The sequence below is a fragment of the Cupressus sempervirens genome, chromosome 4 (assembly GCF_028749045.1).
Source record: "Cupressus sempervirens isolate cs-2001-9-10 chromosome 4, ASM2874904v1, whole genome shotgun sequence".
Lineage (NCBI taxonomy): Eukaryota > Viridiplantae > Streptophyta > Pinopsida > Cupressales > Cupressaceae > Cupressus > Cupressus sempervirens.
The window spans coordinates 242,261,820-242,333,908 of NC_143121.1; the positions used below are offsets into that span (position 1 = coordinate 242,261,820).

Here is a 72,089-nt window from a genome sequence, read left to right on the forward strand (position 1 = left end):
ACAACATACAATTGAATGATTGTATTCAATAATCTCCCTCTTTGGGATTGATGACAAAATAGGATATCATGATACACAATTTTTTTTAAGAGGTAAGGATAATATCCTTAGTTCCATTCTAATTCTAATCCATGAGAACTCCCTTTATTAGCGTGAACTCCCTCTAACATCAATCTCTCCCTCTAGAATGGTTTCTCTAATTTCTCTTACTATGATTTCTCCTTCTGACAACAAACTCTCATTTTTGACATATTAATCAAAATTTTTGATTTTTGAAATGAAAAACTCTCCTTCTTTGACATCTTATGAAAAAGACAATAATCAATGTGTTTTCCATGTACCTAAAGTACCGATTCATATGAAATTCACTCTATCAATATTGTGTCAAGTTATCTGATCTTCAAAACACACTATTGATGCATTGTCAAACTTTATTTAATGAGCTCCAGATAGGGAGATGACCCTTAGCTTACATATTAGATAAAAAAATCCATCCTTAGGTAATGGCTTGGTTAATATGGTTTTAATTTGTTCTTTTCTATTGACATATTCCAATCTCACCTCCTTGTCTTGCACCAATTCTCTCAATAAATGATATTTTATTGCAATGTTTTCGGTCTTGGTATGCATTATTGGATTTTTGGATATGTTTATTAAACTAGTGTTATCACATAAGATAACAATTGGATCCTTGATCTCCTCCTTCATAGTACACAACAATTTTTTGAACCAAACAATGTTGGAACAATTGACTGCTCCTATTGATGGCACATAATGTTCTTCTTCTATTATATATTGAGAGATACAATTATTCTTCTTTCTTGTCCAAGATACTAGGATTTTCAAAGAAAGAATAATCCACCAGTAGTTCTCTTTCTATCATCAACACTTCCTAACCAATGAATGCATTCAATTCAAAGTTGCCTCCTTTCTTATATCACAAACCATAATCTCCAGTACCTTTCAAACATCTCATGATTCTTTTTATTGCTATCATATCATTTTCTTTATGATTTCCATCAAGTCTTGTGTGCGTCACATGCTATTTTCAAATAATTGATCTATATGTAGTTTAGTCCGCCTCCTTGGAATTGTCATTTTTAGAAAGCTTATGTCTAGTAGACATAGGTGTTCTAACTAGTCTATAATCTTCCATTCCAAATTTCTTTAATATCTCCTTGATGTACTTTGATTGAGTAATGTAGATACCATCTTCCTTCTATTGGATTTGTAAGGAAACAAAGAATTTAATATCTCCAAACATTGAAATTTCAAATTCTTTACTCATTTCCTCAGAAAAATATTTTCATAAATCATTAGGTCTAGCGAATAATGTATCATCTACAAAGAAATCTACTAGCACTATCGTTTTATATGGTCCTTCCTTCATGTATAGGTTGTTGTTGTCATTTTTCTTTTGAAAACCAATATTTACTAGATGATTGTGAAATCTTTCATACTAGGCTCTATGGGCTTGTTTGATACCATATAAAGCTTTGTGTAATCTACAAACTATATCCGTTTTGTTAGAATCTATGAAACCTTCAGGTCACTCAATGTAGACTTCTTCTTCTAGAATTCCATTCAAGAATCCTAACTTAACATCCATCTGATATACTTTTAATCCTTTATGTGTAGTATAAGAAAGTAGTGTTCTAACACCTTCTAGTCTTGCAATAGAAGAAAAAGTCTCTCCATAATCAATACCTTCTTCTTGAGTATAAATCTTGCATAGTGACCTTGCTTTGCTTCTTGAAACTTCTCCATTATCATTCAACTTGTTTTTGAATATCCAATTTGTGCCAATTACATTTTTTTCCTTGGGTTAAGGAACAAGAGTCCAAGTTTGTTTCCTTTCAATCCGATCAATCTCTTCATTCATTACCTCAATCCAACTTTCATTTTCTAATGCATCTTTAACAATTCTATGTTTAAATTCAATAAGAAAACATGTACCTTTTAATTTTCTCCCTGTCATTGTGCCTTCTAGCTAATATCAAATGATTTTCTTAGGTGCATGATGCCTTCTAACATATCAAACAAGTCTAGGCTCTTTGTTTTTGGATTTTGGACTTTTTTCACTCGATCCATCTTGCTTAAAATGATCTTTTGAATCATGCTTGATTCCCACTATCTGTGGCTTAGGTCCATCAGATTACTTGGTTTGTATTGGGTGAAACTTGGGTCCTTCTAACTGAGACTCAAGTCCTTCAGACTATGACTTAGGTTGCACTAGATGTAACTCCAGTTGAACTAGGGATTTTAGGGACTTGGGTGGTAAAGACTGTTAATTTCCAATTGTACTGCATGAACATCTTGTAAAGTATCAGGATTACAATAGAGAAAGGCTTTTTTATAAATTTTAGGTTCTTTTCTACTTTGTTCTTCACACTCTTCTACAAATTCATCAATCTTTACATGTTTACTTTCTATAACTTTGTGAGTAGATAGATTCAAACAATTGTATGATTTTCTCTTATTGGAGTACCCTATGGATATTATTTGGTCACTTTTCACATCAAATTTTCCTTTCTTGTATACTTTCAAGATATAATATTTTCTTCCAAATACTTTGCAAGAACATACATTAGGTTTATAGCCATACCATAATTCATAAGGTGTTTGATATGAGTCCTTTAGCTAAACTTGGTTCAAGTTATGAATTGATGTGCTAATTTCTTCTTTCTAGTATTTGATAGCAAGATTCTTCTCTATGATCAGTGTCCTTGCACAATCCATAACTGATCTATTCCTTATCTCTACTATGTCATTCCACTAAGGTGTATTGGGGTGCAGATACATGTCTTTTGAATCCTCTTTCATTGCAAAATTTATTGAATTAATTTGAGATTAATTCACCTCCTCTATCTAACCTTAGACATTTTAGTTTTTTTCCTATTTATTTCTCAACTCTAGCTAGATACCACTTGAACTTTTGAAAAGCTTCAAATCTATATTTTAGATACATCAATGTCATCATCCTAGAATAATCATCATGAAACAAAATAAAGTACTTATCTCCATAGTAGCTTCGTATGCCAATAGGTCCACAAAGGTCTATATGAACCAACTCAAGAACTTTTTCAGAATTATAATTCTATCTTTTGAAACTTGTACTTCCCATCTTTCCAAATTGACAATTCTTGCACATGCCTATATCAGGATTCTTTAGGCTTGGAATGCCTCTCACTCTTTTATTCTTTCTTATGTTGACCAAGTTATCAAAATTTACATGACATAACCTTCTATTCCATAACCCAATTTCCTCTACTTGAGCTATGAAACATGAATTTTCAGTTAGAACTAGGTAGGATAGATTACCTCTTGTTTGATTGCTAGTCCCAACTAGATTTCATTTTCCATCTAGCAGCTTGGCCTTCCTATTCATGAATTCTACCTTGAATCTAATGTTATTGAACTTATCCACACTAGGTAGATTATGTTTTAGTCCTTCAACCCAATAAGAAATGTTACATCTAAGTTTATTGGCTAGTGTAATACAACCTTTTTCTTTCATATAACAAGGTTAATCATTACCAAATATGACACTCCCACCATCATAGTGTTCCAAGTGGTCAAATTTAGATTTATCACTAGTCATGTGGTGAGAAGAACCATTATCAATAACCCATGTCTCATTCTTTCTTAAATGAGAAATGAGGGCCATCTTATCATTTTCATCACCTAATTCATCTTTTAGAGCAATGTAAACCTTTTAGGTTGACTTATCAGAACAACTAAATTTGAGTATTTCTATATAAAAATCTTTTTTGTTCAAACATATGATCTTGATAAATTTATTCTAGCCAAGTTATATATGTCTCACACTTTTCCATGTGAAAATGTCTATTAAATGCATTTTTTATACTAGCTAGTATCCAATTACTAAGAAAATACAATTATTTCATAAAATTGGCATTTCAATGTCTCTTACTATTTTTTATGATTTCTTTTTAATAACATATAAACACCATTTTATAGAGCTCAAATTCAAGAATATTCACATATAGAGTTTGCAGTATTTGGTAATTAAAAACTTGTACAAGTACGTATTTTAACACTCAAGAAGATGTTGATTTTGAGAAAGAAAAAAATATTAAATCAAATCAATAAAAAAAATTTATATGAAATTGTATAGGAGAGAGTCCTCTTTCATAATCTATAAGTTTTCTTTTGGTTGGAATAGAATTATTTTTAAAAATGTAGTGGGAGATGAAAACTATCGATTTGAACAAGTTGAAGTTTGAATTGTTATAAAAGAGAAAATATAGGTCTAAAGCAATTTTTTAGTTTTGATTGGTCTAGCTATATATGTTTTCTATAAAATAATATGAGATCAAAGTGAAATATGTTTATTTCCATGTAGTTTTGTGGTGGGAACTAGACCCTTGATTTCTAGCATTTTTCAGCAACTAAAATGTTATCATTAAAAAATAGGAAAAATTATCATTTCTTATTCCAAATAATTATTAGAAATTATAATCCCAAAATTCATCCATTTCTAGAAATTTCTTTAGTTTACTTTATTTTTAGATTCTAAATAATAATACCAGTTTTATGTCATTGAAGGTGAACAATTATACTTTTGTTAGCCTTTTCCTTTGTAAAAGGGTGACATAGGTTTGTGCATTTACCCCACTACTATTAGAATCTTTAGCCATGTAAAAATATTTCTTACCTTTATCCTTGTAGTCCTTATATCTTTTTAAATCTTTCTTTCCTTTGAAGTTTCCATGCTTCTTTTCTTATTTTCCTTCTTTCTTTGAACACCTTGCAACAATAAGACCAACTTCTTCCCAAGAAAAATAGATCTATGGTATTTTTCCTTTGTATTTCTCTTTTCGTTTGTTGAATCTTCTTCTAATCAATGCTTCAATGATTTAAAGATAATTATTAGAATCATCTTCATCTTCACTATCAGACTTTTTTCTTTTAGATTTTTTAGCTTTCTTTTTGAGTGATAGTTTAGTTTTAAAGAATTCTCAATGCTACTAGAGTTAGGAACATAGTTATCAAAGTTATCTAACACAAAGGTTGTCAACCATCCCACTAGTCAATCCAAAGTTATATCATTTTTAGGATCACATCCCATCTCTTGAATAGATGAAACTCTAATTAAATAAATACGAAGAATAATTCTGAGTACATTGTTGACCATTGTCACATCATCTATTTTCCCTCTTGTGGCTCTGATTCCAGTTACACTAGATTTGACTTTTTCAATGTACTATGAAATTTTATGATCTTTTTTCATCTTCATTTTATCAAACTAACATCTAAGACTATTTTCATCACCTCTATAGATATCTTTTAGCTTGAGCAGTAGCACAATCTTTGACTTCATCAAATTTAGCATAATTTAGAGTACAAGCAATGGAAATCATCATTATGTTATGATTTTTATTTTCTACAATTTGATCCACAAAAAAGGTCCAACATGTGCCACATATTTTTCAGGCCTACGTCACCAATGGTTGACAAATTGAGCTTCATGAGTTCAAGCCATGCTTGGAAGGTATCTTTGTTCATCTTAAGAATCTCTCTTCTATAAGACATATTGATCTTTAGTTAGGTCCTTAAAAACTACTTTGCAAGCACCAAAAGCTCTGATACCAATTGTTCAAAATATGAGAGGAGTAACTAAGAGGGAAGGGTGAATCACTTACCACAAAAAAAAAATCCAAGATCCCTTAAGATGTCAATACAATAGAAAACCAAAACTCTATTGAAACTGAAATACTATTGTAACTCAGTTAACATAGGAACACTCTTTCAACATAGTAAGCTTGGCTTAAACTAAGAATTATTGTCACTTGGTAAATATTGAATTAATTAATTCTTAATATTTTTAGTGAGTTTAAACTCAATTAAATTAGTTGTAGAAATATAAATCAAATAACATGAACATAAGAGACACCAAGATTCAACAGAGAAACCCAAATTGGGAAAACCACCAATTACAACTAGTTGCTATTTTTTACTCTTCTTAACTAAGTCCTACTAGGAGCCAACCCTATTAAAGGTTGCATAACACACTATTAGGTGTGACCCTATTAAAGGATTTAGAACACTTTGTTAGGAGTTTCCTTGTTAGAGGTCTTTAGACACTTCAATGTAGAACTACCACTGGGGTAAAGGATTTACAAAATAGCTTTTAGGGTAACTCTGTTAAGAGGATTCATTACTTTCTATAATTATTAGAGAGTAATAATGACTTGACCAAATTTTTGATGCAACTAACTTCAGTGATTATAGATCTCATTTTTGGCTTGAATACTTGATCCTCCTTGATTGGATTTATCTTTTCATCTTGGTCAATTCTAGATACTTTATTATCCATCGAATTCACTTCCATTATTCATTTACTTCTCTTCCAGTTGTTCCACACTTCAATCCTTAACTTGACGTTACATTTATATGATTTACCTTGTTAAGTTAGCTTGAATGCACTTTCAAACAAATAGTATTCATCCCTAAGTGAGTCAGCTACAACTAACCAACAAAAATATTAGATCCAATATGATGATACAAGAAAATCCTTAGTTAGCCTACCCAACTTGGTTAATACTAACTCAAAATAGACTTATCTTTAGACTTTCTTTGTTAACCAAGTGAGCTCAGTTAACACTAGTTTTATTCCATCTTTCCTTTTGTAACTAGGTGAACTCGATTGACACTATCTTTCAAAAAATCTTCCTTTGGTAACCTAGTGAACTCGGTTAACACTAGTTCTATGCAAACTTTTTTGGAATGTGCAACATATAGAGGAAACTTCCTTTGACTCCTGAGTGAGCTTGACTGACACTAATTTCTTGGTAAAGACTTGACATTTTTGTAACATCAAAGACACCATACAATTAAGTGATTTTCTTCAACAATGTTTGTTAGTGTACTATGAAAATGGTTAAATTTATAAGTGCGAGTCACCTTTGTTAAAATAAAAAAACTAAATTATATATTGTACCTAATTTCTTTTAAGGGGTGCAATATCAAGAGGACTTTTTAGTTTGACATAGTCATGGATCATGTATTCTAAATAGATTCCTATATCATTGGATACCAATGTATCATGGTAGATGGATTTCTTTTTATGTGATAATAAATTCTGATATACGTAGAAAAGGAGAAAAGTATAGAGTGATAATAGTTTCCTTGTGATGATAGTTTGTGACCAATATGTGCTTGGTTTGTGGTGATCGAGAACTACTTGTGAGTGAGGTTTTTTACGAGACAAAAATAACTTTACTTTGTCACTTGTGTAATGTTTATGGAGATAGTATTAAAATCAGTTTAAAATTACATGAGGTAGGGGTAAAATATGGAAATCTAAAGTGGTTGTGATGTGGGGAAATAGTGTAAAGTTTATGAGAAGTGATTGTGAATGGGTATGTAACAATTCTTTACACTAAAACCCATAGTTGCTAGATTTTGTAGAACCAATAAATTAATAGATTTTGCTATGATACAATGCTTTCACATATATTTATTTATAAGCATGTTAGTTCATCAATAAATTACTTATAATTAATATGTTTAGTTAAAAACATTTGTAGAACCATCTTAGACTAACTATCCATGGTAAGCATGTTTGTAGTGTGTCCCATGTTTCTAATTTGTACCTTGGCTGTTTTTGGCTAATGAGACTTTATTATATTAATATTTATGTGCATTTGAGATGCTTCAAGGATTTGACATTATTTTTAATTTCCACTATCATAGATAATAGATGTTAGATGTTGCACCATTTCATTTGATTATATGTGCATGATGATGCTAGTGATGTGACATGATGCCTTATGATGATATCTAGTTGTTTTGTATTTGGATATAAACCTTGTTTATGGAATAATGATAAATTTTATTGTATTATAGTTCATGTCTTTGTGCTATGCATATATATATATATATATATATATATATATATATATATATATATATATATATATATATATATATATATATATATATATATATATATATATATATATATATATATATATATATATATATATATATATATATATATATAGTTCTTGCAGTAAGCTTTTATTATGGTGTAAATGAATGATTTAAATAGGTTATTTTGATGAAATTTATTATATAATTATTTTCACAAATTTGTGAACTATTGTTTTGGCTGTATTATTATTGTGCATCTATGATTGATAGTGTTGTTTAGTGTGTAGGACTCACATCTCTAGTAGTGACACACAAAGTTAGTGATTCAATTGTTGATACATATCCAATGGCATCCTTGTATAACAGACATATTCTATTTAATTAAAATAATTAACCTTTTATTAATGGGTAAATCTAGATTTATTATACATTTTTAAGTAGACCAGTGAAGTGTATGTGCATTTAGGAATCTGCAGTAGTCATAGAAGTTATAAAATTATTGAGGTTTAATTTTTTAAGAGAATTTTATATTACCAGCAAGTTTACCCTAGTTGAATTCTATTTAATTCGATTTACTTGATTTACCTAGTTTAAAGAGATTTATTTTATTTATGTTATTCCTTTTTCCTTTTATATATCACTTTATTTAGAAGTGCAAAAATAGCGCAAAAGGATAATAACTCTCACTTTGCACATTTCTTATTTTGGATTTTGGAGCAAATCCTTAAAACCCCTTTATGAGAAATTTAGAGTTTTGTTCATTGTGAGAGCTACACTCGTGGAATTGGTGCAAGAGTAGGCTTGTTTGATTAAGAGCATTAAAATCCTCCTTTCTTGAGAATTTTAGTGCAATTGGCATCATCATTATTATGTGGCACCTATTCACATTTTAGCCCATTTAGCTTTGAGGTAGGGCCTTCCTATTTTAATAGCATTTACTTATTTTTATTTTTATTTTGGATTGATTTATAGTTGGGCAATGAAAACTAGTGCTCTCCTCTATTATGGTAAGTTAATTTGGCGCAATTTGACAAGAATGAGTAACTTGGGTTTTTGTGTGTTTTAAATTAGAGTTTTTACTCTTATGCTAACCATTTTTTCCTATGAACTTGGAATTAAATATTTATTAGATTCTTTGATGTGTTACCCCCATTCAAGAAAAGGTTTTAATTTTGTCATTTTTTGACAAGCTTAATTTTTTAGAAAATTTTACATCACCTCATTTTGTGTGCTAACCCAACTTTCTAGGGTATTTCATGGCACCAATTTGGTCATACATTTGGAATATTAGCAAGATTTCCAATTTGAAAATGTTTTCCCCTTATCTTTATTGGGGTTTGTGTTAAAGTTGTACTTCATATACTATGCTTGATTGAGTGTAATTTTACACTTGATATTTCTTGTTTTATCATCTAACCCTTATTTAGATTTGATCTGGTGTAGAGGGTTTAGCCCACACATGAGAATTCATGTGTGTGTGTGTGTGTGTGTGTGTGTGTGTGTGATAGGATCTTTCAAGAACCAAACTCACAAATTTAGGTTAGTTGAGAGATTGTTCATTAGGGTTAGGATGAGAAATTGCATCATGTACTCACATTAATAGTATGATGACCATGGGTATGTAGGGTAGACATGTGGAGTGGATTCTCTCACGTACCTAGGATTGGAATTTTCTTTTAAGACAACATGACACTAGTACAAAAGCAATAATATGTGACTAAAAATACTACTAAAATTTGTATATATGTCACTAAAATGAGTCACATGACTAATAGTAGTTAATATCTAGTCATTTATAATGCTACCAAATATACTACTAAATGATTTTAGTCACTTATTTGATCACTAATTTTGATCATTGATTTAATCACATAGTTAGTCGTATATTTGATAGTTGATATAGTCACATATTTAATGGTATATTTAGTAGCATATTTAATCACATATTTAGTATATTTACTCATATATTTGATAGTGTATTTAGTAGCATATTTAATAGTATATTTGGTCACATATTTTGTAGTGTATTCAATAGCATATTTAGTCACATATTTGGCACATATTTGATAGTGTATTTAGTAGCATATTTAATGGTATATTTGGTCACACATTTAGTAGCATATTCAATAGTATATTTAGTGACATATTTGGTAGTGTACTTGGTCATAATATGGAATGATGGAATTGGACCACCATCCTCCTACTTGTAAAGAAGGTGTTCTTCCATTGTGATAGCACGCTTTAAAGACTACATAATAAATTATTATTTGTTTCATTTCATTGCCAATATAGCACCCAAAATTGTTATATGACAAAGAGTCAAAGCTAAATCTTCACATTTCATGCACTAGGAAGTTAAGAATAGTCAAATGAAATCTTACACCTTAGCAGCTATTTGGGGCTAGAGAGACATTATAGAAACTATCATTGAATAGAACAAAAAATTATATCCAAAATTTTCCCTTCAACTGATCAAGAGTGAAAAAAATTAAAACTAAACCATCTTGATGCAAAACACCCTTGTAATCCACCTCATCACCCTGTACATGTGAAAGGAATTGAATTAATGATAAGCATGAAAATAATTTGTAGAAAGATATATAGAAACATAACATGTAATTTTCCTAAAAAAATATTGACATCAAGACCAGATCACTTTTACAATTTGAGCCTCCTAGATCAAGTTTCAAAACTTTAAGTGATTACAACTAAGAATGATAAAATATTATTGAATTAATAAATAATTCCAAATAACACAAAATTGAATTCCTCTAGTCGAGATATTGGCTGAGTGGAAGTGCAAAAATAAATAATTAAACAAGACTTCCACTGTGAAAAAATAAAAACTGATATAATTTAAAATGGAGAATATCAAACAAATGGGAAAAGGGAAGTATAAGGATTCTAGAAAAAGAAATCCTACAAGAATAAAGTGTAATGTTCACCTTCTGAATGGGAAGTTGGCTAGTTCTCCTTTGAAAATAAAAGTAGTCATGGTGGTTCTCCTCAAAAGGAGCCTGTCAAAATAATAGCTTCTAAAATATCAATACTAAATTAAAAAATAAAATGATGATTTAGAACAGTTCATCAACATTATACATCTACAAATAAGCTATTTGCCAGTGTACCACTCCTTTCTTGAGCTTGATCTTGCATTCCAAGATTTTCAAGTCTTCTACATGGATCTATCTCCTCTTCTAGAGCTTCCATCAGGGAAACCAACATTGTATCACCCAATCTATCCTGCATAGAAAATTGATGAGTATCAACATATATCATGATAAGGTACAAAACAAATTGTGATATCTTGAGACGAAAATGAGGAAGAGAATCATTAGAAGAAACTTGTGAAATTGTTCTAGTGCCAATTGTAGATTTCATTCACCATCTTCACCTTCACCAGCTTTAGTAATTCCCAAATGGAATGGATAATTCCATCCTAGGACATTCATCTCTAAAAAAGGAAAATGGTATGCTTGGGTCATAATTTCTTGGATGCTTTCCTTCATTGAGAAGACAAAGTTGTGGAAATCTAGCTTCCAACAAATGCGTGCAACAAATGCCAATTCCACCTATTTTAAGACAATGCACATTAGTATGTTGGAAAAAATATAACTAACATTAATTTTATGAACATAAAACAATTTTCTAGTAGAGTAAAATAAAATTTACTTAAACATACAATCTATATGCCCAACTTAATAAAAATATAAATAACAGATGAACTTAACATTCCCCTAGGAGAATCACCATAGTAATTCATGATCTGATTAGAAATACTTCCATGATTTGTGCCAATGTGGATCACCCTTCCATATTTCCTATATTTCTCTACTAGAGGAACAAAAACCTACGTCAAATTGCAATATATGTAAAATTTTCAAATTTCAAACATTTTTATCCATATCAAGAAAATCTCTCAAACTACACTTGTTACTCACTATTGTAAAACTAGAGAGAGAGAGAGAGAGAGAGAGAGAGAGAGAGAGAGAGAGAGATCTTACCTTTTCAAGAGAGAGAGAGAGAGAGATAGATCTTACCTTTTCAATTTTTTCTAACTCCTTTTGATAGTTTTCTTTAGTGTATTCTAGCTTCTCAAATTTTGCGTGTCTGCTAGCTACAAAAAAGATAGAGTAGGTCATATGCTATCCTCACCAAAGGAAAATGTTGAATCTAATATTTTAATACCAAAAAATAATGTTATCCAAGATATTAGATGTCCATTTCATTTTTTTTGAACATTTCATTCATGAAAATTAGAATCATCCAAAAACAAGTTATTCTTTCATGTCATGTCACTCTAGGCCCTTTATGCATTGTAGCCTTTTTATACCCATTATAGATAACATATATAATATGGTCTTTGATGGATATATCTTGATCTAAACTTTCATGAATGTTCTCCCTCTTTATCACCAATGTTTTAGAAGATACAAGGATCCTAAAAAAGGTCTACGTATCAAGGTTAAGTTCAAATTTCAAATGTGAATCATTGCATTTGGAATAGTATATAATTGTAATATTTTCCTATTATTAATATATTGCTATTTTATTATGCTTTTAGCCTCGTGAATTTTTGTGAAGTCTAATTTTTTACCGAAGATTATGCTTTTGAAACAATGATATTTCTTTGATAAATGAAGTTTAGGCCACTATTTTGGTAGAAAGCCACTCAGAGAAAGACTATCATGTACAATCACTCCAAAATGATATTTATGTCATCCCCAATCTCTATGTGGATAGGCCCTAGGAAAAAAAATCCTTTCATGTTGTCCACATCTGTTCTAGTTTATGTCATGTAGAAAAGTCAGAGAATTAGCTATGTCATAGTGGAAATTAGGGGAACATGGATTCAGAGGCATGGTTGATGTGGGACTAGATTTGGATCAAACATTGCCCTCTCATCAAGATTCTATGGCAGGGACTTTTGAGAATTTGGAAATTGTTCAATTTAATTCACTTGAAACTAGATAGTTTGATCAGGTAAGTATGATCATGTTATAACATCATCCAATGGGGATTCCTCCCCTTCACCAAGCCTTTTCTCTTTGGCCATAGTACATAAAGAGTCTCAAGGCTCTAAAGATAAGCAGGTTTTAGATATCATAGCTAGGATTAATTGGGTCAAAAAAATATTACTTCCACATTATCTGGCAACAATTGTAGGTGTTAGTGATTGAGCGATAGGAATGTTTAAAAATATTATTAATGAAAATGTGCCCCATGCCACACTTCAGTCCTAGGAATCTATAATAAATGGGATAGATATAGGACCTTTGACAAATTTTGTACAAGGCCTCACTATTTCTCTTAATGTGATTTCATCAAGCTTGTCAGATAAGCATCATAGAAACCTCAACACTCAGGAAATTTCAAAGATAAACTTTGAAAAATCCATGGAGTTTTTCTTACCTTGAATTTGTACTCTCATTGTATGATAAGAATCAAATCTGAGTTCATCTTTAATATTATAGTTCTTTTTATGCTAGTCTCAAAATGTTAAATTTGTGTCTCTTGAGAAGTAGCAAAACTAATGTAAAACTAGAAGTTGGAAGAATGCAAATTTTTAATTTTATGACAGGGATGTGCACAAGAACTTTGATTTCGGTTTTCATCTAGTTTGTTCACTTTCATAGGTAGGGTCTTCCTTACACCATCTTGTAATGAATTTTCTTAATTTCAGCTGATTTGTCTACTAGCTCATGGTTTTAAAATGTTTTTCTTTCTTAGACATCTACTACCAAGTAAGGAATGATTAAAAAACCTTACCTCCATTTTTTTACAAATGTTGTGTAATGATTTTTTTTTTAATCATAGAGATAGGGGTTCTCTACATGGGTCTCTTCCTAGTTATAAGAAACCATCTAACTATTATAAAAGAAATACTATTTTGAGGTGACGAATGTGACCATTTGAGGTGATGGATGTGACCAAATTTAATTGTATATGATGTAAAAGATATATTTGATTACTATTTAAAATGAAGAGAACTCCAACTTTGATTACATTTTTTGTCTCTTTAGGTTTTGCATGACAAATAGATCTACCAAACACACTACCCCACAAGATCAAGCCTCCATAGAAAAAATTCTTTAAAAATTATCTTTATTCACAATTATCAAATTCAAAGGAAAAGATTAATACTTTCACTCAACTATTTCTTCCATGTAATAATCATCTCAAATATATCCCCAATTGAAAGAGAAATATTTGAGATCACAAAAAAATTTCCATCTGCAAGGGCTCCCATAATTGTGTTTCTTTTGCTATCCCTATTAGTACTAATAGAAACAATAGCTCTATGGGTGGAATGATTAAAAGATCCCAATTCCAAAATTGTAATCTTCTTAAGAATCCATCCCTTCATAGTTGCAAACTTCCCCATTTGAACTTCTAATTTAAGCCAAAGAACTCCCTCATCAAGATTTACTTGGAACTTCAAAAATCTTGACTTAACACTCTTCATCTTCATTTCCAAAGCATATTCATTGTCCAAATATATCTCCCCATATGCTTCCACCCATTGCAACCACCAAATTGAATGGGCTTTTTCTTACTTTTGTAGTTGTCATATACATTTATTGCATGCGCAATATAGTCCCCTCATATACACAGACATTGATGGTATCTAATGGAGCTTGAAGTGTTACATATGCACCACTCTCTAATGTTATTGAATTTGAAACATTGTACATATTGTACCATCTACCTTTTCGATAATAAACATCCAAATTCCTTGCCCCTTCTTTTAAAATAGGGGACACAAGAATTTATTTTCCTAATAGATATTTTTTTCTGATCCCCAATGTTTTAGTATCGTAGGGAATGTAAAGAATAAAGGATTTACAATTGGAGATCCTTTGGTATGGGCTTCAAAAGATAATGTGTATATCTATTGAAGAAGATGGTATCTAAAACCTAATACCTTCCAAGAAGATTCTATGACTAACTTCCACAAGTAGAGCTCTCAATGAACTGTACCTATTACAGAATGATCTCTAGAAGAAAGGATAAAATGCACCAAGTTGAATCCATCTATTGTAGAGTTCTTCTATTGTGTCTTGTGAAAAGCCATAGATATCTGAACCCACCATGGGGATTCCAAACAATACAAAGTTTATAATTTTTAGTATAAAGTACCAAAGATCATCCCAAGTTGCAACATTGTCCCTTGTCCAATGTGTGACATGGACGCTAGGTCCAACAAAGGTAGAACGTGTCAATATGAAAGGACTCTTGTTTATTATTGATCTCAGTGCCCTATTGGTCATAATAGCCTCTAAGAGCCCATATAGATTATGTGAGTTGTATTTGAAGACACTATTGTAATGTACTATACTAGCAACCATAGTTTTGTTTCCTAGTGGCTTGATAATCTCTATGCTAGCCAGCCTATTTAGATTAATATAAAGTAGATAGTTTTTTCCATATATTCATTATTGTTACAAATTAAAACAATTCCATTTTTCTTGTCTTGAACAAGAAGTTATTGGTAATTCATAGATAGACACTTGTGGAGGACATATATATACCCATTATGCCTAAAAAAAATACACATGCATAAATATTTTGCATACATATGTGAGAAAGACTAGTAATCCTATAGTCTATAAATGATAGTGTGGAAATAACTATAGAAAAGATATCCAAGATTTCCAAGATTTGTCAACTGAAATATTTATTGCATTGCTTCAAAAATATAATTTATTAGAAATATTTTCATTATTCTGTAGCTCACTAGAAAGCCTTGAGAGATTTTGATAATAGATTTTGCTAAAAAGGGAAAACAAGGTTGAACTTTTATTTTCTTCCGTGTGACCTGATAGTCATAATATTCATATGTTATTCTAGGATCTCATCTTACTACACATACATTGCTGGCATCCATTCCTAAAATGTCTCCACTAAATTTCCTACTACTATTACTTATTGTAATCAATCATCCATCTATCATGGTAAGATCCTCTACATCATTACTGAGCACTATTGCTTGAGTAGAATGAGAGTACTTGAAGAAAACTATATCTAAAATTTCTTGTACCATCCACTCAACTTTTGGTTTAGTTTATGCAATTTTTTGTAAGAACATTAGTTAAGGTCTTCCTAATCTCATTATAGATCTCATCTTCAAATTTATATGACGATATGCCCAGATGATGTGACTTGACTATATTGAACACAATGCACCTTAGCTCTGACCTTATTTTAGCTACCACTTTGATATTTTTTGATGACTTCAACATACAACTCACTATTTTCATCAAGAAACTTTTCATTCACAACATGTGGCATTGATTTACAAAGGTAGAGTTCTTTCTAAATATGTTTTGCTAAATATGTAGAAAAGAAGATTTTGTTTGGCCTCCTAGAAAAAAAGAAGGATGAAGAAAAACTAGGTGAACTTGATATTGTAATCTAAAATAAAATTATGGTGATTGATCAAAATATCATTGAACTTCTTGACTAGAGTAATCTTGGGGCAAACAATTTCCTAAATTCACATAAATACTTTCCAACTCATTTTTCGCTCAGATCAACTTCTTAAGGGTCTATTTGACTATTTTCCCTTGCTACAAAGTTGATGCTTTAATCTTTTATCTCGCTATTGACATTTGTTATCTTTCACTTGACCCATCTTGTGCTCAAGAGAAGGTGTGCCTTAACTATGATGGAGCATTTCATGCATAGTATTTATGTGGGGTGTATGGCTAAAATAAAAATATAAGTTGTATGGAAGAGGTGGAGAAGGGGTACAAAGCTTAAATCCTTTTTTAACCTACAAAAGACTAATCATTTAAAATTAATGTACTATAGATAAAATCAAATAAAATCAACACTTACAATTATAGTTCTAATTACAACTATGTGAGTACTGGTAAAACACCATCAAATCTTGGAAGACAAGAATTATCTCATCCTGGAAGGAAGTAGGCAAATATATAGCTCACTACTATGGTGAATATAAAGTTCTCCTAGTGATATTCATGAAGAATGGAGTGACTGTTATGTACTTGCCAACCCAAAAGAATGACAATTGTTAAACATCAAGTCCTAACATGGTACTAGTGGTGATAAGATTGTAAACTCTCATTGCTTCAATGGATCTCCATGTTGCTTTCATCCTCTCATCCAAAATCTGAGCTGAGAAATCTTTGCTAATGGATGTTTTCAATTGTGTGAGATGAATCTGATGGGTTTTGTCTAGGTGAAAGCCTATTCAACATCATTGAAATGTTGTGTTGTAATGGAGCCCCACTTTTTAGGCCTCCATTTATGTTGGATTTTTATAAATCAATGCGCTTCAATGGATCTCCATGTTGCTTTCATCCTCTCATCCAAAATCTAAGCCGAGAAATCTTTGCTAATGGATGTTTCCAGTTGTGTGAGATGAATCTGATGGGTTTTGTCTAGGTGAAAGCCTATCCAACATCATTGAAATGTTGTGTTGTAATGGAGCCCCACTTTTTGGGCCTCTATTTATGTTAGATTTTTATAAATCAATGCCAAGTATCTGTCTCTACATTCTCATGATTATTAGATATAATATATTCTCGCTAGAGATGGTGAATAGACTCAGGAGAATATGAGATTCAAGGGATTGTAAAAGTGGTATAAGTTGTAATCATAATAAAAGATGATTAGAGAAGAGAATATATAAGAAGATTTCATATGACACTCAAGTACATGAAGATAATAATAAAAACACACATCTCTTAATATTTAAAGGATGCAACTAGTTAGTCTTCTAAATATATAGATGTGGGAACTGATTCCATTCTTCTAGTAGGGTAGAATCTAGACATGGATTGAAAGGTATTCCCATAAAAATATTAGTATAATTTTGTAACCTATCATTTGAATATCACCATATGTGTACATAGTATAGAGAATAAGGGAGGACGAACCCTCATTGAATGAGGAGACTACATAAGCTTTAATAGAAGGAAATTCTACAATAACATAAGTTACATTTTATGTATGTAAAGGAGTACAATGAAATACACATGTTTAAATACTAGTGTATGAAGGACCAATAAAAATTTATATAATGGATCATTCTAAAAATTTACATTCATAGGGTATCCTCCTTAAATAGTATATGGTAGAATTAGAAGTTGACTATATTGGAGCCACTGAACAAGACTACCAAGAAAGTCTTCGAATACAAATGGCTAGTAAATACCTAGATAAAATATTCATATATCGAACTCGATGTATACATTATCATGTATAGATACATACTTCATGCACCTAAAGCTTTATTTATAAAGAGCTCATGTAGTCTAAGAGAAACATATGATGACACCCCTGTTGTGTGAATTATGGTTTGAATGAGTAAGGTAAAACATACAAAGAGGAATGACTTCCAAGAGTGAGAAAGATTGCAAAGATGGGCATTAACAACATCTACAAATACCAATAGATGATTCACATTCATATTCAAATTAAAGACCAATCACACCATAAAAAAGAGTATATATCAAATAGTATCCCATATTGGCATTAAAAGACTTAATTTTTATCAACAAATTTATGCAACAACCTATATAAGAATAGTATGGCAAAGAAGACACTTTGAAAGATTAAGAAATAATGAAGTAAAGATTTTTTTCCATAATAAAAAAATTATTTTAAATAGAGTATATGTTTTTTGATAACTTGAGCCATGGAAGATAAATCATGTTACATTGCGAAGGTTTGATAAGTATTCTAGAGTTGTTTGTTGGGGATCATATAGAGTGTCAAGTATTTTTAAAAATTCAAAATATATTTGGTCAAATCAAATAAAAGTAATCCATCTCTAGGCTTCCATCATGACTTGCACACATAAATTTAGCACTCAAAGTAGAATTATTTCGGTACAAAGGGGAACTATTCATTAGAGTGTTGATGGGCACATAACTCATGCTATAATTGATATAATTTTTGTACTAAATAACCACCAAAAGAATCAACTACAAAGCCTAATGATCGATATTGCTTAATTGAACAATTTGCCCTTGGTTGTTGACACTTAATAATTTTGGTGAGGACCATAATATACAAGTAGGAACACGTGGAAGCTTGGATTCATAGAAACAAAATCCTCCATTGTTTCTTATTGGATGTAGTGCCACAAAATTTTCAGCAATGACATAGCATTTCTCCCCATAGGATAAAATATCTTTAGGGATGATAAAGATGTGCGTGTGTGCATCTAATAATGAACATACTTTTCCTATTAACCAAATTTGATATGATATTTAGGAAAACCATAGTTACACCACCTTGGGGGATGATAAAATAGAAGGACAATATTTTGGACAGGGGGACAAAGGGACCTAAATTTGAGGACAATCAGGAGGGGGATCGAGAGGGGTTTATGTATAGTTATATTGTACATATGGTGGTTAAAATGCTAGTTATGAAAAGATGTATTGTAATATAAGATTTAATTATATAAAAGAGTAAATAATTGAACATTGCATTGAATTGAAACATCAAACACTGAACATAAATAGTCAAAACAAAAAATAGTCAACATCAAGATATCCCCCATCCTTGGCGGAGGTGGTAAAATTTGGTGGCACTATTGGGAATGGGGGAAAAAAGTCCCCAATTTGCTAGTGTGTCGAAGTCTCTAGGAAATGGGGAAAAAAGAGGGGGAATGTGTCTCTATATTACTATGAGTAAAACAAACTACAATATGATAAGTAATTGAACTTGGAATTATAAGATAGGTTCTCAATGTCAAAATTTAATTTGCAAAGGAAATTTGGTGAATTAGAGTATTAAACATAGATAAAGAAATGGTGATGAATGTAAAGTTAAGAGATACCAAGTGCTCTAGGTTGATTTCTCTCAACTTGCAATTCTGAAACAAGTGAAGATTACAATATACAATAAGGAAGAATTTATGATAAATCTTTGTAGTGATAATGATGAATGACATATACCACAACAACAAAAAGGAAAGAATAATTAATTTGAATATAACATTCAATTTTTTCATGAAATAATGATCGCAAATAGTATCAGTGATATTTGAATAGTCAAAAAAAGCAGAGATAACATTTATTAGATGTAGTGACAAAGAAAGATGTAAGAATTAAATGTAATGAAAAAGGCTGATATATCAGTATTAATAGCTATTCTAAATGATTATATAGTCATACTAGATACTATATTCTTGATAGAAGACTATAAAGATGGTTCTAGTGTAGACAGATCTATTAGACTAGATAGAGAAGGATACATGTCCATTCAATAGATATTTTCAAGCTCTTAAGCCAAAAACATATAAAAAATGACCAATTTTTTGTTTGGGGTTTTTCTTTTATATCTCACAGAACATCACACAATAAAATAGTTAAAATAATGATATAGATTCCCAAGGTAAATAGCATAAACATTGAGTAAGCATTATGGAAAGCTATTATCTAACATTCATGCAATTTCGCATAGGGCATATACATATAGAAATTACATAAAAAAGATGACATAAATCGATAGATAGTCCAATGATCATTTATAGAATATGGAAGTTTTTTCCACATAATTAACAACCTTTGAATAGTATGTAAAACATTTTGATTATTCATATTCTACAAGAAAATATTTAATCCTTAATTGCAAACATTTTAGTTCTAATTTTAATACAAAAGATGAGGGTTTAATCCTGATGGGTACCCCTATTAACTACATATTCATAGCTAGAATGACCTACCCCAAATCTTTGTGTCACGAAGGTATCATCTATGGCTATAGCTAGAAGTTTTCTCAATGTGGCTCATGTATAAACACCAACAATGCTAAGCAAGGATGCCAAGTAGATAAAGGGTGAGCTTCTTAGTGATGTCTCATGGCTGAATTTTAAGTCCTCCATAATCAATATGCCACTTGATTGAAATCTAAAACTTGTACAAACTATGAGAAACTATTACCACAATAAATATTTACCCAAAAAAATTCAAAAAAAAAATTAGAGCATGATCTATGCATTTAATTTTATTGTTGCAAAAGGAGCATCCCTAGATAGTGGATATAATTTTAAGGAATTGTAAAAATACTTGCATATATATCTTTACTTATATTAATAATATGATATGCCTTGCTTATACGTCCTCTTGTAATATGGAAAATCTTATTAAAGACATTTGGATGATCATAATGCATGCAAACCTTGCAAAAGATGATATGGTCTAGAATTCAAGTTTAGAGAACTAAAGCTTAGTTAAAATTAGAAACAAATATGAAAAAACCTCTAGAACTACATCTATGATGCTTAATATCAAAACTTTGATTATTGATTAGACATAAATGAAGATAGAGATGACACACTCCACAAATTATCAATTGAAACAAGCTTGATCAATAGATAAAATCTAAACATCATCAAGAAGTTTCAAATTATACCTTCTAGTTAGGACACACTCCCAAACACCAAGAATAGCAACAAACCTAAGGCCATGATCAATAGTAAATGTTTATAAGAGACTCCAAACATGAAAATGTATTCTAATTAGCCAAAACAAGTGGATTTGTGAAGATTTCTATTTCATGGTAGACTATATGAACTACTATTATTATCACCATAGGACTCATCGACTCCCTAGTAATGTCATTGCATACAAGGATAACACAACCAAGATAAAATTTTAGAATTGATTTGAAAAACTTTTATCCTCACAATTTAAGTGTTTCTCAAACATATCCCATTTGAATAAAACCTAGCCTGATTTCAAAAAAAAATTGAGAACTATTATTCTATTACCTATGGCTCCAATGGGATGACCAATAGAAAGAGCTTCTCCATTGACATTCACCTTTTCAGGGTCTAGTTCCAATTTTTGGCAATGATATGTGTATTGAGAGGCAAAATCCTGGCCAAAAATTTGTGCATACATAGAAAAGCATGTAATAGTCATCAAAGGGTATGCTTCAATATTAATTGAATGATTAAATATTTAAGTTCCAATTGCCATATTTTACCTCATTTATTTCAAAGAGATCAATATCACCTAGCTCTAAACCAACAACCTTTGTTGCTGGTAGAATTGCAAAAGCTAGACCAATTCTCATAATAGTTGGGTCTACTTCAAGAGTGAAAAAACTCCTAGAAAACATATGTTACAAAGCAATTAGTTAAGGAACAAGTGAACAACTGTTATGGGTAAAATCAAAGAAAACTGAAATTGACAATTAAAATAGGTGAAGTAAAATGAAATCAACATTTAGTTTAGGACAAAGTAAAATGGAAATAATTTCAACCATAATGGTACTAATTCAAAATCAAACTACCATTTCGAACATGAAAACATCCAAAATATGTAAACCCTTTTGCATGGGTAATGTTCTCTTTAGGAGCAGTACATTGCTAGCTCCATAACTGGGATGTCTTGAGTTTCCTAAATGGGTTACATCAAGAGTTTTATTAAAATGAAGTAGATAAGATGTCAATAATTCCATAGTACCCAGAGAAAATCTAAAATCCTAGCAAAGATAAAAAGCCTATAATCCATTACAACATCTAACTTTTCAATATGAATAAGGGTTGAAAAACCTAATCTTAACAAACTATACAAAAGGAAATAAAATACCAGTAGTGGTGCTACCATCCTTCTTGAATACCAGTCTAAGTTTTTCTAGATTATACAATGATCTATTGGGATGAAAACCATCATCTACTAAAATTGTCATAGGCTTTTCATCTCTAGTTTTAGGATCAAGAAGCTTATGCATAAAAACAAGGACCCACAACATGGATCATGTCAACATTTTTATATGAAAACCTTTTCAACCATGAGACTGCACGACTTATAGAAAACATTAATCTTTGTTACCTTAGTATCAATAGGGATGATTTCATCTTTGACCTTTCATGTAGTTGTTGCTCCTACTTCCTTCATATGAGATTCAACCTAAATAAAAAAAAACTTGTGTTAGCGCTAATATTATGAACTCCAAGTTTCTATAACTCAATAAGATAATTTTGTAGGCAATAGTGTTAATTGGAAGGTACTCAAGGTTTTATTTAATGAATAGAAAATTAGGTGCAATAGTGGGCAGTAAGAAGTAGGATTTTGAATTCTAGGTTTTCAAGAAACATGTGCAATCTTTAATCTTGTAATAATTATTCTTGATGGGTGAATTCATCACTAGAAGATGAATATTTATGTTTTTATTCCAAGTATTATTGTTGTTCTCCAATTATTTTTGAAAGTTACATGATTGTTCTTTTTGCATGATCATTCCTCACTATTTTGACCATTTTTCCAAATGTTCTTCGACTATTTCAAAGAGGATTTTTAACTTTTCAAGGTTTGTCATTTTTTTAAAGATTGTTCATTATTCTTCATGGTTTATGACTATCTTCAAGAGGGATATTCACTATTTTTTAAAAGCATTATGACTATTCTTAAAAGTATAGTCACTCTTCAAAGAATGGGCACTATTCTTCAGAGATTTCTTGTTGTTCCTCAAAGTTTGATATTGAGCTCTTATTTCTCTTTAAATTTTTTGACTGTACTCCAATAGTTTGGTGTGGTTTTGAAGGGTTTTGTGACTATTCTTCTGAGTTCAACACTATTCTACAAGGATGATTGACTGTCATGCTTTTCTATGATTGTTTTCAACTTTTCAGAGAAGTATAGTCACTATGCTTGAAGAAATATGATTTTTATTTAATATATAGTGAATTTTATTCAAGATATAGCTACTATTCTTAAAATTATAATGGTTATTCTTTAGAATTTGAATGTTATTCTTAAAAGTGCATGACTATTATTTAGAGTTTAGTGTTATTTTTGAAGGGTTGGTGATTATTTTATATAGGCTCCTATAGATGTAGTATTGTCTTTAAATAAATTTGATCACTCCTTAAGAATGTATTATAACCATTCTTCAATGATTAATGATTATTCTTCAATGATGCAATTTTATATTTCCTCAAAGAACTATCATTGTTTTTGACAAAAACTATGCACTGCTCTTGAGGGTTATTTCACTACTTTCAAGAGGATCAATGTTTATCAGACTAGTGTTCATTTTACCAAATTTAGATTAGTGCTTTGAAAGTGGTAATGACTTCTCTTCAAACCAATGATTCTTGTATAAGATTAGCTACTTCTTCTTAGAGAATATTCACTATTTCTAAGGGATTCATTCACTATTATAGAGAATGTTGCTATTGCTTTTAGAGTCAACAAAGATAATGTTGTTCTTGAGGATCTAGCAATTGTCTTGCCAAATATATAACTGCTCTATGAGATGTAGTGGATAGAGATCAGTAATAATTAAGGGATCTAAAAGAATGTAATCATAAAAATCTCAATATATAGAATAGACAGTGAACCAACATAGACCTTAAAGGTAGACACAAATTAGATTTGAGCTAAGACAATGGAAGAATAGTAGCACTTAATAATGTCTAAGGAATAAGTGATCATACCCTCTTTATCTAGTGGGATAGTCATCCATGACCATTTTAAGAAATTTGAAATATCACAATTTCTCTTGCTGGGAAAAAATATATCACAATTATCATTTGTATTTGTCATTTTCAAAAGGCACAAATATATCAATGATTTATGTTCATTATCAAACTCACTAGGATGAATATGAGGATAATGATGTTAAAGAAAAATGGATCTGCATAAAATGGCCTTAGTCCAATGAAGGTCTCGAGTCTTATGAGTTAAATGATGAATTCAAAGTGTAGTGAGAAGTCAATGAAAGCCTCATGTTTTATCAAATAAACCATATCACAGTGAGATCTCATCATCCAAGATATTGTTGACTTAGAGTAGTCCTTATAAAGAACTCAATCTAAAAGGATGGTAGTAATTTCAACTAGTGGAAGATCATCTAGGAGCAAATAAAAAAGAATCAATGTGATATCAAGGGCATTGAACATAAGGCCTTGACATCAGGTTTCAAGATGACAGTTGACAATCACTCATAAAAGGAAAAATTGGCAAAGAACTAGACATCCAAACTCTAAAAGGGTCAAAAGTTTTATAGCCTCAAAATATCATCACTAGAGAGGAAAAAAGTAGAGTGTTATGAAGAGTAACTATAACACAAACCCATCCCATCAAATGGTTATTGTTGAGAATCAGAGGCAAAGGAGTAGTCACAATAAGTTCACTATGGAGTAGATAGAAAATGTAGTATAGTAGTATGAGTTATATCACCCAAAATCTAGGAGTGTGAAGTTTAAAACAAGTATCATAATAGTCATGCAAGTGAGAGATTGCTGAAATAAGAAGGCAACACCTTGATTTCAACAAAATAATTCAAGATTGGTTTCTCTAATTGAGAAGCACAATTGACCTATGGGAGTTAATGTTAAATTTAAAAATGCAAGATCATCAATGAAACCTAATTTTCATGACAAGAGAGCAGTACAAGAGGCAATTTTCCAAATTTTAATGATGCATCAACAATATAATTTTGAATTTCACAATAGAAGTATGCATTGCAAATGCCTAGTGTCTGATCTCAAAGGGGAGACATACATTTCCTAATTTGATGTTGAATATTATAGTCAATTAGGAGCTAGCAAATAAATACATTTAGTCACATGCATCTAGTCATCATCAATCAAGAGAGATAATTGAGACATCAAATCTAGTCAATTGAGGTTTCAAATTAGAATCTTTTTCTGAACAAAAAGTAGCTCTAGGTCTCATTTTTAGTTAGTTCTCACTTTCTTTCTGGTGCACATAGAAAAAAATATTGTCTTGCAACTCTATTTTTCTAATTTTCAATCATTTGTAACCTATATTGTAATTAGAATTCCTTTATGATTAATAAAAAAACAATTGTTCATTCTAGATCCTCTTGTTCCTTATTGTGTTTGTATGATTCTTAGCTAAGCTGTCATGATATGGATTCAAAATATTTACCCAATTCTTCATTATAAGAAATGTTGAGAAATCAACTGTATACTTAGTGTAGGTCATTTGTTGTGTTTAACTATTTATCAATATTTCAAAGTTGTAAAATAATGTTTCCTTAATACAATTAGTAGACTACAACAGCTTCACATGAAAAATTTATGCACTTCATGTTGGTTGATTGATTTGTGAAACGACTAAGCTTTGCTAAATTGTACTATGAGTTAAATTACCAATTTCACTTTTAGATCTTGGTGTATCACCTTATAGTAGTAGTAAGTTTTAGTTTCAAGCTATCTCTCTATCCCTTTTTTCCATCAAGTTCAATAATTTATAGAAGGTCTTCAAGGGAGCTAACCCTCTTTGGAGGTCCCCTCTCATTAGAGGTCACTAATAACTTGAGGTTGATTTCTTGTTTTACAGGATATTTGGGTCCAAACTTAAGGTGCAGTCCTTCATAAAAATACTAGTGTTTTAGATTGTTAAGATCAAAATAATGGAAGGAAACAACAAGGATCTGATATACATTCCCTCCATTATTATGAAAATTATTTTTGAGAGAAAAATGTGTACATGAAGAAGATGAAATGAAGATTTATGTAGAGGAACTATTCATAGTCCCAATATTTTCTATAGTTGAGATTTGATATACATCCCATTTGAAATTTCATTTAGTGGAAACATGGAAACAGAATTTCATTCTTCAGACTAGGGTTGGGAACAATGTTCATCCTCTTCCATCATAACTTCATTATCTGACCCTTCAATGAGATTTGAAGCTATCAATTTTGAGAGCACTTCAATTAAGTACCATTGATGATGTATGATAGGAATGTTTCTAAGTAGAAATTAAAAGGTATCATTTCTATTATCTTGTGTTTCTTGGTTCAATACATAAAAATTGAAATGTCAAGCCAAAATTTAAGGAACTTTTTAGCATTTTGATTCTTTATATTTTTTTCCACACACAAATTAGTAGCTCTTTGTTCATGTGAGTTTTTGTTCATTGTAATCCTAGATCAATTGAGTATTTGCAAGCTGCAACATGTTGCATATGTTTTCTATAGATACAACCATCCTAATTATCTTTTTGTTGCTAACTTTGCAAAATATTGTGCAAGATATAGTAAGCTGGAGGATATAACTCTATAAATGTATAACGCTATCCCCACAAGAAACAACCTGATTAGTTCAACTTTGACTCATTAAATCACAATCCAAACCAGATCTAGATAGCCTCCCCCCAAATAATGTATCAAAATTAATACTACGAACCAATCACATTAGTAAGCTACCCATGTTTAAGTGGACAAAACCCTACATCCAATATAATTGATCATGTGGCAGGGAAAATCAACTATTGTGCCAAATGATAGGTGTAGATCCCTAATTTTTATCAATACAAAAACCCAACCCCTTCCCATCCATAATATGGTCAAGCCCTCTAGAACTAAAACCAATAGAGGAGTAAAAGGAAACTTGACCTTTCCAATATCATGGCAAAATCCTACAAACTTGATGCATTCCTCTTTATATTGCTTGACATCATTCTTTGTATCCTCAAGAAGAAGTTGCAGCTACGCCATCATCAAATATGTGGGCTTATTGTTAAAAGTGTGAGTCCCCACAATATCATTCTTTGAATGCAATAATCTTTGCTAGGCAATTTCTCTCTCTTGGGAAGCGACTAAACTATAAGTGAGGGTCATTCTAGGGTATGGGTGATCATCAAATCATAAAAAATGACATGTTTTCTTCCATATACTCATTCGTCATCCGTCTGAAACTCATATTTTTCTTTCACCTGATGAGAAAAGAAAGGCTTTTTTCTACCTACCAAATGAATATGAAGAGGTTTATGATTTTTTAATTTTAATACGAATGGATATATTTTTTATATTTGGTATTTTATGTCAAACTATTAACATGAGGTTTTTTCTTTTTGTTGCCAATAAAATATTCAAAGACCTTTCGAGGTAAAATATTTTTAAAAACAATTTGTTGGAATTAGACTCAAAATAGCAAGAAAAAAAAAATCATGGTCCAAACTCTTATACATATTTATAGGATGTCTTAAGATTTAATTTAGAGTTTAGGTAAGTGTTTTTATAGAGGTAAAATGGCATAGTTGTTAAGATATGTAAATTAGCAATTGCATCTAGGCATGTAATGTGATGTTAAATAGGTATGAATGATTAGTATGACATTTAATAAATTATGTTATTAAATATATCTTTTGAAAAAATAATATTTATATATATTTAAGAAATATAGTTCTAACTATTAGTATACATTTATAATTCTTTTTATTATGAATATTGGATTAAATAATTGAGAATCAAAATGAGTAATAGAAATAGAAGAGATTTAAATTAAACATAAAATTATCAATCCATCCATTTATTGATATACCTCTTAAAGAAAAACTCAATCAGTTTACAATATTGATTGAGGAGTCTAAAATGATGAATAAGATCTCTTGGACCATTTAACAAAGTGTCCAGTATTTGGAAAGATGTAAAGTGAAGCTACAATTATTATGAGGAAGAGAAGGTCCAAGGGTTATGAATGAGTTATGGAAAATAAAATAAACCTAATCCATTAGTACAAAAATCTTAGAAAAAATGAAGAGAGAAAGTACAAATGACTAATTATTAGTAGTTATCATGTCACTTATTTAGTCACTTATTTGGTAGTGTATTTAGTCATTTCTATTTGGTTGATCTTGCGATTTTACTTGGTGACTGAATTAGTCACTTATTTAGTCACTTGTGCCTAGAAATTGCAAAGAAATTTAGTGAAATTTGACCATTTTTAGTTATGTGACTAAAAAATTTAGTGGTGTGACTAGAATTTCTAGTTGCATAATCACATATTTTCAAAAATGTACTACTGTAAAGATGTTCTAATAAGTGAAAACCAAATTAACTAATGGGTAAATAAACATAATGGAAGACAAGATTATCAAACACCTATCCTCCTAAGGGAGTTGTTCGAAGGTCTTTGTCACACCTTCTAAGGGAGTTTATCAAAGGCATGATACATGGCCTCCCAAGGGAGTTGATTTAGGGCTATAAGTACTTATGTTGTCCGATGAAAAGTAATGAAATTCCACTAGTCTATTGGGGAGATTCTTCAGCTAAGAGATTTATATCTCTTCCTAGGCTACTCCTATCCCAATATAGGGTCTTCTCTCCTAACACTAACCTAGAGACTCCTTCTACAATCCCCTTTCTCCAATAAATGCTCCCAACAATTTCAAGTTTCAATGCCATTCTCCCAATTCACCCATTATGGCTTCTTTGGCCTAGATTGCCAAAACTTCCCCAAATGCACCGAATGACTCAAAAACAAGGTTTAACTTCCTAATAAGGTTCTCAACTCTTTTTCCATCATTCTACACCATTCTTTCAAGTTTCCCACACTCAAATCACCAAATGCCTAGTTAGCGCTTGTAGCCCTAAGAGCCCCTATTAACCCTCCTATAAACAAGGAAAGTGATATAACTCACAAAAACCCTAAATAAGGCACCTTTTTTTATACTAGAATTTTGTTTCCAATGTCCCAACCTTGAATATTTGGCAGGTCTTGGGCTTCATTATTATCCATATAGTACAAATTTAGAAAACCCTCTTCTTAAGTGTTTTAGAGGCAATGTTTGTGTTTTCTCCTCCACAGGTAGAAAATTCATTACCCAACCTCCACCTTTGAGTTTTTATCCCTTCATAAATTTCTCCTATATTTCCAACTCAATATTGACCTATGACAATCATATGTTAATGACAAAACCTCTTTACAAGCATTTCCTTGCACCATGCCAAGCTTGTCTTCTTGCCTAGGGCTCATTTGTAAAAATATAAATTGACCCTCCACAATCTCCAATGAAACTATTTACACTATGTAAAAAGGCTATTATTTGGTCCCCAAGAGCCATCGTGTTTAGACCAAGGACATGCAAACCATAGCCCATTTCATACTTGCAACAAAAAAACTTGGACAACAAGATTATTGGAAACAAATAATTTTCTAAACCCTATCAAATCATTATTTGAAAAAAAAACCTACAAAAAAATTCAATGAATAAACAAAAGATACTATTCAATCAAAATAGTTTCTTATTCAATTCAAAAACTCCAATCAAACTCCAAAACTATGCTTCAAATGCACAAAATTGTCTTGCTAGAGGTGTTGTTTGTACACCCAACTGTCCAACCCTTGGAAATGAGTTGGAAATGTCTTATATAGACTTCATGCTCCATGCTAGCCTATAGTTCAAATCATAACTACTTCATTGATTTGTTTTAAAAAATTGCCTAATGTTTATCAAGCAATTTTGCAAAAATTGCAAAGTTGTCAATGCAAGTTTTTGACAACTTTTGCAATTTTGCTCCTAGACTTATCAAACTTGGATAAAATGTTACCAAACCTTCTAGGATGACCTTAGAACATCTAAGGACCATATTTAAACACTTATTTCTGCCTTTTATGGCATTTTACTTCATTTTTGCACTTAGATCATCTTTTGTGTTTCCCCCCCTCCTTAGGACCTAATTGACAAAATTAGACTCCTAATCCAAAACCTATCAAATCTAACCACCTAAGAACACCTTCAGACTTTATCACCCATCATTATTACCCTAATGGTTGGTTAGACCATCTACAAATAAAAATTAACCTTAGGGCTTTACCTTACCCTAGGTACCAAAGTCCATACGTAGTTATCCCATAGAGAGTTTGATCATGACCTATTCTATTGCATTGTTGCATGATTTTTATTTCAATCATTTTTTATGCTTGGCATGAGTTTTAGCTTTGGATGATGATTCTTTTTTATTTTGGTTTTATCGCTATCTCTAGTAGCATGGTGAGAGTGGGCCTATAGGTACCACATGGTTGGGTGGCATAGATACCTATACCAATCATAGGGATCAATGTACAAAGATAGTATATTTCTAGTTTGTGGCTGGTGTTGGATGTTCACTTGGTACTTCAGTGTATACAAAGTGTGTTTCCTTGCAACTTATGCTTTATATTGGATGCATTTGATATCATTTTTAAATTAGAATGTTTAGTATGTTACTCAATGTATTCCTTTACCATAATGTTTTATCCTATTGTGTAGTTTATCTTTCTTACCACTACTTTGGATTAGAGGTGCTATTTTTATATTAACATGTTAGATATTTCTTGTTTCATGTGATGTTATTAGATAGTTTATTGGTAAGAAGGAAATCATTAGACAACTAAAATTATCTAGTTGGCCGAATGAGAGTTTATGCATAGGGGTATGGTTAAGACCATTGAAGTCTCATGATGCCACTAAGGTTATTAACCTTTTTTTGGAGATATTATCTTGTGTTTCCTCATTCCTTTTCACTATGAGGTTTCATTTTATCATGTTTTACATATGATGCTATGATTTAGATGGACATATGTTATTATTTCACTATTCTAGTATCTTAGGGTTATTTGATATCTTTTATGCTTTTGATTGATCACTACTCAACTTTGGTTGTTCTGGTACTCCCTAGTGTAGCAATTCTAACCCACTTTTCTTTTTGAATTTGTTGATTGGCCTTCCAAGTATTTCTAGGTGACTATTTTATAGTTATATACAATGTTGTCCTTGGATCATACTTCTTTGTAGATTATCATATCCTTAAGATTATCATATGATACTATACAAGTATGGTATTGGTACTGTGTATATTACTCAATGATACTTGATGACTATTGTACAAATATTATGAAGTCTATCATAGTATAGTTATAGAAAGTACCATATTGGACTTGTTGGAAGACTTTTTCAACTAAACATTAGACATTTTTTGACTTTTTTGGTATATTATGGAAGGTGTATAAAATATATATTTTTAGTATAAGAATTGGTATAATTTTAAGATACATGGGTAAAAGTAAAAGCCTATGTCACCTTTTTACAAAGGAAAAGGCTAACAAAAGTATAACTGTGTAACTTCAATGACATAAATCATGTACTATTATTTAGAATTTGAAAATAAAGTAAACTAATGAAATGTGTAGAAATGGATAAAGTTTAGGATTACAATTTTTAATAATTATTTGCAAAAAGAAATGATAGATTTTCCTATTTTTTAAAGATACTTTTTAGCTGCTAAAAAATGCTAGAAATTAGGGCTCTAGTTCCCACCACAAAACTATTGAAATCTGATTGAAAAGATCATTGCTAAAAGATATTGTTGAGAGAGGGAGATTTATGAAGTAATGTGTTTCAATCATTATTTTTCCATTGATTTCAAACCTACTATTTTTTGGTGAGACAATTGCTCATAAGATCCAAAGACTATTATTAAGTTGATTGGTGAAGAGGATTTAATCAATAAGATGTAACAATAGTACCTAGAGGAAAGGTTGAGTTATGGAAATGAAATGAAGTTCAAGGATTAGTTAAGACAATGGTGAAATGATTTATTGATAATATACTTGAAGTTACAAAGGTTGGCCATAATCAGATACTTTAGAAGAATAAGAAACACTAAGATTGTTTGCAAAGCTTGACCAAGTTGGTAGTAGGTGCTGAGAAAAGATAAGTCATGTCGATCAAGAAAATAAGTTAGTGCCAAGTAAAAGAAAATCCTAGTATGTGCCAAGTAAAATGTAATAGGTGCAAAACATTCATAAATCATAGTTGATACTGAGTGAAAACACAATATATGTCGAGCAATGTAGTATGTGCCAAGTATCAAAACATCAATAATGTCAAGCTACTGCATTATTGAAAAGATTGAAGATTCACAAAATATAAGTTGACAAATTTGTTTACTTGAAGTCTATGAACTAGATGGAAGATAAGACTGATGAGCTAGTGGTATAGAATCTTATATAAACTATTTTTGAGGCAAATTTAAAATGGATTCTAGGAGAAGTTTCTAGAAGAGACAAGATATGGGGTAGATACATTGTATGCTACCTAATCCATCTAAACCCTAATTGGATGATGAAAAATGACAAAGTATTCTAATTTCCTATTTAAGGAATGTCTGGTCATCAAGAAAAAGAGTGGGGGAAGAGTTTGGTGTCAAGGAGAAGACATAGAGAAGGTTAGGAAAGACCTAGGAAGAACAGAGAATAGAGACTCTACTTTGTCAAGTGACCACATTAGTGACTACATTGGTAAAATAGGCAAGAAGGCTTAAGAAGACAAAATTTTGAAGGGTGAACAAGCTATCAAAGATGCAGAGACTGAAAACCAAGAAAAATTGAGATTTGAAATCTGCAAGATAAGTTATAAGCTTTATTAGATCAAATACTCTACTGTACATTCTAACAATTGTATCAACTAGGGTAAAATCCTTTGGACTAAGGTTGACTTAACAGTCATTAGAAAATCCTTTAACATATTGGCATTCAAAGTAAATGGCCTAAAGTCCTTTAACCAGACTCACTTTTGACAACGTGATTGAAATCCCTTAATCAGATCACATTTAACACTGTGTATTGTAACCTTTAATAGGGGTGGCCTTTCATAGGGCATCACTTCAAAAAACTAAAAAGTGAGTAGCATGTTATTGGTGGTTTTTCTCAAATTGGGTTTCCATGTTAAATCACTATGTCAAGTGTGTGGATGAGTTTTTACATTTCATATTTTATTGTTTCATGTTGATTTAATAGTAACTTTCAAGTATTGGTAATAAGGTTGGATACACATATAGATATGAATGTTTAATGGGTTCACTAAGCTAAGTGAATTTTTTAAAATTGGTACATCTGGACCTTGAATAGCTAATCCACCCCCCTCTTAGTTATATTAAAGATTCTAACAATTGGTATCTGAGATTTGTTTGCTAACTAAACTAGTTTGAAGTTACTAGAAGCACAAAGATCAAGATGTCCAAGAGAGAAGTACCCAAGCTTAACAGAGACAACTTCTCTACATGGAAAAGTCTAATGAAACTACATCTTGGAGGAATATGAGATTATGCACAATCCACTATTTCAGTAGAACATGTTGATCCCATTGGAGCTCTTACTACAAAAGATATGAAGAAGAAGTAACAACATAATCAAGCAATGTTGGAGATTGCCTCTGACCTCAGCTATATAGGATTCGATAACATCAAGGGATGTGACACTATAAAGAAGGTTTGGGATGCCCTGCAAGCCATCTATGGAGGAGAAAAAAATGTTCAAAGAGAAAAGTCAAAAAGTCTTATAGGTAAATTTGAGGACACAAGAATGGAACAAGGTGAGAACATTGCTCAATATGTTGTTAGAATAAAAGAGGTTGTTAATGCAATAAAAGGTGCCACTAGTCACATAGATGATGGTACTATGTTAAGTAAAGTTTTGAGAACATTACTACCTATCTATGTCGTTAGAGTATCTACTATACAAGAATTAAGACACATTCTAGGAAACAATCTAACTCTTGAAGGTCTAGTAGGAAGACTCACTGCTTTTGAGTTATCAAACTTTGACAATTACAAACCAAAAAGTCTTGAATCTTCTTTTAAGGAAAAATTGTTGTTGAAAGATTCTGATGAGAAGAAGTAGAAGAAGAAAACAAAGATAAAGCATCGATCCAGTGATAGTGATACAAATGAAGAAGATGTTGAACAATTGGAAGCACTATTGGCATGAAGATTTCAAAGAGGTAAAGGAAAATTCAAAGGTAACTTACCTATCATTTGTTTTAATTGCAATGAAGTTGGTCATATTGTTGTAAGATGTACACAAAAGAAAATTTTTAGGGAAGGAAACAGGTACAGAAACATAAGAGAAAATGACAACAGAGATTATAAAGACAAAGGAAAAATGCGCTACATTGTTGAAGAAGATGAATCTGATGAACATGATGATGAAGTAGTCTATGTTGTAATGAAGGATGAATCTAATGGGGAGAAAGCAATTTCACTTATGACTTGTATAAACAAAAATGACAAGCGGATCATTCATAGTGGATGCTCACATCATATGAAAGGAGATAAAAGTAGGTTCCTTACCTTAAATCATTTTGATGGAAACAATGTTAGATTTGGTAATGATGATCCATATTTGATAAAAGGAAAAGGTTCCATTAACCTCACAGAAAATATCTCTAATGATAATGCTTACTATATTGAAGGATTGAATTATAATCTATTAAGTGTGTTACAACTAAGCAATGTAGGATGCAAAGTTGAATTTGGAAACAAGACTTCCATGATATATGAAAAAATTGGAAAACTAATAGGAAAAGGAGACCAAACTAGAAGTAATCTATTTTTCCTTGACATAGAGGATTCTACTTGTCTTATGATGAAATTTGATGATGAATGCTTATGGCATAAAAGGTTGTGTCATGTCAACTTTGACAACTTGATAAATAGTAGTAATTTGAAGAAAGTTAGAGGTTTTCCCAAACTAAAAAAGCCTAATAATGTGATTTGCAAACAATGTTAGCTAGGCAGGATGACCAAGTCAAGCTTCAAAAGTAAAACTTACACCTCTAAAGAGATACTAGAGATAGTTCATACTAACTTGTGTGGACATATAAAAGTGAAAAGTTACAAAAGAGACAAGTATATAATGTTATTTGGAGATGACTACTCTAGGATGATGACAACCATGTTTTTGAAGAAAAAGTATGATGCCTTTCAAATGTTTAAGTGGTTTTTGGAAAGAGTTGAAAAAGAAACATGTGAGAGTCTAAAATGTTTAAGATCAAATAGAGGAGGAGAATTCACATCCAAAGAATTTGAAGTGTTGTGCAATGATAGAGGAATCGAAAGACAAACTTTTGCACCAAGAACCCCTCCACAGAATGGAATTGCTAAAAGAAGAAATAGGTCAATAATGGACTGTGCTAGGACACTTATGATGGAAATGAATGTTGCCCTAAAATACTAGAGAGAAGTTGTAAGTACAACTATAGATACCCTAAACCAAGTACAAATCAAGAAAGGTGCTAATTCAACACCCTTTGAATTATGGTATGGATATACACCCAATGTGAAATATTTTAAAGTATTTAGGAAAAAATCTTATATTCTCAAAGATATAAGAAATGGTAAGTTTGATGCAAAAAGTAATGAAGGCACATTCCTTGGCTACTCCACAAGAAGTAAAGCATACAAGTGTTTGATAACTAACACTAATAAGATTGTGGAATGTGCAAATGTAAATTTTTGATGATGAATCCATCAAAAGACTAGAAGAATACAAATCATTTGTATACTTCTAGGAAGGAATATCTACTAAAGAAGAAGTAACCAATCAAGTGGATCCAGAAACAAGTTTCACTAATAGTCAAGTCACAGCTAGTGAATGCCAAGTTGAATTTAAGAACCAAGCTGCATTTAGATGCCGAGTTACACAATGAAGAAATGAAACATTTTGATTCTAAAATTAGTATACTTGAAAGAGAAGATGATATACCTAACAAAAATATACATAGTGACTTAGAGGCTAAAAGAAAAAATGAGGAAACAAGAACAAAGCCAAGACTATCCAAACATGTAAGAAGACATCATCCTAGTAATCAAATCATTGGAAACAAGGATGCTAAACCAATGACAAGGAATAAACTGAGGAATGAATCAATTTTTCTAAGCAAGAAAGAACCCAAAATAGTTAAAGATGCTCTAGAAGATGATGATTGGTACAAAGCTATGGAAGATGAAATTGATCAAATAGAGAAAAATAAAACTTGGAGTTTAGTTCCTAGGCCAGATGACAAAAATGTGATTGGTACCAAGTGGGTGTTTAGGAACAAGCTAAATGGAAATGGTGAAATAACAAGAAACAAAGCCAGATTGGTTTGCAAAGGATATGCACAAGAGGAAGGAATAGACTATGGGAAATAATTTTCCCCTATTGCAAGGATGGAAGGAGTAAGAACATTACTTACATATGCTGCCTATATAGGTTTCAAAGTTTACTAGATGGATGTTAAGTCTACATTTCTAAATGGCATATTTGAAGAAGTTTATATAGAGAAGCCAAAGGGATTTCTTGATAACAACAATAAGGATAAGGTGTGTAAATTGCACAAAGCTCTTTTTGGTTTGAAACAAGCACCAAGAGCATGGTATGAAAGACTTCATAAGTATCTTGTGAAGATTGCATTTGAAAGAACTAATGAAAATAGCAATCTGTACATAAAAACAAAAAAAAGGAAACAAAATTCTGTTATAATACTTAGAGAAAAAGATGCTTTATGCAAGGATTGTTGTAATCAAATGAAACATGAATTTGAAATGTCAATGCTTGGTGAAATCAAATTCTTTGTGGGAATAAAATTTAATCAACTTAAGTATGTCATATTTGTTACTTAGTCAAAGTACATCAAGGAAATACTAAATTTTTTTTACTAGAAGATTCAAAACTAGTAAGCACACCCATGGATACAAGATAGAAACTATCAAAGAATGATGATTCTTCTGAAGTGAATCAAACACTATATAGGTCAATGATTGGTAAGTTGCAATATGTTGTACATATAAAACTTGATATTACATTATCTATTGGAATAGATGCAAGATTCTCTACAAATCCCAGAGAAAATCATTTGATGGCAGTGAAAAGAATAATGAGATACTTGAAAGGAATAGAAGGTTTTGCCCTATACTACAAAAAGAATGAAAAGTTTGATTTAAGAGCCTACATTGATGTTGATTGGGGAGGTAATATAGATGATAGAAAAAGTACCAGTGGAGGAGCACTTTTCTTAAGCAAGAGACTAGTTACCTAGACTAGTAAAAAGAAAAGTTGTACATCACAATCCACAACTAAAGCTGAATATGTAGCTACTAATATAAACTCCACAAATATTGTATGGATCAAGAATCTACTCAAAGGAAAGAAGGAAGAAATAATAGAACCTATGATACTTTATTGTGATAATACCAGTGCTATAAACATCTCAAAGAATCCAGTAATACATGCCAAAACTAAACACATTGCAATCAAGTATCATTATGTAAGAGAGTTAGTTGAAAACAAATAGGTGAAGATGGAATATGTCAATACAAAAGAATAAATTGCAAAATATTTTCACAAAACCATTACTTAAGGATGCATATGAAAATCTAAGAGGTAAGTTAGGGGTTGCAACACTACCACAAGCAAAAACAAATAAATATGAAACCCAAAACAAGCATAAAGGATGCCATATTTTTTTTTAATCAAATCATTTAATACAAGAAAAAATACATAGATTGAAACACTCTCAATCTAGAAACCTCAAATAACAAGTAAATATCATCCAAATATGATTCCATAAAGATTCTAATACATAATGAGTTTAGTACAATAATGAAGTACAATCTCATCCTTAAATGCCCATGTCCAAAATATGGACCCTATAAAAAAAAAATAATGATTCAAGAAGAACTTCAATAAGAATCTTTAGCTACTTGTAAACTCAAAGCTCCTAGAAAACATACAATAATGCAACACAACACAGCAAGGGGGCTCAGTACACACTGATATAAAAAAACATAATCCGTCTACATGCATGTTAGTATAAAAACATACATAAATAAAATGCAAATATCTGATTACTTCAACACAGTGTAGTTTCATAAATAATATGCAAGAAGTAAACATTTACTCATCATTACAAAATAAAACTCGCACTAACAATAACCCATAAATGAATCATATATATACTGAGGTGTCATCGTTATGGCACTAAGATTCTGCATCCATGTATGGTATACACATAGTCAACACATAAGGGAATTCTCTATTATACTTGTCAATGAAAAAATAGAGATAAGCCTTGTTCTCCGTACTTAACCATATAGGTTTAAGTTATAGGTAAGGCCAATTATCTTTTGTATGTAACTAACCCACCCAATTTATTTTAAAATTATCACTAAATTAATTAACTGAATAGGATAAACCAATTTCAGCCACCTCGATATACATTCATCACTGCTATTCTTAAAATACACCTCAAACAGATATACAAAGAATGCACATGCATTAGATATAAAATCAATATACAACATGATACTACATTCTTTAACCTATTTGTAACACATCATATTCTGCCAAGTTCAAAGTTAAATATAGATAGTTTATTCATTAGAAATATAACCCATAATATCAAGATCATGGAAATACAATTGAACTAGCCTCAACTCAACAATACTCACAGAATCTTCATAGTATACATCAATTTCTAGCTAACCAAACCATCTACATTTATCCTCAATTTGATCAAGATACAAATTAAAATGTCTATGATACTCTTGTTTTAAAAGACATTTCATCAACACAAATCATAATCTGTCTCATGCTTGAAACATCTTCATTAAACTAATGAATTGAAACTCCTCTTTATAATAAAAAGATTACTAATTCATAGAATTTTATTTTCTAAACATCATATAAATGTTCATTCGAATGCTTCAAAACATATTCAAACTAATTTAATCTTGCTTGGCAGACTTCTTCAAGTAATGTGATATATATATATATATATATATATATATATATATATATATATATATATATATATATATATATATATATATATATATATATATATATATATATAACCAAACATCAATAATGATACCATGTATTCCACATAAACTCCAATATCCAAATGCTAATTCTATTTATGGTCAATTCATAAGCTAACTCCAATTTTTGAATTGCACCAACTAATTAACAATATGTCACTGCCCATAACCAGAATCTTAATAACATATGAAACTGTGATTTTGAATCAAATTAAATGCAAAATTCAATAAGCAGCAATTACTTTAACTTGATATCTTTATACATTCTTTCTTTACTGAGCAATTATGATATCGCAGTGATATATGTGTGTGTGTGTGTGTGTGTGTGTGTGTGTGTGTGTGTGTGTGTGTGTGTGTGTGTGTGTGTATCGGCCTGTTTTCCAATTTTCTTTTTTTCTATTTCAACAAGATATCCTGACTGGTATTGATAACAACAATCTTACCAAGTTCCTAATTATCATAAGGCACCTATTTTTGATGATAAGTAAGTCAACACAACAATTCTCCACGGCATCGACTACCAACAACACACAAAAATAATATGCTAACAAATATTACTACAACACTTTTATAAATTTCGAGTTAACCATAAGACCAAATGCCCTTCCATAGTTAATGAAAATGCTCGAAGGTTTTTCTATGTTTTAGTTTTTCTTTTTCTTTTTTACAACTCACATATCAGAAAAGACTTTAAAATACCGATGTTCAATTATAATCGTTGTGGGTCAGATTGAGTTTATTACCTGTCTGTATTTATGTAATTCATAGGACAGGCTTGGATTTAAAATCTAAATCGAACCATGTAAACAGAGAAATGTTCACTCTTATTCTCATAATGCTGACAAAGAATAGCGAAAACAAAAAAAAGAAGAACATTCCAAACTAAACATATTCCTTAACTTCCTGCGAACTCTATGACGAAATGCCTCTGCTATTACCATAATAACACCGACCCGTTTCCAGATCTCATAAAAACAAGATAACTAAAACCAGATAGCAAAAAAATTTCTATTTTGAAATCGAAATATAATGCCTATTAACACAAAGTATCAGCTACTCGATAGACTTTATGATATTTAATATTATATCTAAAATTTGCTAATACAACATGCAAATTTTTCTTAGCGGTCACGCTATACCCACATCCATTTTTGGATGTACACAGAGTTCCATAACTTTAAACCCTGCATACACTCAACCATGGGTGTCGATATATATACAAAAACGTAACCATTCATTTTAAATGACATTTTTTTGGCATCTTCAAAAGAAATAAATAACACATAGCATAACAGAGTATAGGGCTATAAGAAAAGCCCCCTACCTCAAAAATCTGAGAAGGTGAACAAATGCTCAACCCACGGCTCTGAGATTCAACTCGCCTCCAAAGCCCTAAAAATTGAATTGATAGCCTTAAGAGAAACCTCAAAAGAAATAACTGTAGCTGAGAGCAATACAAAAAATTGAGTCTCATAAAACAGAGCTCCATTCCAACCATGTTGCCTATTCAACAGCAACACCACACAGGTGGTTTACTTCACCAAGCAAGTGGCCCAAATCCCAGCCAAAACCCTGCAAACTTAAACACCAAGATGGAATTGCTGACTCATTCCTATGTGCCATTACTTCCCACTCCATGCATTAATTCAACTGTAGGACTAGGTATGATGACAACCCCTATTCACCACCACATAATTGGCTTTCGAAAAATAAAATCATATGACCCTTTCAAAATATTAGAAACCCCCTTAGGGTTTTATAACAATAAAATCCCTATATCCAATATAATAAAAGGGGTGAAACTATAACTTCTATGTTATAGCTGTGGTGATCAAACTTAACAGCTTTTATATAATGACTTCACACTTTTAAATTTGTGTGAATTTTTTTTTTAAAATGTAAACTTATTATAAATAAGCATTTACATGAACTAACATTTACTCTAGAATTAATAGATTTCACCAGTAAAATACATTTGTACATATGGGTGAGAAAACATCAATACACATAAGAGGTTTTTTTTTTCCAAATCTGAGTAACACCAGAATGAATTTTCCATACTCATAACAATGTGTTTAATTTTCTAAAATTTTGAAAAACATCCATGTTTATCTTAAAAGAATATAGTTAATTCTTAACATAAATCAATTTAGAATTAGAATGCCTAACATATTAATTCAATGCTTAAGTCATGCATTCTATTATTTAATTAAATTCAATACCATCCAACTCAAAATTAATATCTATTCTGAGTTCAAACATGCATTAAGAATCAACATTATCAGTCAGTCGAAATAGCTGAATGCTTATCACAACTATACTGACATAACCAGGCGATGATCACTTTAACTGTATCAACACCGACCAAATTTAACTAATTAAATTTAACAAATTAACAAACAAAGTTTGATAATATCAAAGCAATGAACTTGAACCACAGCAACATCTGAGGCAAATAGAGAGAAACAGGAAAGAGTAAGGTCAAGCATGACATCCTCCCCCACTAGTTTTGACTTTCTCTTGGAAGTCAGCAACTAAGTACGGATGAGCTACTCTCATCATTATAGTGTCGTCCCAGGTAGCAGATGTTTCATCATTGGGGTCCCATATGACCTTTACCTACTTTATTTATCTTCCTCTTAAACTCGAGGTTCTGCTTTGCATGATCTGTATTGGTTCTAGCATGATTTGACCATCCAAAATTTGCAAATTTTTCCAGTCAAGCACATGAGCAATATCAAGAATATACTTATGCAAAACTAAAACATGAAATACATTATGAATGCGTGAAAGATTCAGTGGCAAGGAAAGTTTGTAGGCAACTGGTCCAATCCGCTCTAGAATTTCAAATGGACCTACAAATTGTGGTGCTAACTTGGATCCCTTTCCATACCAAATTGGACTCTTATGCGGCCTTACTTGGAAAAACACTTTATCAGCAACCAAAAATTGATAATTGATTCTATGCTTATCAGCATATTTCTTTTGTCTATCTTGAGTAGTAATAAGATGCTCTCTGATCCTCTTAACCTGCTGCTCCAAATCTTGCAACATATCAGGTCCTAAAAGAGTCCTATCTTCCAAATTATCCCAGCTAAGAGGTGTCCTACAAGGTCTACCATAGAACACTTGAAATGGTGCCATACCTATAGAACTGTGATATCCATTATTGTACGCGAACTCTACCAAATGTAGGTACTCCTCCCATTTATTCTATCTATCCATTATGTACATCCTAAGCATGTCTTCCAGAATCTGGTTGACACGTTCAGTTTGTCTGTCTATTTTTTGATGATTTTAATTTAGCTGAGTACCTAACTCTCGCTGCAAGGATTTCCAAAGAGATGAAGTAAACACTGGATCCCTATCAAAAATAATCTTTTTAGGAATCCCGTGTAACTTAACTATCTATTCCATATAAACTTTGGCAACCGTTGTTGCATTATAGGATGATCTCACCAGAATAAAATGAGCAACCTTCAAAAATTGGTCTACTACCACCATAATAGCATCATTTGTATGAGCTGTAATAGGAAATCTAGTTATGAAATCTATAGAAATGGTGTCCCATTTCCATTCTAGAATACTATGTGACTGTAATAATCCTTTAGGGTGTTGATGTTCAGCTTTAACTCGCTGACACTCCAAACATCAAGCCATAAAATCTGCTATGTCTCTCTTCATTCTAGGCCAATAATAATGCTGCTTAAGGTCAGCAAGCATTTTCTTGACACCCAAATGAGTTGAATATGGTGCTTTATGAGCCTAAAAAAAAACTAGATTTCTCAAATCACCCCACTCGGGAAGGTACACACTCCCTCTATACAACAACAAACCTTTAGAATTCACTAAATACCCCTCAAAACGCCCTTCTAAGATGCTGCCACTATCAATAACAGCCTTAACATCCTGAAACCAATGATCTACAGAAAGATTTTGAAGTATCTTATCCCTAAGATCCACCATTAGGATCAAAGAAGATAATTCATGTCGCCTTCTACTCAGTGCATCAGCAACCACGTTCTCCTTCCTGTGCACATACTTAATCTTAAAGTCATATTCACATAGGAACTCCATCCATCTTTGTTGCCTAGCATTGAGATCTGGTTGTGTGAAAAGATACTAAAGGCTATGATGATTAGAATGTAACTCAAATTGTTGACCCAAAAGAAAATGTCGCCACTTAGTCAAAGCATGCATTATCATAGCAAGTTTGAGATCATGAGTTGGGTAATTCACCTCATGACTCTTTAGCTTTCTGGACTCATAAGCTATAACATATCCCTCTTGCATCAAAACTACCCCAATTCCATCCAAGGATGTATCAGTGCAAACCACAAATTCCTTAGCTGAATCAGGGATTGCCAAAACTGGTGCACTGGTTAAACATTCCTTAAGTTTCTAAAATGCTACCTCACACTCCTCTGTCCATACAAATTTCTTCCCTTTTCTCTGAAGAGATGTGATAAGATGTGCTATTTTGGAGAAGTTTGACACAAATCTACGGTAATAGCTTGCTAAACCCATCAAACTTCAAACCTCGAACACATTCGTAGGTGCTGGCCAATCAACAATAGCCTAAATCTTGGATGGATCTACAGAAATTCCATCACCTGAAATGATATGTCCTAAGTAGAAAATCTTTGATCTGAAGAATTCACACTTCTCAAGATTGGCATACAGTCTATTCCTGCGAAGGCATTGCAAAACTTACCCTAAATGCTACTCATTCTCCTCAACAGAATTAGAATATACTAATGTGTCATCCAAAAATACCACTACGAACTTGTCAAGGCAAGTTCTAAACACACCATTCATTAGGCTCATGAAGAAAGAAGGTGCATTTGTCAACCCAAAAGGTACTACTGTGAATTCGTAGTGTCCATACTTGGTGCGAAAAGTTGTTTTATGAATATCAGCTTCTTGGATTCTAAGTTGATGATACTCGAATTTCATATCAATCTTCAAAAAAACTTGGGCACCCTTGACCTGGTCAAACAAGTCATCAATTCTAGGAAAAGGATACCTATTCTTAATAGTGGCCTTGTTCAATTATCTATAGTCTATACAAAGTGTTAAAGAACTGTCTTTCTTCTTGACAAAGATTATCAGAGCACCCCATGGTGAAACACTGGGACAAATCAAACATTTCTCCAAAAGCTCTTCCAACTGAAATTTAAGTTCAACCAGATGTTGAGCTGTCATTCTATAAGGAGTCTTGGAAATTGGTTCTGTTCCTGGCACTAAATCGATTCAAAAATCAATTTCTCTTCTCGGAGGTATTCTTGAAATCTCTTTGAAAAATACATTTGAAAAACTCTACAAGACTAGATGATCATGAAAAGAACCTTTATCCATGGAATCATTTAAGTCGTTTACCAATATGGCAAACAAACTGCAACCTTTTCGAACACACCTTAACAGTTGCTTGGCAAAAATTATCTGCAAAGAGATGGGTCTCTTGATTCCCACAATAACTCTTGCTAATCCAAGATCATCTACACAACTGATTAACTTAATCCAAAATTACTAGATGCTGTTCTAACCAATCCATACCCAAAACTATGTCATATGATCCTAAAGGTATAAGCCTAAGGTTCGCTGAAGAAGTGAAAGTTTTCATATGAATCTTACAATCAGGAGCAATAGTATCAACGTTCACCTTGGATCCTGATGCTAAGTCCACTTGCCATCTATCCCTTGTCCTAACCACAGGAATTCCTCTATTTGCAACTGAAGTAGAAGAAATAAATGAATCTGTAGCTCCAGAGTCAAATAAAATAGATACTTTCATACCTTGAGTATTACCCTGAGCTTCAATAATCATGTTCTAGTGTTCGGTTTACTTCTGATCCAAAGTTGCAAAGATACGGTGGTTCCTGGCAGAATCACCAACTGTAACTTTAGACCTAGCTAGCTTAGGTCCAACCTTCGGCTTGTCCCAGTTAGGTCACTAAGACTAGTAATGACCCAACTGACCACAATGAAAACACTCAACAAATTTCCTGAATCCCATATTCTAACTAGAAGAATTAGGAAATGGCTTATTACTCTGCACACTCTAAGGTGTTTGAGATGGTTTAGGCTGTTTTGAACCCTTGGAATTCTTACCAAACTTTCTCTTCTTGAATTTCCCACTAGAAAATCCTATTTTTGAACTACCTTGTGGAGGCTTTTGATTCCTACTAACATCTAGAGTAGTTGGATTCATGCTGGTTTTGTATGAAGCCCCATGATAACCAGACTTCATTTCAATCAGCTTTTCTCACTCCGAAGCTTCTTGCATAGTCAAAGGTCGAAAAGTTCTCACTTCCTCCCCAATCTTGGGAAAAAGCCCTCTGATGAAGTGTTGTATCATGGCCTTATCATTTTCAGCCCACCCAGAAAACTTCTTAAGCTCATAGAACCTATGTTCATAAGCTTCCACTATAGAGCCAAACTGCACAATCTGAAAGAACTCCTCTGCACGAGCCTGACGCCAATATTCTGACATGAACCTCTCCTTGAATCTCTCTACAAAGAGCTCCCAAGTAAGTAGAGAGATATCAATGCCTAGCTTCTCCAACTCTAGCTCCCACCACAAGGAATGAAATCCTCTCAAATGCATAACTGTCCATCTTACCTTCACGTTACTCAAGTAACGGTGTAAGACAAAGCATTGCTTAATGTTCAGCAGCCAAGCTTCTGCCACTATACCCTATTTTGTATCGTAGAATAACGATCCTTTCATCTTAGAAAGATCCTTGATAGGAAGGCTAATACCTTGCACAAGAGGTCTTCTATCGTTAACTCCCCTACTAGGAATCTGGTTATTAGCCTCAATATTATCAAGACGTTCCAGTATCCTGTAAAGTACCATAGCTTGATTTCCCTGATTATCTTGGTTGTTTCCAACCCTAGCATTCTGATCAAAATAATCATTCCTTGCAAAATTTTGGTGCCTAGGACCTCTACCACAGCCCCTGCCCTTGCCTCGGCCAATAGGCTTATCCTTTTGAATGCCACGTCCCCGAATTCCTCTAGTGACATGAGGCATGATAGCAACCTAAAAACAAAAATCTATTAATATGCATTGATAATGGGTTAAACCCTATAACCCAAAAGTCCTGGTTATTCTAAACTATGCTCTGATACCAAATGTAACACTACCACAAGCAAAAACAAATAAATATGAAACCCAAAACACGCACAAAGGACACCATATTTTTTTTAATCAAATCATTTAATACAAGAACAAATACACAGATTGAAACATTCTCAATCTGAAAACCTCAAATAAAAAGTAAATATCATCCAAATATGATTCCATAAAGATTCTAATACATAATGAGTTCAGTACAATAATGAAGTACAATCTCATCCTTAAATTCCCATGTCCAAAATATGGACCCTATAAGCAAATAAATAATGATTCTAGAAGAACTTCAATAAGCATCTTTAGCTACTTGTAAACTCGAAGCTCCTAAAAAAAATACAATAATGCAACACAACATAGCAAGGGGGCTCAGTACACATTGATATAAAAAAACATAATCCATTTGCATGCATGTTAGAATAAACACATACATAAATAAAATGCAAATATCTAATTACTTCAACACAGCGTAGTTTCATAAATAACATGCAAGAAGTAAACATTTACTCATGATTGCAAAATTAAACTCGCACTAAGACTAACTCGTAAATGAATTATATATATACTGAGGTGTCGTCATTATGGCACTAAGATTTTGCATCCATGTATGGTATACCCATAGTCAGCACATAACGAAATTCTCTATTATACTTGTCAATGACAAAATAGAGATAAGCCTTGTTCTCCGTACTTAACCATATAGGTTTAAGTTATAGGTAAGGCCAATTATCTTTTATATGTAACTAACTCACCCAATTTATTTTAAAATTATCACTGAATTAATTAACTAAATAGGATAAACCAAATTTAGCCACCTCGATATACATTCATCACTGCTATTCTTAAAATACACCTCAAACAGATATACAAAGAATGCACATGCATTAGATATAAAATCAATATACAACATGATACTACATACTCTAACCTGTTTGTAACACATCATATTCTGCCAAGTTCAAAGATAAATTTAGATAGTTTATTCATTAGAAATATAACCCATAATATCAAGATCATGGAAATGCAATTAAACTAGCCTCAGCTCAACAATACTCACAGAATCTTCATAGTATAAATCAATTTCCAGCTAACCAAACCATCTACATTTATCCTCAATTTGATCAAGATACAAATTAAAATGTCTATGATACTCTTATTTTAAAAAACATTTCATCAACACAAATCATAATCTATCTCATGCTTGAAACATCTTCATTACACTAATGAATTGAAACTCCTCTTTATAATAAAAAGATTACTAATTCATAGAATTTAATTTTCTAAACATCATATAAATGTTCATCAGAATGCTTCAAAACATATTCAAACTAATTTAATCATGCCTGGCAGACTTCTAAAAGTAATGTGATATATATATATATATATATAAACATCAATAACGATACCATGTATTCCACATAAACTCCAATATCGAAATGCTAATTCTATTTATGGTCAATTCATAAGCTAACTCCAATTTTTGAATTGTGCCAACTAATTAGCAATATGTCACTGCCCATAACCAGAATCTTAATAACATATGAAACTATGAATCTGAATCAAATTAAATGCACAATTCAATAAATAGGAGTTACTTTAACTCGATATCTTTCTACATTCTTTCTTTATTTAGCAATTATGATATCGCAGTGATATATATACATCGGTCTAATTTCCAATTTTATTTTTTTTTCTATTTCAACAAGATATCCTGACTGGTATTGATAACAACAATCTTACCAAGTTCCTAATTATCATAAGGAACCTATTGCCGATGATAAGCAAGTCAACACAACAATTCTCCATGGCATCGACTACCAACAACACACAAAAATAATATGCAAACAAATGTTACTACAACACTTTTATAAATTTTGAGTTAACCATAAGACCAAATGCCCTTCCATAGTTAATGAAAATGCTCAAAGGTTTTTCAATGTTTTAGTTTTAGTTTTTGTTTTTTACAACTCGCATATCAGAAAAGACTTTAAAATACTGACATTCAATTACAATCGCTTTGGGTCGGATTAAGTTTATTAACCATATGTATTTATGTAATTCATAGGACAGGCTTGGATTTAAAATCCCAATCAAATCATGTAAATAGAGAAATGTTCACTCTTATTCTCATAATGCTGATAAAGAATAGCGAAAACAAAAAAAAAAAAGAACATTCCAAATTAAACATATTCCTTAACTTCCTACAAACTGTATGACGAAATGCCTCTGCTATTACCATAATAACACTGACCCATTTCTAGATCTCATAAAAACAAGATAACTAATACTATACAGCACAAAATTTTCTAGTTTGAAATTGAAATATAATGTCTATTAACACAAAGTATCGACTGCACGATAGCCTTTATGATATTTAATATTATATCCAAAATTTGCTAATATAGCATGCAAAGTTTTCTTAGCAATCATGCTATACCCACATCCATTTTTGGATGTACACAGAGTTCCATAACTTCAAACCCTGCATACACCCAACCATGGGTGTCGATATATATATGAAAATGTAACCATTCATTTTAAATGACATTTTTTTAACATCTTCAAAAGAAATAAATAACACATAGCATAACAGAGTATAGGGTTACAAGAAAATCCCCCTACCTCCAAAATCTGAGAAGGTGAACAAATGCTCAACTCACAGCTCTAAGATTTAGCTTGCCTCCAAAGCCCTAAAAATTCAATCGGTAGCCTTAAGAGCAACCTCAAAAGAAATAACTATAGCTGAGAGCAATACAACAAACTGAGTCTCATAAAATAGAGCTCCATTCCTACCATGTTGTCTATTCAAAAACAACACCGCACAGGTGGTTTACTTCACCAAGAAAGTGGCCCAAATCTCGGCCAAAACCCTGCAAAATTCAACACCAAAATGGAATGGCCGACTCATTCCTAAGTGTCATTACTTCCCACCTCCATGTATTAATTCAACTGCAGGACTGGGTACAATGACAACCCTTATTCACTGCCACATAATTGGTTTTAGGAAGACAAAATCATATGACCCTTTTAAAATATTAGAAACCCCCTTAGGGTTTTATAACAATAAAATCTATATATCCAATATAACAAAAGGGGTGAAACAATAACTTCTATGTTATAGCTGCAGTGATCAAACTTAGCAGCTTTTATATAATAACTTCACACTTTTAAATTTGTGTGATTTTTTTTAAAAAAATGTAAACTTATTATATATAAGCATTTACATGAACTAACATGTACTCTAGAATTTATAGATTTCACCAGTAAAATACATATATACATATGGGTGAGAAAACATCAATATGCATAAGAGTTTTTTTTTTCCAAATCTGAGTAACACCAGAATGAATTTTCCATATTCATAACAATGTGTTTAATTTTCTAAAATTTTGAAAAACATCCATGTTTATCTTAAAAGAATATAGTTAATTCTTAACATAAATCAATTTAGAAATAAAATGTCTAACATATTACTTCAATGCTTAAGTCATCCATTCTATTATTTAATTAAATTCAGTGCCATCCAACTCAAAATTAATATCTATTCTGAGTTCAAACATGCATTAAGAATCAATGTTATCAATCAATCGAAACAGCTGAATTCTCATCACAACTAAACTGACATAACCAGGTGATGATCACTTTAACTTTATCAAAATGAACCAAATTTAACTAATTAAATTTAACAAATTAACAAACAGATTTTGATAATATCAAAGCAATGAACTTGAATCATAGCAACATCTAAGGCAAACAGAGAGAAACAGGAAAGAGTAAGGTTAAGCATGAAAGGGGTGATACCCCTATCAAAGGCTACTTAAGAAACATAGGGATTTCCCTATTAAAAATTGATGCAGAGGATCTTAATTTAGGTATTGCCTAAAGTAATCAAATTGTTGAAATCCCATAACATTCAAAGCAAGGTGACAAAGGGAGAAACTGGAGATTCAACAAATTCTATATTTGCATGATAAGATGTTAAGATAATATGTCTGTTGCATTGTTGTCAAAGAGGGAGAAATAGTAGAAACTAATTAATAACCTAAGAGGGAGGAAACCCAAAGGAAGAATAGAAGTATAGCTAAAGAAGGAGCAACAACAAGAAACTACCACAAGCCTAGAGGGAGAAACAAGCTCAAAGGGAGACTAAGATTGGTGTCGTTGATCAAAAGTAAATACATAAAGGAGAAATCCTAATCTACCTTGCAAGAGGAAGAAACCAAAAGTTGGAATTTTTTGAGGAGAGTTTTAACATGTTTTTCTTTTTGGTATTGTCTTACTATTTTAACCTAGTTAGTTTGGTCAAATAATATATTTTACCATTCAGATGATTTGGTTGATCAGTTTGGTTTTCCATTAATGCCAAAGAGGGAGATTGTTAAAATCTAATTGAAAAGATCATTGCTGAAAGAGATTGTTGAAAGAGGGAGATTGATGAAGTAATATGTGTTTCAATCATTGTTTTGTCAGTAATGTCAAACTTGCTATTTTCTAGTGAGACCATTGCTCATAAGATCCAAAGACTATTATTTAGTTGATTGATGAAGAGGATTTAATCAATAAGATGTAAAAATAGTACCTAGAGGAAAGGTTGAGTTATAGAAATGAAATGAAGTTCAAGGATCAGTTAAGACAATGGTGAAATGATGTATTGATAATCTACTTGAAGTTACAAAGGTTTTCCATACTCATAAACTTTAGAAGAATAAGAAACATTAAGATTGTCTACAAAGCTTGACCAACTTGGTAGTAGGTGGTGAGAAAAGATGAGTCATGCCAAGCAAGAAAATTAGTTAGTTTCGAGTAAAAGAAAATTCCATTATGTGCTAAGTAATATACTTAGTGTTGAGGAAAATGAAATAGGTGTCGAGCATCAGTAAATCATAGTTGATGCTAACTGAAAACATAATAGATGCTGAGCAATGCAGTATGTGCCAAGCATCAAAAGATTAATAATGTTGAGCTACTGCATTATTGAAAAAATCAAAGATTCACCAAATATAAGCCAAAAATTTTGTTTTCTTGAAGTTTGTGAACCATATGGAAGATAAGATTGATGAGTTGGTGGCACAAAATCTTATGTAAACCATTTTGGAGGTAAATTTGAAATGGATTCTAAGAGAAGTTTCTAGAAGAGACAAGATATGGGATAGATACATTGTATTCTACCTAATCCATCTAAAACCTAATTGGATGATGAAAAATGACAAAGTATTCTAATTTTCTATTTAAGGAATGTCTAGTCATGAAGAAAAAGAGTGAGGGAAGAGTGTTGTGTCAAGGAGAAGACATAGATAAGGTTAGGAAAGACCTAGGAAGAATAGAGAATAGAGACTTTGCTTTATCAAGTGACAATAATAGTTACTCCATTGGTAAAATAAGTAAGAAGGCTTAAGGAGACAAAATCTTGAAGGGTGAACAAGTTGTCAGAGCTACAGAGACTAAAAGCCAAGCAAAATTGAGAACTAAATTGAGATCTAAAATCTGCAAGATAAGTTGTAAGTTTTATCAGATCAAATACTCTATTTTACTCTCTAACAATTGTATCAGTTAGGGTAAAATCCTTTGGACTAGTTTTGACTTAACAGTCATTGGAAAATCCTTTAATAGGGTGGCATTCAAAGTGAATGGGCTAAAGTGCCTTAACTAGGCTCACTTTTAATAGGGTGATTGAAATCCCTTAACTTGATCACATTTAACACTATGTGTTGTAACCTTTAATAGGTTTTTCCTTTCATAGGGCAGCACTTCAGAAGAGTGAAAAAGAAGTAGCATGTTATTGGTGCTTTTTTCCAAATTGGGTTTCCACGTTAAATCACTGTGTCAAGTGTGTGGATAAGTTTATAATGTTTCATGTTTTGTTGTTGTATGTTGATTTAACAGTAACTTGTAAGTATTGGTAATAAGCTTGGATACACATATAGATATGAATGTTTAATGGGTTCACTAAGCTAAGTGAAAAGTTTTAAATTAGTACATCTAGACCTTGAATAATTGATTTAGCCGCCCTCTCAGTTATTCCAAAGATTCTAACAAAAACTACAAGGAAATAAACGTATTTCCTTTTGATCTTAGATTATACTATATATAATATATTTAGCTAGAACAATTTAAAAAAAAAAAGACTTTAGACCTATATTTTCTCTTTTATAACGATTCAAATTTCAACTTACTTAAATCGATAGTTTTCATCTCCCACCACATTTTTGAAAATAAATCTATTCCAACCAAAAGAAAAATTATATATTCTTGAACAGGACTCTCTCCTTTAGAATGTCATATAATTTTAAAAGAAATTTGATACGATTTATATTTCTTTCTTTCTCAAAATCGACATCTTCTTGACTGTTAAAATGTGTACTTGTAGAAATTTTTAATTACAATATATTATATCTAATTAAAAAACTATGAGCTCTATATGAGAATATTCTTGACTTTGAGCTCTATAAAATGTGTTTATATGTTATTAAAAAAATATCATAAAAAATAGTAAGAGTTATTCAAATGTGAGTTTTCTAAAATAATTTAATTTCTTTGGTAATTTGATAGTAACTACTATAAAACATGCATTTAATAGACATTTACAATTGGAAAAGTTTGAGACAATATATAACTTAGCTAGAATAAATCTAACAAGATAATATGTTTGAAAAAAATTTGTTTTTAGATAGTAATACTCAAATTTAGTTGTTCTAATTAGTTAGGTTGAAAGGTGACACAACTTTGTACTTTCACCCACATTTTATCTATTTGATGATTCATTTTAGATAGGTTCTAGTCCTTTAGGAGTTAAGATAAAGATTCTAGATTTTTAATGTTGACATGATTTTACACTTAGCCTAATTTTAGAGTTTATGATTTTAGACATACCCAAATTTTAGGGTTCAACATTTGTCTTTCATCATATTGTCTAGTGGATGACTAGTTACAATAACCTTGAGCCTCCATGGTAGAGGAGAACCTACATTTTGAGCTTTTCCCTACTAAAATTTTGGCTTCTAAATGGTCTTAGTCAAACCATTGAAGAATAAGAACTTAGAATAGTACATGAGCTATGTCTAAATAGGTTAGAAGGGGTTAACTAGAGTTGTTGAGTTAATTTTGCAAATTGAACTCAAATAGGACTTAGACAAGAAATTTTTTCTTAAGGGTAAAGTCCTAGTCAAAGGGGTTGATAATGACTATAAATAGGTGAAACTAAGTAAAACATACTTATTGAGTCCTAAGGGGTCAAAATAGACAAATTTTGGGGCCTAGAAAGAATTGGAAAGCAAAAAGAAAAATGTTTCTCATGATAACTTTGACAACTTTTGTGCAACTTTTCATATAGTCATTGTTGGGTAGTTTGAGCAACTATAATACATGCACAAGGCCTATATAAGGATATTCCATGACAAAGAAAAGGGTTGGCATTCAAATTGTATGGAAGCATAATTTTTTTTTAGTATTCTTCTTAGTATTTTTACCATAGTGCGGTTGAAGAACTAGCTTTTCAAGTTTTAATGGATTCAACTAGATGATCTCTCAGTTTAGATGATTAGACCATGTTTTTTACTTGTTGAATCCATTAGTATTTTATTATTTTGAAACATCTTGATAGTAGTTACAAAATATCTTTGTCTTGGCCTTTTTGTTTGGTCTATACAAAGTTTCTTGTAGAAACATTGCTCTAACTTGATTTCCAATGGTTCAAATATCAAGGCCACTTGGAATCAAGTAGAGAATTGTATATATGCTATAAATATGGATTTCTTAATTTTTTGGAGCTCAATAGTTAATTTTCCCACCAAGCCCTAGGAGGGCCCTGGTGTGCTTGACAAGATAACTTGTTGTTTGCAGGAGCAAACAAATGAAGGAGGTGGATTGGTTTGTACTAATCATTTAATGATTAGTGTAATACATAGGGTGAAGGAACATAGTGCTAAATGTGGGAAAGATTTGAATCCTTTGGATCAGTTCAAAGCACTAGAAACCAAATTGTCTATAATAAACCCTTAAACCCTTAAAAATAGGGTCATTTTTTCATATTGGGGTACAAATGAGTTGAGAGCTCCATACTAGGTGAATCTTGCATTTTTCAAAAAAGGGTATCTGGATACCTAGTTAATTTATGGGCTTATTAAACATATGTTCATAAGAAAAGTCTTAAGAGGAATGGAAGGGTCATTGACTGAGTCATAGAATGCTTACTTTTTAGAGAAGGTGCTAACTTATTGGAATAGTATGTTGGATAACTAAAAGTGCAAGAGTGTATTTGTAAGGGTAGATGCATATTTCAAGTTTATTGGTGAGGTTCCTATTAGGTTTAAACCTCAGAAAGAAATAACAATTACATGCAAATATAAACAATATCATAAAATAATAGATCACACAGAAAAGAACACAAGACACCAAAATTTAACATTGTTCACCCAAACCATGGGCTTCATCCACCAAATAAGAAGTCCAATATTATTACAATATAGTGACTACAACATGATTACAATCTGTAATCCCTCATAGCTCAATATTGCCACAAGAACCAATTTTTGTATCACCCACAATAATACAATCTCTAACCCTAAGCCATTTTATATAGGTATTTTAACCACTTTAGGGTTATAATTAGTAATTACATGTTGGTCCAAAATCTCAATAAAATATGTACAATACTTCCCTAATTAGTCACCACAACCTAATAATCTCCTACTTGGGGACTGATTAGGCTCCACATTTAGCAACAATCTCCCACTTGGAGACTAATCTTGTAGCAATACCACTATCACATGGGGCTCTCACTAGATCAAACCACCTTGGATTGTGTTGTTCTTCTATTCCTATTCTATCTAGAAGACCAACTAAAGCTGAAGAGGAATTCAGCTTCTCCCTTGTCACTACCTTTGTAAAAATATCAGGTCAATTCTCATGTATATTTAACTTGTCCAGCTTTAATTATCCATCATCCAAAATGGATCGAATGAAATGGTACCACAACTGTATATATATTGTCTTTGAATGTAGAACCAAATTCTTCACAAGATGAATGACACTCTGACTATTTGTAAACAAATAATTATCCTCCTAAGGGTGTCCTAATTATTTCAATAAGAACTAAAGCCATATCATCTCCTTGGCTACCTCTATAGCAACAACATACTCTACCTTTGTAGTGGATAAAGTAGTAACCTTATATAATCAAGAAACCTAGCTCACTGCTGCCCCACCAATAGTAAATACATAACCTATAGTACTTTCCGTAGTATTAATATCCCCTACCAAATCTGAGTCAACACAACTCTATAAGCCAATAGTAGAGTCCCCAAAGTGTAAACACTTACTGGATGTTCCTCTCAAATATTTGAGAATCTATTTTACTGCATTCCAATGCTAAATTCCTGGATGACTTATATACCTGCTAATGACTCCCACTACATGTGCAATATCTAGCCTTGTACATACCATAGCATACATCAAGCTACCTATAGCTGAAGCATAGGGTACCTTGGACATCTTATCCTCCTCTTTTAGTGTCTTGCGACACATCTCCTTAGTCAACTTCAAATGACCAGGTAAAGGTGTGGTGACAGCTTTAGCATTCTCCGTTGAGAAACATTGCAATGCCTTCTCAACATAATCAGCTTGAGATAGCATCAATTTCTTGTTCTTCCTATCTCTAGAAATCTTCATACCAAGGAATTGTTTTTTTGCCCCCAAATCCTTCATAGAAAATGCATGTGCTAACTGGCATTTTAGCCCCTTGATATGATCCATGTTAAAACCAACTACAAGCATGTCATCAACATATAAACATAAAATATTGTAGCAAGGTATTTTTTAGTGGCTAATATTCGTAAATTGGCTAATTTTAGAAAAAAAATTCTAGTAATTTGGCTAATAATTTAAGATTTAATGCAACCTAAATCACTACATTTTATTAAATTTAGTTGTAAAATATTTAAAATCGCTCAATAATTTATTTTATCAAAAAAACTAAACTCAAGGATTTTCCACAATATTTGATACATGTTCAATTTTAATTTCTAATATTCCATGATGATTAGTGAACTTCATATTATTATTGAGATTCACCAATATTTTCTACTCAGAAATTATTATTCCAAAATAATTTCCAATGTAAATAATATTTAGAATAAATATTTTTGAGAGATTCGCTAATAAAAATAATTTTATTTTTCAAAATAATGAAAGATTTACCAATATTTTATGTCTTTTTTCGGTGGGGGTTTTCTTAAAGTTTACCCTGTATTGTAGATATCATCATCCAACCTTTTAACGTAAACACAATGATCTAAATACCACCAATAAAAGTAAACCTCTTAAAGTATCCATGCTCATGCATAAAACTATCAAATTTTAGATACCATTGCTGAGGTGCTTGCTTCAAGCCATATAAACTTTCTTCAATTTGCACACTAAGTTTTCCTTACCTTTGACCTCAAATACCTATGGCTAAGCCACATATATCTCTTCATCCAAATCACCATGAAGAAAAGCTATTTTAGCATCAAGCTACTCCAAATGAAAATCTTCAATAGCTACAATACTTAAAACAATATGAATAGAAGTCATTTTAACAATAGGAGAAAATATGTAATCAAAATCAATGCCCTTTTCTACACAAATCTTTTTATAACTAACCTGGCTTTAAATATTTTCTTACCTCATCCCTCTTCTTTCAACCTATAAACCCACTTATTCTATAAAGCCTTTTTACCCACAGGAAAATTGCATAAATCCCATTTTAAAAATTTTCAGCAAAGAGTCCATTTCTTCTTTCATTGCAGACTCCCATTGAATATTTGTAACCACTTGCACAACTTCATCATAACATTTAGGTTCACCAGCATTATTAAGTAAAATAGAGTACAAGGAATGAGAAAATCTTTCTGGAATTTGGCTTATCCTTGTTGATCGTCTAACATTCATTGGGGTGTGTGGTATTTGTTGTTATGGTTGTTGCACATCATGAGAAATTGTTAGAACATCAAATTTTGGAGTATCATCCAACACTACATAATCATCTTCTTTCTTCTCATGTTATTGAAATAAGTCTTTGTACAACACTTTCTTATTGAATATGACATCCCCACTTCTTATAATTTTATGATTTTCAAAATCCCAAATCCTATAGCCAAATTAATTAATGCCATATCCAATAAATACACATTTCTTTGACTTAGCTTCTAGCTTGGTTCTATTTTCAAAATCTATATGAGTAAATGCTTCACAACTGAAGGTTTTAAGAAAAGAATAACTCACCTTCTTACCAGTCCATGCTTCCTTTGGAATACCATACCCCAAAGGAGTAGAGGGACCTCTATTAGTTAAATATACAATAATATTGATAGCCTCTACTTGAATATCTAAGGGCAACCCTACATGCAACCTCATGCTTCTTGCACATTCCATTATAGTCATGTTCATGCATTCAGCCACTCCATTTTCCTATAGAGTCTGTAAAACAATTTTTTTTCTACGAATACCATTAGTAGAGAAATAATATTCAAATTCATGACTACAATACTCACCACCATTATTAGATCTGAGACATTTTAATTGCTTTCCAATCATTTTTCAACCAAGCATTTCCATTTCTTAAAAGTTTGAAATACCTAAGATTTCTAAGGAAATAAATCCATACTTTTCTAATTTTATTGTCAATAAATGTAACATAATAATGAGAGCCACCAAGGGGAGATACCTAAGCCAGTCCCCATAAATCTATATGCACAAGCTCTAATTTCTCCTTTTTAGTTTACATCCATGTCTTCACAAAACTCATTCTCTTTTATTTTCCATACACACAACTTTCATAGAAATCCATATTAACACTTTTCAGACCTAGTAAAAATTTCTTTGAATGAAGTACTTTCATACCTTTCTCACTCATGTGCCCAAATCTATTGTGCCACAATGCTATAACTTAATTTATAACAACTATTTGTTCTCCCATCTCAACTACAAAAACTGTTCATGAACATTCATTTTCTTTGAAACAATTAAAGTGGAAGGAACAATATGACATGTACAAAGATATAAGGTGCCTACTTTCAAACCTTTTGCTACTAAAAGGGAACCTTTTGAAACCTTTCAATTTTTATCATTAAAAGTAACTACACAACCCTCATCACCAAGTTTCCCTATTGAAATTAAATTCCTACTCAGCCTTGGAACATAGCTTACCTCATGTAGTATCCAGTGATTCCCATTCCTCAACTTAAAGTTAACTTTTCCCTTCCAATAATCTGATAGGGTTGGGGAAAAGGAGTATAGAATACTGGGGAAGGGCAAGATGGAGTGCAAGGGTAATGTTAATGGTGTCAAGGAAATGGGTAAGGGGTTTGACCTACATCATCCCAGGTGTGAGGGGGTTCCTCGTGGCTTGGCTCATCAACAATAGCACAATTACATGCATGAGGAAAAGTGACATGGCTTGGAGTAGCATCAACATAGGTGCGAGGGAAAATGACATGGCGACATGCAAAAAGAACAGGTTAATCAAACTGGGTTTGATTCTATCTTTCATGAGTTTTCTTCCATTTTTTCATCTACCCCTATTGTCCAACCGGCTTGAGATCATGACCTCAGACAATTGTTTTCTTCTACACTAGTGGTACAACCAATCGATTCTATGTCTAACCCTTTTTTGTTTCAGAGATGCCCTTTCAAAGATATAAATTCTAAATGGCTCCCAAATATCATTGATAAGTCTATTTTCAAAGGGAAAGAAATTGTTTAGCCTACCAAACCTTTTTTCCTTAACCCTCATTTTCATGGTCAAAGGTCCCAATTGAGATCTAAAGGTTCACAAGCTACAAACCTTGGATCCTCACCCTATTTCAAAAAGGGTGAATCTTCTAACCATGCTCATTAGCCTCAACCTCCAAATTTTTTTGGGCGAGAAAATTTTTCTCATAATAATCATTCAATGAATCATTTTTCCTAGAGAAATGCTTCAGATTCCTTGGTTCTCGCAAAGGTGAATATGTGATCTACACTTGCATAGAGAAGTCCAAATAGACAGATCTTCAAAAAGAAACTAGTTTTTGATATTTGTGAAGGTTCTCCTCTCAATTTACCTGTCCAAATGCAACCTACCCAGATGCAAAAAAATGTGACTCAAGAGAAGTTAGATTTGAGAATTCATAGAGCCCCTTTCAGACCAAAAATGATTTGGAGAAAGAAAACTCAGGGTAAATTAGATCAAGGCCTTTCAAACTTTGCACTTGATCAACAGTTGCAGGACACTAGTCAAGAGAAATATCAGAATTATTTGGATCAAGATCCTTTGAATCCTTCTCAACAATAGTTGTGTGTTACTTTTTCAAATCAAATGTTGCAGAGCTCGATCTCTACTCTTCAGCAGATAGCTCTCATAGGTAAGTTTTCTATTGCTTCTTTATCTTTTATGGATATCAAGAATTGGGCTTTTATACGCTAGTCTAGACTTAAAGATATTTTTTATCATGACTCAGACTCCAAATTTTTTATTGCTATTTTTAATTTGAAAGATGAAAGAGATGCTATTAATAAGCAGAAGGGTTGGTTTTGTCAAGGAGTGGGGTTATAGACCATGTTATTGATTCCAAATTTTAATCTAGGAGATATTAATATCCAATTCTTTCCACATTGGATTTCTTTTCCTTCCTTGCCTTTGGAATATCATGATCCTGAGATTGTGGAAATTATAGCTAACAAGTTGGGTATTTTTTTGAAACATGATTTGATTCCATATGAGTGCCCTCAAATGGAAGTCAGGGTTTGTTTATTGAGTAATATGCATAAACCATTTCCTAAATCTATTGCTCTCATATCCAAATGGGGGAAATGGATGCAATCAGTTAAGGTGTAGGATTCCTCTGTGATTCACAAATTTCAAGATAAACTTGGTCACTTCAGTTTTATGTGCCAAACTAGACAAGAGGATGTTTTACAAGTTTGTCCCAATCACTGTTTAGACCCAATATTTGCTCTCAAAAAATTTCTTTGATGGACTGTCACACTTTTGAGGCCAATAACATTCTCTCCATGTTAGGGGATAAAGATGATACATCAGATAGCTTGCACAATATGCATGCAGCGAACATGAATATAGGTGAATTTATGCCAATCTCATTCATGGTTTATCTTCAAAAATTTCTTTGGATTATGGCTTTCTTCCAGCGTGCGTGCTTCAATAGTAAAATATTTTTTTTGGAGTTTGTGCCTTCATCTTCAATGGATTCCTTTAAAGACATGAGATCGAAGTTACTCCCTCTGATAGACTTTCAATGTTGTGTATCTCCAAAGTCACTCAATTTGATTAATTTTTAGAACATAAGTTTTTCACTTTCATTGCTAGCGCAACCTATTTGTTGCCTCTCTATTCATCCTTCTCCTGTGATATTGAATTTTATTTGTGATCAAATTTTTTTTGAAATTACCACTTCTATTATTTTTGATATTTCCAAAGAAGAAGGTTTGCAAGCTAAGGATTACAATTCACCTATAATTGACTCCCTGCTTTGAGAATTTAAATTTTGGAATAAATTGATCCCAAGTCAGGCATTTGAAAAATAGATAGTTCTTAACCAATTTCCTCAAGATTCTGGCACATGAAACATAGATTTAATGGCAAAAGATCCCTTGGGACTAGAGGCTAATCTCTATCAGCTAGTGCAAAAGTATATGGTATCATTTCCTAAAGAACCTCAGTCTCACAATCTTCATGATTTAGATAATTTTAAAATTCACCCTCTATCAATTTTACAATCTTTGTCTACAATACCTCCTACTGCTAAAAAACCCCCAAGGCATGAGTGATGGGGACACAACCCAAACACAGAATGGACACAACAAGAAAAGGGAAATTATATTAATTGTGAAAATAAGCTAGTATATTCAGTATAGAGAAAATAGACTTCATAACATGCCCTATGGGCTTACAATAACATAAATTTAGAGATAATTTCTCCTTTCAGTACCTCCTCTCAAACTCCACTCCAAACTACTTTTTACAATGCCAGAAATGTCCTTAAATAGACCCCGGAGGGTTAAGGACTAGGAATACATTCTAGAAAGTGCTAGTAGACATCCGCTGACCAAATAGAAGGCTCTAGAAGCTGCGTTAGAAGTTGATGCAAATCTAGAAGAATCCAAAAACAGTAACCAAACTTTCGGGAGGCATAAGTTTTGAATCGTAGCTCTGATTGATGAACTGTTTACATTTTTGAAAAGCTCTCGAAGCGCTCTATAGCCCTATGGACCAGCTTTACTTGTCCCCCATTTTTTGACCCTTTTTGAGGTCATTTAATGCCCCTAATCTGACTTTGAAGCATTCTTAGGAGGTCTCCAAAACCCAAAAAACTCTGATAACTTTCAAACCGTGGGGCCTTTTGACCTAATTCTTTTTTTGGAATGCTCTAAATTACAATTACATTCATCTAGCCAATTTACAACCTCCTAGTTCACCAAAATGATGGATCAATTACATACTCCTATTTTTTTGACATTTACATGTATCCCAAGGTGTTCAAATACTCTATCCTAGAACACTGATAATGGAACTATGAGAGTTGGAACCTCTATTTGACCCAAATGGGTATCTAGAAATGAAAACACATGAAACAAAAACTAAGTCTAAGTACATTTTTTCTTTTGGGTGACACAGGATTGCCCTTATACCTTTGGATGCTCCTGCATCAGACACCGAGGGTAGATTGAAAAGGGACCCTGTCACTTTATGAATGGTAGAGGAAATCCCAAATGCGAAACCTCAACTGCTGAAATCCAAGTTGAGTCCTCGATCAGCCATCCTTTCCACTTGACCAAGTACTCTTCATACTACCTATTTTTGGTACTTCTACCCACATGATGATCTAGAATGTCTTCTATCTCCTCCTTCTTAGAAGCAGGAATTGGACATTGCTCTAACACCAACTCCTCATCTGCACCATCATCATGATACTCTGTTAAGTCAGCAATGTTAAAAATAGGAGAAATGTGAACACCATCCGGTAGCTCCACCTCATATGCATTTCCTGAGTCATGTTTCTTTAGAATTTTGCAGCGACGAAATTTCTTCATTTTTAGCTTGTTGTAAGTACTGGCTAGAAATTTTTCTTTTCGTAAGTGCACCATGACTAGATCCCCTACTTGGAATTCCTTATGTCTTCTCCTTTGATCAGCCCTAGCTTTATACTCTTGATTCATCTTGGTAATGTGTGCTTGAACCTCCTCATGTAGATGCTTGATATGTTTAGCAAATTCTTCAGCTTCAGCACTTGTCCTCTCCCCTTGCTCTATCTTCCTCAATTCTAGTGCAGTCCTTGGGCTACTTCCATATACAATTTGCAATGGTGATTTTCTAGTACTCCTATTTATAGAGTTATTGTAAGAAAACTCTACTTGTGGTAGAATCAAATCCCATCCCTTGGGCTTATCCCCAACTAAACATCTTAGCAAATTTCCTAAACTTCTGTTTACCATTTTTGTTTGGCCGTCAGTCTATGGGTGATCTGTGGAACTAAATTTCAAGTCTGTTCTCAACTTTTTCCACAATGTCCTCCAAAAATACCCCACAAATTTAGTATCTCTGTCAGAAACTATACTCCTTGTAAGACCATGTAGTCTTACCACCTCTCTGAAAAACAAGTCTGCAATATGGACAACATCATGAGTCTTGTGGCATGGAATGAAATGTGGCATTTTGGAGAACCTATCAACCATCACAAATACTGAGTCATTACCCCTTTGTGTCCTTGGCAATCCAAGAACAAAATCCATACTTATGTCCTTCCATGGCCTTGATGGAATAGGCAATGGTTGCTATAGTCCAGTATTGTGACTAAATCCCTTGGCAACTTGACAAACCTAGCAACTCTGTACAAACTTCTTCACATCCTGTGAAATTTGAGGCCAAAAATAATGTTCTCTAAGAATGGCAATGGTCTTATCTCTACCACAATGTTCTGCCATCCCTCCACTATGTTTCTCCTTAATCAAATTTTCCCTCATGGAACTCCTTGGAATGCACAATTGACTACCCTTGAACAACATGCCATCCTGAATCAAATAGTCTAACCACTTGGTTCTATCTATAGCAACAGGCTCTTTATAAGCTTTCCATGCTTCAACAAAATCAAGATCCTTGGGGTACAAATTCTTGAGTTCATCAAACCCAACTACTTCCACCTGCATTACTGTAAGCAACAATTAGTGCATCTACAACCCTGTTAGATTTTCCACTTCTATGCTTCAACACAAATGTATAACTCTACAAGAACTCTACCCACTTTATATGCCTCTTATTCAATTTACCTTGGCTATTTAGGTACTGTAATGCCTAATGATCAATATAGAAAAAAAATTCCTTTGGCAATAAATAATGCCTCCATTTCTTTAAGGCCTGAACTATTGCATAGAACTCTTGATCATAAACAGAATACTTCTTCTTTGCATCATTCAATTTTTCACTAAAATATGCAATAGACTTACCTTCTTGGCTTAATACAGCCCCAATAGCACTACCACTAGCATCACAATCCACCTGGAACACCTTTCTAAAATATGGAAGTGCCAAAATTGGTTGTTCTGTCACCTTCTTCTTCAGTAATTCAAAACTTCTCACAGTTGTTGTAGTCCATTTGAACTCCTTTCTATCCCCTCTTATTGTGTCAGTTAGGGGTGCACATATGCCACTAAAATTCTTAATAAACTTCCTATAAAAACTAACTAGACCATGAAATGATCTTACCTTAGAAGCAAACCTTGGAGTAGGCCATTCCAAGATGGCTTTTACCTTCTTTGGATCCATTTTGAGACCTTCAGGTGATATAACAAACCCCAAATAGACTAACTCCCTTTTTGCAAAGATAAATTTCTTCAAATTAATTAACAGTTTCTCTTCCCTTAACCTTTCAAGGACACTATGAATATGAAATAAATGATCTTCCAAAGTCTTGCTAAAAATTAAAATATCATCCAAATAGACAATAACAAATTTTCCCAAGAACTTCTTAAGTACCTCATTCATAAGCCGCATGAAAGTGCTTGGGGTATTTGTCAATCCAAAGGGCATGACTAGCCACTCATTAAGACCCTCCTTGGTCTTGAAGGCTATTTTCCACTCATCTCCTTCTCGCATATGTATCTGATGATAGCCACTCTTGAGATCTATCTTTGTGAAGTACTGAGCTCCACTCAAGCAGTCAATAAGATCATCCATCCTTGGCAAAGTAAACTGATACTTGATGGTTATCCTATTTATAGCTTGAGAATCTGTACACATCCTCCACTCTCCATCCTTCTTTGGTGTGAGTACTATAGGTACTACACATGGACTTAGGCTTTCCTAAATCAAGCCCTTCTTCAACAGCTCCTGAACCTATCTATTTAGCTCCTCTATTTCAGTAGGAGTCATCCTGTGAGCAACCTTGTTAGGAAAACTTGCTCCTGGAATTAGATCTATCTGATGACTGATTTGCCTTACTAGTGGCAATCCTTCTGGAATATTATCAAAGATAATATCTCCAAATTCACCTAATAAATCTAAAACTTCAAGTGGTATTTCACTACTACCTTCTTTATCTTTCCTAGGAATCAAAGCATAGCACATATGCTGATGTTTCATTCCATCTAAAAACTTCCTTCCATCAACAAGACAAATCCTAGCATTGCTACATACCTTTTCACCTTCCTTTTTCATGGGCTTCAGTTTGTGGCAAACTCCATCCTTTGTTAGAGAATATGTGTTTGCACGACCATCATGTACTGCATGTCTATCAAACTGCCATGGTCTAGCCAACAATAGATGGCAAACGTCCATTGGAATAACATCACAAAGAACTTCATCATGGTAACTCCCAAGTTTGAATTTCACAAGAAATTGTTCACTTACCAGGACCTTATGATCATCTTTTATCCAAGCAATCTGATAGGGCTAGGGATGTCTCTCCCTCTTGAGCTTTAGCTTAGAGACCATCTCTTCTGATACCAAGTTATCAGTGCTACCACCATCAATGATCATGTCACAAAATTTATCCTCACACTTGCATCTGGTACGGAACAAACTCCTCCTTTGTCCTACTTCAATCTCATCACTTAGTAGGACTCTTTCAGTTACCAAGGTCTCTCCTCTTTTTGCATCCTCTAAATGTGATGATTGTGCATCCTCATCCACATGAGCAACCCTAGCTTGGCCCTCATCTCTCCTATCTATCCTTCCTTGTCATTGAGGGCATTCAAAGGCATGATGACCTTCTTAATTGCAATGGAAATAGTTACGAAGAAAGCCTCCTCTTCCTTGTCCATGTACTCTACCTCTTCCTCTCTAATTTCCAAAGTCTTGATCACATGAGCGGTTGAAACCCTCATTCCTTTGGTTCCTGCTAGTACCCACGTCATCATTTTTCTTTTGGGTTTCATTTTGACCTCCAGATGACCTACCACTTCCCCTTCTTCCTTGATCACACCCCATTTGTCTCCCTTCAAACCTCTTATTCAGCTTCTCTTCAACTCATAGGGAAAACTGGTATGCCTCTTCAACGCTGGTCATTCTTACCAGACTTAATTCCTCCTGGATGCTAGGTCGTAACCCACTAATATAACGAGCAACCTTCTCCTTATTTTCTGCTGCATGCCCTGATCTAATCAAAAGCTGATAAAACTCCTCTGCATATTCTTGGACTGATCTTCTTGCTTGCTTTAGCCCATGCATCTTCTTAAACAAATCAAGCTCGTAGTCCACAGGAATGAACTGCTTCTTCAATTTGTCCACCATGCGATCCCACGTTGTGATCTTCTCCTTTCCTCTTCTTTTTCTTTCCAATTGAACCTCTTGCCACCAAATTTTGGCATGGCCTTTCAGTTTGGCCTTTGCAAACTTAACCCTATTTGGGTCCCTGATATCCTCATACTCAAAGTATTCTTCTAGTTCATTGATCTAGTTGATCAACTCATCTGGTTTCAGATTTCCTGAAAATACACCCACATCAATTGTAGGTCTTTTCCCAAATTTAGTAATGGCCCTAAAAAGCCTTTCCTCTACCTAATTCAAAAATTCTGTATTAAATTCCCCTTCTGGTCCAATTTCTTCTTCTTCATTGTCATCCTCACTATCATCACCTGCGTCAGGAGCTCCTCATGCAATGCTTGTACCTGCCTTTGGAGGGCTCTAACCTCCTTAGGATTAATAGCTCCGGCCCTTCCACCACGCTTTCTTCATGGAGGCATTTTCTTAACTCAAACCCACAACCACACAATCCTAGTGCAAACTGCCTCATAGTCAGCGCTCTATCTACACACTCAGGAAAACTAGCTCTAATACCACTTGATGGGGACACAACCCAAACACAGAATGGACACAACAGGAAAAGGGAAATTGTATTAACTATGAAAATAAGCTAGTACTTTCAGTACAGATAAAATAGACTTCATAACATGCCTTATGGGCTTACAATAACATAAATCTGGAGATAATTTCTCCTTTCAGTACCTCCTCTCAAACTCCACTCTGAACTACTTTTTACAATGCCAAAAATGTCATTAAATAGACCCCGGAGGGTTAAGGACTAGGAATACATTCTAGAAAGTGCTAGTAGGCATCCTCTAACCAAATAGAAGGCTCCAGAAGCTACATTAGAAGTTGACGCAAATCTAGAAGTATCCAGAAATGGTAACCGAACTTTCGGGAGGCATAACTTTTGAACCGTAGCTCCGATTGACGAACTATTTACATTTTCGGAAAGCTCTCAAAGAAATCTATAGCCCTATGAACCAAGTTTTCTCATCCCCCATTTTTTGACCCTTTTCAAGGTCATTTAATGCCCCTAACCTGACTTTGAAGCATTCTTAGGAGGTCTCCAAAACCCAAAAAATTGTGATAACTTTCAAACCGTGGGGCCTTTTGACCTGATTCTTTTTTTGGAATGCTCTAAATTATAATTACATTCATCTAGCCAATTTACACCTCCTAGTTCACCAAAATGATGGATCATTTACATACTCCTATTTTTTTTAGCATTTACACGTATCCCAAGGTGTTCAAATACTCTATCCTAGAACACTGATAGTGGAACTGTGAGAGTTGGAACCTTTATTTGACCCGAATGGGTATCCAGAAATGAAAACATATGAAACATAAACTAAGTCTAAGTACATTTTTTTTTTGGGTGAAACAGGATTGCCCTTATACCTTTGGATGCTCCTGCATTAATGAGGTAGACTGAAGGGTTCCAAGATAAGAAAAAAAATTACTATAGGTATCAGGTATTCAAACAACTTTGGACAATAGCTTCACTGTTATTAAAAGATCGAAAAGGAGAACTAGGTGTTCTCCTTGTCTCCAATGAAAATCATTTCTTGGAATGTCATAGGTTTTAATGCCTCTAACAAGAGGGAAAGAATCAAACAAGTTATTGATTCTTTGCAGGAAGATATTTTTTTATTACAGGAAACTAAATTGTCCCAACATAACTTTGATAAAATAGTTGCTAGCTGGAAAAAAATGGAATTTTTATCAGATGCAAGGATTGGGTGCTTCTGGAGGTTTAGCAATCCTTTGGAATCCTCTTACAGCTAATTCACAGCTCCTCCAATAAGAAAATAATTGGAAAATGTTTCATATAACTACATTTGACATATATTTTATCCTCATTAATGTTTATGGACCTACTTCGTCTAAGGATAAAGCATGTTTATGGGATTCTATCACATGCTCTCTTCAAATGCAAGAGCATCTACAAGTGGTTATTGTAGGTGATTTTAATGCTTTATTATCTCAATCCAAGAAAATTGGAGGTATTATCCCCCCTCCTAAAACCATACAAGATTTTAATGCTTTTTTGGATAATAACAATCTGATGGATGTTCACCCAAATAATGGCTCATTTACCTGGACTAATAAGAGATTTGGATTTGCTAATATTGCTACTCATCTAGACAAATTTCTCTTATCAAATGATTGGAAGTTGAATTGCTCAGATATTTCCTCAGAAATCCTTACACTACCAGGATCTTATCATTTTCCTATAACTTTAAGCCTCATTTGCAACAACAAATGTTCAAAACAACACTTCACTCTTCATTTAAATTTGAAAGTATGTGGCTCAGGCATCCAAAATTTCTACATAGTATCGAATAGTGGTGGAATGAAGTTCCTATGGAAGGTCTTAAAATGCATCATTTTGATATGAATCTTAAATATGTCAAATCCCAAATTAGGCTCTGGAATCAAAAGGTTTTCAAAAATGTGTTCCACCAAAAAGTAGAAGTCAAGCAACAGTTAGAAGAAGTATATAATCAGATCATCCAGCAAGGAATGAATGAAGAAACATATTCTTCTCAAAAGAATCTACAATCAAAATGGGAGAACCTATGTGCTAAAGAAGAGTTGTACTAGAGACAAAAATCTCAAGAATTATGGCTCCAGGATGGAGATAGAAATACAAAGTTTTTCCGTTCTTTAGCTAAGCAAAAAAGAATTAATAGTACAATATTCCATATCAAAGATGCTACCTCTAGTGATCTCCTATCCAATGAAAATCTTATCAAAAATGAAGGTGTCAATTTTTTTTAAAACCTTCTTGTGGCTGATGTTTTGCCTAATCCTTCTGTGTCACAAGTGGATGAACTTCTTGACTCTATTCCAAAACTGATTACAGATCAAGACAATGATATTTTGATGGCTCCCTTCACTATTCAAGAAATTTGAAAGGTTGCATTTTGATTTCTACCTGACAAAGCCCCAGGTCCAGATGGTTTTACTATATTGTTCTACCAAAGTTGCTAGAATATAATTGGATGGGATTTATTGGTGCTTGTTGAAGAATCTAGAAGATCTAAATTTATGTTGAAATATTTTAACACTACCAATATTTCCATTATTCCAAAAATTAAGGATCCCCAAACTTTTGCATATTTTTGACCAATTTCTATATGAAATTTATCCTATAAGATTATCACTAAATCCATATATCTTAGGGTTCAACATCTTATTCCACATATTATTTCTCCAAAACAAGGTGGATTTGTCTCAGGAAGGGAAACCATGGAAGGGACACTCATGGCTCATGAAGTTCTCCACTCTATTAATTCAAGCAATTCTTCAAACTTTTTTATTAAATAGGATATGATGAAAGGTTATGATAGAATTTGCTGGAAATTTTTTCTTCAAGTTCTTGCTAAAATGGGTTTTTCAAAAAATTGGTGCAAATGGATTAAGGCATGTATTTCGGGAGCTTGGTTTTCACTAATCATTAATGGTAAGCTTGTGGGTTTTTTTCCTTCTAAACAAGGGATTAGACAAGGGGATCCTTTATCCCGAGCCTTATTTATTATTATGGCTGAAGCATTTAGTAGGGCCATTTCACACCAACAGATGTTGAAAAAATGGAAAGGAGCTCTTATTTCAAGCACAACCATATCTATTACACATTTTCTTTTTGTGGATGACACTCTTTTGTTTGGATTTTCAGATGTCCAGGAAGCTTTCCCTATTATTTATACCCTTGATCTCTACTCAGCTATGTCTGGTCAAGCTATTAATGCTTAGAAATCCAATATTTATTTCTTCAATATGAAGAAAATGGTTTCTGACAAAGTTAAATTGATATTGGGTTTTTCAGAAGACTTTCTTCCCTAAGTATATTTGGGTATTCCTTTCTTCATGGGTTCAAATAAATATGCATATTGGTCTTCGATCATTCAGCCTATTCAGAGTAGAATTGCTTCTTGGAAAGTTAGATGGTTGTCACTGGCGGGAAGAATTTTGTTGATTAAATCAGTTCTAGTTGCAATTCCTAATTATTTCATTACTGTCCTCAAGATCCCACCTAAAGTGTTACTTATAATTCAAAAATTGATTAAGGGTTTCCTTTGGTCGGGTAAAATGAATGAATCTTATAAGATTCCAGTTATTTCATTACAAGATATGTCATAGATTTCAATTGTTGGAGGGGCAGGAATTCATGATCTATCTATTAGAAATGAAGAGTTTGGTGGGAAATTGATTTCACACATGTATTGTAAGTTTCAGTCTACATGGTGCAAAATTATGTAGCAAAAATATCTAGATAACAATGATCCTTCTAGAATCCTTACTATTTCAAATCCTCCTAAAGGCTTGGTGATTTGGGATTTCATGATAGCTTCACACAAAATCATAGTAGACTACATCTCTTGGGAAGTCAATAATGGCTTAAGTATTAATTTTTGGAATGATTCTTGGAATGGTCAAATTCCACTTTCTAAGAGTGGAATCTCATTGAACGTTATCCAAGTTGCTGAGCTTCACTAGGGATCCCAATTTAATCATTATGTGGAATATGTCTGTGAATTTTCAAAGAAAATAGTTTGGAAGGATCCTAATAAATTACCTCTATCACCATAGGAAATCATTCAATTTCAAAATATTTTGAATTCAAGGCAAGTCTTTCTTTCTGAAGCCCATGATCAGATTTTTTGGGCTCTAGCTAAGGATGGAAATTATTCAGTGAAAGAGGGGTACAAAATTTTAAAATAGAACGGTTTGAATAAACCTACTTCTAGAGCTTTTTCATTTTGTTGGAATCCAGTTTTTCTTTTTAAAGTAGGTTGTTTCTCATGGCTAGCACTTAAACATAGGATTTTAACTAGTGACAGATTGAATAGACTACATATTGCTCCTCCTTTTAAATGTGTTCTTTGTGAGGGACAAGAAGAAACTGTGGATCACCTGTTTGTTACATGTTCATTTTCTTATCAATGTTGGTGCTTCATTGTGAGTAAACTTAATTACCTTACTCCTTTGCTAAACAATCTTTGGGTTCTCTTTCAAGCTTGGCCACTTCTTTATCAAAAAGCACTCTTTGCAAATCTCTAGAAATGCATACCAGCCTTGGTAGTTTGGGCTATCTAGTGAGAACGTAATAAGCATATTTTCAGAAAGAAATTCCTAACATTAGACATTTTTTTTATTGGTATTGAAAAATCAATCTTGGAAGTGACTAATTCAAGTCTAAAAGTGATTAAATTCAACACGATTGTGACCCATTGGGATTCCCAAATTGTCCAACAATGGCAACAATTATTCATACCAAATGGGTAGAAAATTAGCCACTCACCCACATATCTCTTACCTAGAGAGAATTTTTGGAGACCTCCTTCATATGGTTTTTGGAAGTTGAATTTTGATGGAGCTTCAAGAGGAAATCCAGGTCCATCAAGTTTTGGAGCATGTATTAGAAATCCCTCTAGTTAGGTTGTGGCTATCATAGTTTCTCCTTTGCTAATTGATACTAATAACATAGCGGAGGCTCATACCCCATTGGCCAAGCTTATTTTAGCCAAACAAGGTTGTTTCCATAGGTTACATATAGAAGGGGATTCTTCAGTTATTATCGACACTTGTATCCATAGGCACATCATTTCTTGGAAGCTAAAATATGTTCTTAACCAAATTTGGAGACTTCTCGATGAATGTTTAGATATTTGCATTTTGCATATTTATGAAGAAGGGAATAAAGTTGTAGATTTTTTATCAAATTTGAGTTGTGATGGGGTTACTTCCTCTATTTTTCATCCTTTACCTTTTATTGAGAAATACAAGGTTCTACAAAATCTCATTCAAGATGACTTGGAAGCCTCTATTCACTCGGCATTTGAAGTTCATGCTTTAGGTACTGAGTCCAATAAGAAGATAATTGATGTTGAGTAATTAAATTAATA

The 72,089-nt window shown here is 32.4% G+C and overlaps 1 pseudogene; it reads right to left on the minus strand.

Annotated features, from left to right (window-relative positions):
- Positions 1-14,053: 14,053 nt before the first annotated feature.
- Positions 14,054-46,307, minus strand: LOC149560911 (alpha-glucosidase-like; annotated as a pseudogene).
- Between the last annotated feature and the right edge of the window lie 25,782 nt (positions 46,308-72,089).